Genomic DNA, 72,089 nt, shown 5'->3' on the forward strand with positions numbered 1-72,089 from the left:
TGGCACTTGAGCACTTAACTACCAGCAGCTGCCTCGCTAGGCACTTTGGTGAAATGTTGCTCGACTTGCAATGGTTTCTCTGAGACAGAGCAAGCTGCAACCACGAGCGCTGCAGTGGCAGGAGTCTTGGCTTGTTCCAGGCAGCAAAATGGCTGGAGCTGGCCTTGATTAAAAATCTTGGAACCAGAACACTTGCATTACCTTCAACAAGATAAGTCACCATCTGCCGGCCTCAGTTCCCTATTTGCAAAAAAGATGATGATACAGGACCTATCCTACAGAAAAGTCGAGGCATGCAAGTTGCAGAATCCAAAGCATCACACGGATTATTTGTAAGAGGCTCTCAACGGGCCTCCTCGAGCCAATTAGCTAGCGGCATTGGATAGCATTCCTAACATCCCTGCTTCAGAAAAAATAAGCAAGCACAATGCACATGCCTCTCTTTTATTGCTTTATGTTGGCTTTGCTCTCTGCTTTGCCTCAATCCCATTTCCTGTTTGTCAGCCAAATGCTACAAATGGAGAGTTGGTACATCCCCAATTGACACTTCATGGTGCAATTCAGCTTGTCCAAGATTAGCTACTGCCGATACTTATTGCCAAGTGAATGACTGCCCATCCCTCCCCTGGTTCCAGCTTGTCTGGGTACATATTACCATCTCATTATTCTGAGGTTTGAGGGCACTTATCAAGTCATCGACAGTTTGAACATTTCTCCATCCAGCACCTTAAGCACCAGCAATATTCTTTCAATGACCCCTATGGATTAGGATGGTGTCCATGTGACTCAGTGTCCTGCTTTGCATACAGGTAGTCCTTAGTCTCTCCAGGTAGGGCTGAGAAAAACTCTGGTTAAAATCCTGGAGAGCCGTTGCTAGATGAACCAATGGTTTGGTTTCATATGAGACCGTTTCATAAGCATTGCCTTACTCAAGAAGAAACTTACTTGGAGCATGGGCCTGCCAAACTCTCCCATCAAAACAAACATAGCAGACTAAGTAGGTACGAGGTTGCTCCCAGCTCATGTGCCATGGACCATGTCAGAAGCTGTAGTCCTTATAAGGCACATGTGGCAAACGTGGGGAAGGAGGAGGATCAATAGGGGAAGGGTAGGTGATGGTAAATTAGTGCTCTTCAGTTTCCAACAATTAGTGAGGTTGGTTGCTTGCTGGAAAGAAAAGACTACTGGAAATAATAGGAGACCATTCTACCTACTCACCTCCAAGCAGCCTGGTAACACACAATCTGCAGCATTCCTATGACCCCACTCAACTTTTTGGAGTACTGATGTACTGATCGGTCCTGTCCTGTATACCTGAAGGAGCGTCTCCACCCCCATCGTTCAGCCCGGACACTGAGATCCAGCGCTGAGGGCCTTCTGGCGGTTCCCTCATTGCGAGAAGTGAGGCTACAGGGAACCAGACAGAGGGCCTTCTCGGTAGTGGCGCCCGCCCTGTGGAACGCCCTCCCATCAGATGTCAAAGAGATAAATAATTACCTGACATTCAGAAGACATCTTAAGGCAGCCCTGTTCAGGGAAGTTTTTAATATGTAACGCTGTACTGTTTTTAACACTGATTGGGAGCCGCCCAGAGTGGCTGGGGAAACTCAGCCAGATGGGCGGGGTATAAATAATAAATTATTATTATTATTATTATTATTATCATAGAGCAGACATGGACAAACTTTGCCCTCCAGCTGTTTTGGGACTACAGTTCCCATCATCCCTGACCACTGGTCCTGTTAGCTAGGGATGATGGGAGTTGTAGTCCCAAAACAGCTGGAGGGCCAAGTTTGGCCAAGCCTGTCACAGAGAAAGAGTAGACCCAAAGCACAGCTCTTTGTCAAAGGCAGGTGGGCTCCTTCCACCACCTATACCAGATTTCAGGAGTCCACAATCAGGCCAGAGGTGTCACCCTCCCACAGTTCATTGCTGGCAAAAAATTCCCATCCAGTGCTATAGCTTTAATTGAAAAGGTGTAGCTTGACATGCAGATATCCCTTGGTTCGATGTTTTTATGGTTTCTATTAGGGATGGGAGGGAAGTGAAGGGCTGCAAACTTTTAACTGGCAGATCACAGCCTCAAAAATATACAATATGCCCTTCTTTCTGTCCTATCAACTGAAGTTTGCCTTGCTGTTTATCACCCAAAGGTTGATTAGGCAAGACAAGCAAAACTAATTGATAGACATTAGAGGAAGGTCTGCTGTATATTTTTGAGACTATTTTGGCTCTGGTGGTAGTAGAGTAGGAAATGGTAAGGTGTTTATTCCCCCCCCCAACAGTTGATTGCTTGTTTATTCAATTCTCTCTGAGTTCAGTTTCTCAAAAATGCAGCATGCAAGACCCAATTAAAGACAGATAATGAATCAGCTAAATGTTCTTTAATCAGTCAGTAGTCCTAGAGGGAAAACAGGCCTCATTTCCACTTTAACACATCATTTTGTAAACTTGTAAAGACCAATATTCTATCCAATAGTTGCTGCAAAATTTTCTCACCAACTTGTTGGATTATGTGCATTTATTTTACATGTTTGAATCTCTACTACTCCTATGTGGCTTTCTTTCCTGACAGCTTCAAATAAATCCCCAGAACTCAATTTGAAGTCATTCTAAAAATGAAGTGTACTGCCAGAGTTTTCAGGTACAATTAATGTGAAACTGAGCAAGTGTAGATAGCACCCAACTGAGTTGCTGCTAATGATGCTGGGACCAAACTAAAGGCATTGGATAAGATGAGGTTGCATTGCTAACAGTCTCTTCAAAATAAAAGCTTCGGGAGTAAACTGCTGCTGTTTTGAAACAGAAATGGCAAGGGGGTCTCTAAAGAAGCTTTTAGCGATCAGGGTTGCCAATAGCTGAATGCACACATTAAGTTTCTGAATGCTAAAATACTAAGATTTCTCATGCTCATGCAGTTTCATAAGTTAAGTTCTAACGGTGTTTTAAATATTAGCATTGGTTACCCAATCAATTCATTGACTCCAGGGGTGGGTAAACGTGAGTTTGTGGATTTATAAAGTCCTGCACAGCTGAGGCCAAGCATATCCAAAATGCCTCCATCCCTGTTCCAAAGAAAGTTTACAATCTTCCTCGGATTTCAACCCAAGTATTAATTTAAAAAGAAAATCAGGAAGGGATATTTCCATTGTACATGTTCTTCATGACTTTAAAACACTGATGCCCAATACAGATCAGGTCATAGCTTTCAAATCACAACCAAGTGCACTACAATATTCTTCTTTTATTTAGTTTAGAGAAGAATCTATCAGTACAGGTTGCAGAAAGAAAATGTTTAGTGCTATTTACAATTTGTTTTAAAACTCTGCTCTATACAAATTTAATTTTGATCATTATGAACAATATCTTTGTAGGCCTACTGCATATAAAGCATTTTGTCAAAGCAATAACATTGAATAAAATAACCTGATTACATTTAAATGAAGTTGATCATTCAGAAAACACAGAACGTTTGTAAGGGCCATGGACTCAAGTACAGAACACAAATGTCAACCTGCAATTTTTTCTTAAAAGCCTAGAGCTATTTATATGGATTATTGTTGTATTATTCTACACTCCAATCTATATTTAAGTTCTATAGTTATGTTTTTATAAGATTTTTATTAAATATATTCTACACATTTGTAATTTCAACTAGGAAGAATTTCTCCCTAGCGGAAAAATATAAAATCTTTTATATTTTTTTACAGGTTTAGATGAAACTAACTCATGCTTTAGTGCTGTGCAATTTTTTTTAGCATATCAATTTTTAAATTATATGAAGAAAACGAATGGCATCCTTTCTAAATATGTATGCTTTAAAAACCAGTTTTTGATTTCCAATACAATTGCAAGCACTAACACCAAATGCACATAAAATAAACAAACAAAATCTCATCATATGGCAGAGGTTTTTCTTTTCTTTTTTTCATTTTTCCTTTTAATTATTTGTTTGAAGTCACTAATGAGTAAGCATGACACTGGACACTAAGGTACGGATGAATAAGAATGATTGAAAAACATCAATTGCTGATATTCAAAGACATAAAATTGATTAGTAAATGAGGTCTTCTAATATTTATGCACATTAATAAAAGCCTATGAACTACAGGAAATTGCCCCTCCCATATTAAGGCTAGGAAATGCACTCTCTGCACTTATTTGTGCTGTCTGAACAAGCACTCAACTAATGTACGAGAAGAGTGCATATCAATGAAAAAAATCAGTTTCAACAGCCCTCTACAGAGTGCTTTAAGATTACAGGCACATAGTTTGTTGCAGTGAAAATATATATATGTCTATAGTCAGACAATTTTAGTTAGTATTTTGTGCCAGTTTGGCCACCAAGGTTGACTTAGGTAGAATTTACTTACTTAGTAGTTATTTCCCCCCCTTTCAGTTGGCCGTTACTGAATTTAAAGAATAAGACTGCTGATAGTATTTTCCAGTGCTGATTCATTTCTCTGTGTTTGAAATACTTAAGAGCTTTTGATGATGAGGTCTATATATCGTCAACCATTTTTAGTGCAAATTGCATCTAGAAATCTTGATTGGTTAAAGTTCAGGTTAAGGATGATCTTATGGCAGCAATATGATTCCTGTTGAGAATAGTTAACCTTTTCTTGGAGAGAGAATGCATTGGAGAAGTGGAGAAGTGATGTATTAATAAGCTTGTTCAACAACCTAAAACGTAGAAATAAAAAAGTGTTCATTGTTCTAGAAAAAAAAAAGTGACAGCGTTCATGTAATATTTCAGTTCAATGGATTCAGACAGGCTTGTCCTAAGGGTGTTTGAAGCAATGTTGGTCTCCTCTAGTCCAGCGGCATGAAAGACGAAAACTATTATACATCACAAGTAGTAGATACAGCAGAGATTTTACAGGATCACACAGCAATTGCTCTCTCCAGTTTTTTCACGATTCCTCTGACCTGCAGAACAGAGAAAATGTTTTCAAGATAATTAGCGCTAAATATTACTCTCTGTGTACAACACAAAGGAGCAGAATAATTCTGAATGAGAATTACGAGCTTTGGTCACATGCCCTTAAAAGGGAAGTTACACTTTCAAGTGTAAATATAAATTCACGTGTTCTAAGAACCACACAAAAACCTTTAGATTTCTCCTCAGCACAACATTTTAATAAGTCACGAAGAGACTGCAACCAAAGTGCAGATACTTTGAATATGTGTCCACTAAGTCCAAGTTAGAAGCATCAGCTTACCTTGAGAGTTTGGCTCTGGCAACGTCTCTCTAGCCACCAAATGCATCACTGTCGTCTTGCCAAAAGGAAGTTTTAATGCTGTGTGTGGGGAGAGAGAATTACTTGTTAATACACTTCTTCATCCCTATAGATACAGCAATAAACAATATCCAAACTGCTTATTTTCCAAAAGTGCAAGCTTTCACCATTTGATTTATTTCTTGTCACTTTAATTAGTCACTCTTCAGCTGGAGCTCTCAGAACAGCAGCTTACAAATATAAGTTGCAGAAAGGGAGAATAAAATATTGTTCCCAGTCCTTTGATGCCCCAATATTTGAAACAGTCAATACAAACCTAAATTTAAGCATTTGTTTGGCTTGTTTCTGATAATAAAGAAAGCCATGTTTCTTAAACCAATTATTTGTCAGCCTAGGAACAGGGAAACTTGGGTTTAAAACTCCACTCAGTCACAAAGCTAACTGGGTGACTCCACTCAGCCTAGCCTACCTTTGTTGGGAGGATTGGTCACAGGGGAGAGAACCTTACATGCAACCTCAAGCTCCTTGGAAGTACAATGGGATGGAACTGGGATAACACAGCTGGTTTTAAATTCTCCTTGACTTATCAGCATTTCCCATACCATAACACCATCAACATATTTATATGTACTAAAATGCATGTTTTTTTAGAAATGTATATAAAAATACTGGCTAAAATTCAGAGCAAGCATGAAATGCTCAAGTAAAATCTAGCAGATTTGTATATACCATCACAGATTTCAGTACAACTTCAGCATGCTTCCTCTGAAGTTCCCTGCTCCAGTAGAAATTCTTCATGCTTACTTGATATAGAATCATAAAATCACAAAGTTGGAAAGGAACCCAGAGGGTCATCTATTCCAACCCCCTATAATGCAGGGATCTTTTTGTTCAACATTTGGGCTTGAACCCACGACCCTGAGACTAAGGGTCTCATGTTCTACTGTCTGAGCTAGATGCAAAGACAGACAGTGAGGAAGTTCATCTGAAGGAATGTGAGCGGTTTAAATAAATCTTTATGATTTGCCAGACCCCTTTTAAGGATAAGAGAAACCCTCTGACAAGCCTTTTTTCTTCAGTGCTGAATAATCCTGGCCAACTACTTTGTGCTTACTATTTTGGGATATTTGCAGTCACACATTTGAAATTAACCAATAATGCAAATTGGCACACAGTCAAACTGGTTAGTGGGAGATTTGACCTGTTAGGAAAGCTAATCTCAGCAAGCCAGAACAATTGTTTCTAGTGTATATGCATGCAAACTTCCAAGTATGCACACTCACACCCAAATTCAATTTATATTCCATCTGAAATTTTATCATGAATACGAATACTGCAGTGAAACTCAGTATTCAAAAAGTTGGCAATAACTCTGAGTGCAGTTCACTATACAGTAAAAACCAGGTAGAAGTGCATGCCACAAGGGGGCACAATTGAACTGCTTTTCTACTCCAAGTGATTCCAGTCTTTTATAACTAATCATTTGGAACCTCATGGCTATGCTAGACACAGCAAGAAAGCTTCCCCTTATTCCAGTTCTCAATCTGCCCAGCCACAGTGCTAAGATTTAGGTCACTGTTGTGCAATTCGCATAATATTTAGAATACAGATTCTAAGGACTGTATGCAGTACGGGAGGCATATGAAGACTGAAATCAAATCACTTTTCCAATTAAGAGAGGACTGCTATTAACTACTGGTAATTAGTACCATCATTTCCAAGATGATATTTACTGCAGTAATACCTGAAGATAAATTAAAAATGGGATACACCACAGACCACTGAATGATAACCCCTTTAAATATAGTGAACCTTTGAATTTTTAATAGTTACAGCCTAGTAGTCAATTGCATGTGTAATGGAACACATAATTGCAACTTTAATTAAAAACATTGGTGGGATCGTGCTCAAAGCTGAGAACTTATTAAGTACCACTGATTTTAATAAGAGCCTTTGCTGAATTCCCCAAGTAAAAACCAACAACACCCAAAGTGCTCTAACTGGGGATCATGCCGTCTGTTTACTAAGGACAAACTTTTATTTTTGTATTGTATTTATATATTGCCTTTCTGCCAAGAAACCCAATGCCATTTTAAAACAATGGCCCTAATATATGGTATGAAATGTAGAGTGTTAAGGGTCCTCCTCTTGGGCCATCTGATGGTCTTTTTAGAAGCCGATGTCACAAGTTCCTAAGACTGGACCTCTTTGCTGCCACCTTGCGTTGTCTTTCTTAAGGCGGAGAAAGGCTGCGCCATGTGTTCCCTCAGGTATATATGTTCCTGTCATAGGCTTCCTTGCTTCACTAACTACGCCAGGAAGTCCATTTCTTGCATTTTATAAATCAGACAAAGATCACCCACAGAACCACCGTCTCCAACTGAATTTATTTCATTACCTCCTAATGTCACGTTGCCATGAAGAAACCGTCCTTGATAAATAAGTCGCAGAATATTTGGACTGCTTACTTGCTCTTCTTCCCAGTCTGAAAAAAAGTAGCAAAAATATTTGTCAAGTGCATTCACTGTCTTGTTTATCTTTTAAGTCTCCATTTCTACCCTGCCTTATTAGACTATAAAACACACTGCATAAACATAATTACAGGTATGAGAGCTTTTATTGCTTGCTATAAAGCAGGCAAGATTTCCCTTCAATTCTAAAAAGGGGCAGTGGGACCAGTTGGAAAAGGAATAGATAAGGCAGGCACTTCAGCCAATATCCGCTAACAACAACAATTCCATTTACAGATTTAATTACTGTAATAGTAACAAACCGCTATTACAAAAAATAAATAAATCCAGAACCACAGCAAGGCAATACCTTTATTAGGTCAACCAAACTGTCACAAAACAGTGAGTAAGCTCTCAAGTTCTCCAGTATGCTTCATCTTGTTGGAGGTTAAACAAAACTTGGGTGAGAGAGGGGAAAAGCTGGTTGATGGAGCCATGGAGCCTGTATTTAGTCACCAGGTCATACGTCACTTTAAACCATAGGTAAAAGCAAGCAATTGTTTTAAGTTAAGTGCTTTGCTCTTTCCTTCAGGACGTCAGGGAAGAAACAAACCACAAGTGCTGCTTCCCACGTTCTTCTTTCTTCTTTGGAAATCACTCATAGCCAAGTAATATTGTCTTCCATGAGCACGGTCTTAACAGTACCGTATTTTTCGCACCATTGGACGCACTTTTTTACTCTTAAAAAGTAAGGGGAAATGTCTGTGCGTCCAATAGAGCGAATGTGTGGTCCCTGGAGCCAAATTGCCGGAGTGCGGCACACTCTTGGACTGGTCTTTGGTAGTGGTGGTGGAGCCGCGCTCCCCTGCTGGCAGCCTCGGCTTCCCCCTGCAGCCCCGGGAAGCTTTGGAGGAACGGGAGGGCTGTGCGCCCATCCCCCGCGCTTCTGGGCTGTTGAATGGGGGAGGTGGGGAGAGCCTCGCTCATCTGCTGGCAGCCTCGGCTTCCCTCTGCAGCCCCGGGAAGCTTTGGAGCAAGAGAAGGGCTGTGCGCCCCTGCCCCACACTCCCGGGCTGCTGAATGGGGGCGGGGGGAGAGAGCCGCGCTCATCTGCTGGCAGCCTCGGCTTCCCTCTGCAGCCCCGGGAAGCTTTGGAGCAAGAGAAGGGCTGTGCGTCCCTGCCCCGCACTCCCGGGCTGCTGAATGGGGGTGGGGGGGGGGAGAGCCGCGCTCATCTGCTGGCAGCCTCGGCTTCCCCCTGCAGCCCCGGGAAGCTTTGGAGGAACGGGAGGGCTGTGCGCCCATCCCCCACGCTTCTGGGCTGTTGAATGGGGGCGGGGGGGTGCTGCTGTGCCAGCAGCCTGCCCTTCCCCTCAAGGTTTGGAGCAGTGGGCAGGCTGTGCGCCCATGCCCCGCACTTCTGGGCTGTTGAATGGGGGCGGGGGGGGTGCTGCTGTGCCAGCAGCCTGCCCTTCCCCTCAAGGTTTGGAGCAGTGGGCAGGCTGTGCGCCCATGCCCCACGCTCCAGGGCTGCTGAATGGGGGTGGGGGGGTGCTGCTGTGCCAGCAGCCTGCCCTTCCCCTCAAGGTTTGGAGCAGTGGGCAGGCTGTGCGCCCATGCCCCACGCTCCAGGGCTGCTGAATGGGGGTGGGGGGTGCTGCTGTGCCAGCAGCCTGCCCTTCCCCTCAAGGTTTGGAGCAGTGGGCAGGCTGTTCACTGAGAGAGGGGAGGAAGAGGACGGAGAGGAGGGGGACCAAGAAGCTGGGTGAAGGGAGATGAGGTACCATAGGTTGCCGTGAGTGGAGAGTCATGGTAGAGGGCAAAGGAGAGGGAGCAGTGAAGGGGAGAAATTGTAGACGTCACCTGAGGAGTTTGGGTGAAAGGGATGGAGAGGAGGAGGCTGAAAAAGGGGGCTGTTCTGCTTGGGGGGGGGAGAAAAATGTGGGGAAAAGGAAAGCCTCCCAAGCCTGCCGCTGAGAAGCTCTGCTTGGCTGTTTCTTGACTGTAATTCAAGTAAAGGGAATGTTTGCGAGCAGCTAGCAGGCTGTTCGCTGAGAGAGGGGAGGAAGAGGATTGAGAGGAAAAAATGTGGCATTAGCAATGCTTTGGATGGATACGAAGATGGTATTTTACATGAAGATAGTGAAGAAAGTGATGTCAGTGACTGTGAGCAGCTGAGCTTCATAAATTCTGACTTTAGCAGTGATGAGTTCTTGGGGTTCACAGAAGACTAGAAGAGTACTCAAACCTTAAAGTCTCTCTTCATTTGTTAATGACAGTGATGATGGTTCTTAATGCCATTGTTGACTGCTGTTCACTTTACATGGCTGTAATGTGATTCTGATATACCAGTTGTTTATTAAATACCGTAGTTTATACAACATTTGATTCAGAATATTTTTTCCTTGTTTTCCTCCTCTAAAAACTAGATGCGCCCTATGGTCGGGTGCGTCCAATGGAGCGAAAAATACGGTATGTCCGTGACTGTGAAGGCCAATTATGGATCCACATGTCCTTCCACAGTGGGGACATAGGTTTCCAGGTGGAAGTTGGTCATGGTGTAAAGGTAAAGGGACCCCTGACCATTAGGTCCAGTCATGGCCGACTCTGGGGTTGTGGTGCTCATCTCGCTTTATTGGCCAAGGGAGCTGGCATTCAGCTTCCGGGTCATGTGGCCAGCATGACTAAGCTGCTTCTGGCAAAACAAGAGCAGCGTACAGAAACGCTGTTTACCTTCCCACCGGAGCGGTACCTATTTATCTACTTGCACTTTGATGTGCTTTTGAACTGCTAGGTTGGCAGGAGCTGGGATCCTGTCGCGGGGATTCAAACCGCCGACCTTCTGATCAGCAAGTCCTAGGCTCTGTGGTTTAACCCACAGCGCCACCCGCGTCCCTGGTCATGGTGAGGGTTTGTCAAACGTGCCTTCCTCTTAGCACATTTCTCCCTTTCGTTCTGAGTTCGAGCGTCTTCAAAGTCCATGACATCTTTAGTAAAGACTGTTCTCCAGTTGGAGCACTCAGAGGCCAGTGTTTCCCAATAGTCATATACTACTTTTTAAAGATTTGCCTTGAGAGTCTTTAAACCTCATTTGTTTACCACCAGCATTATGTTTTCCATTTTTTTAAAGTTTGTAATAGAGTAGTTGCTTTGGATGACAATAATCAGGCATCCAAACAACATGACCAATCCAAATGAAGTTTATGTTGAAGAATCATTGCTTTGACACTGGTGATCTTTGCTTCTTGCAGTACACTGGCATTAGTTCGCCTGTCTTCCCAAGTGATGCGTAAAATTTTTTGGAGACACTGTTGATGGAATCTTTCAAGAGTGGTGCCCTCCAGAAGATTTCGACTACTACAACTCTCATCACCCCCAACTATTGGTCATGCTGGTCAGAGCTGACGAGAGTTGTAAGTTCCAATCATCTGGAGGGCACCAGGTTGGCAAAGTCTCCTCTAGTAGGTACCATGCAGATTTCAGGCTGCACTCGGGACCTCTCTGGCATAAAGAAATGTACCATGGTTGAGTTCTGAGTTTTTGAAAATATAAAACCTAGTTGCTACCCAAAACTTATTGAGAACAATTAATCAAAAGCTCAGTAACATAACCCAGTCCTACTTGTTTTATTAGACTATGAGATTTATTACACAAATATTCAGCTGTATAATCCACATATAAACTCCCAAAATAACACTGAATTTACAAATATAGGAACCACATCAATTATGTTGAAACCACATACCTAAACATTTGTAGATACATCACATTCACCTTGTTTCTGTCTATGGTGTTAGCTACCCACCCAGTTTGGTGTCATTCTACACATTTGGTTAACATCTCCTCTGCACTTTTATTTACAAAAGTGTTAGAAACCAGCAGGCCTAGTAAAAAATCGTGCAGCACCCCACTTGTCACTTTGCTCCAGGATTGACAAGAAAGTGTTGAGGAGCACTCTCTGGGTGGGTATGACCCAACCAGCAGCCACATTTCTTTCAAACAGCAGCACTGTCTAGCTCACCAACAAGAATATCATGGGGGACTTTATCAAAAGGCTTGCTGAAATCCAAATATACTACATCCACAGCATGCCCATGATCAACCAAGCAACTTAACTCTCTATCAAAGATGGAGATAAGGTTAGCCTGGCAGGACTTTTCGTAAGGGCTTTTTGCAATCACAGCTTCCACCCACCCCTAAATGCACACTGACTGACAGCTTAATAATCTGTTCTAGAACCTTTCCAGGTACTGATGTCAAGCTGACCAATAATCCGTTGCCTAGGCATTCTTTTTGGAGACAGACATTTGCCTGCCTCCAGCCTTGTAGTATTTCACTTGTACTCAAAAAACTGAGGATGGGGTTCAGTTGTTCCTCCTGCCCCTTTCCTTCTTGCACTTGCTTTGTCATTCTTGTTCCTCCATCCCAGGTCTTCCCACTTTCTCTTTCTCTCTCTCATTTCTTAGTTGCTTCTTTATCCTCCAGTTCCTCCTATCTTTTTATCATTTTCTGTATCTCCATTCAAATTGGGGCAACCCTTTCTGACCGGCTCCCTAGATCTTTTGTTTTCTTGTTGGTGATAACCTCTCATCAAGTTTCTTGCCTTGCTGCTCCAGACAAGAACACCTTGATAAATTCTGCATTTCTATCTGTACGCTAGACATTTGTACCCTGACCTGATGCTTCTTTTCAAAAATCTTGCCCAAGCATAAATAAATATTTTAAATTAAATAATGAAAAAATAAAAATAAATAAACCCAGTGACACCAGTTCTATCTCCCTTTTATCAAAGTCATGTGAGGCAGACTGGCTGAACAAGAAGGGGCTCAAGGTCAGCCATGGAAAGAATGACATCTAATAAACTGAAGCTCAGTCCAGATAAGACAAAGGAGCTTTTGGTAGGCTATTCATCTGACAAAGGTGGCAGCAGTTCAGCCTGTTCTGAAAGGAGCTGCACTCTGCTTAAAGGATCAAATTTGCAGTTTCCAAGTAACATTTTCACTCCAAGCTGAGATTTCAAAATGCACAATTGCCAAACATTTAGCTCCATTAGAAAATTGAAGCTTTTAAAAAGGATATTGGGAGGGGTTGTGGGGGAGTAATCTAGACTGCTTCACATTAGAAAATGTCTAAACTGGGGGGGGGGGTGTCTCATACTGGTCCGTGGAATGACTGTGAACTCTTCCACAGAATTCAAATTGTAATATTGTAAAGTACAATATAAAAAAATATAAGAAGCAATTAAAATCATATAGAATCTAGCATAGCTCATTAAAATTGCTACAACAGGCAGGAAAAAAAATAAATGGCCCACCCAGACCCTCAGCAATATTCAAGTGATCCAGGGTGTGTGTGTTAGAAACCACTGGTCTAAGTAATGTACAAATATACATATAAAAGTTAGCATAGAAGTCTGTAAACACATCAAATACAAGAGTGTGGCACTTTTGGTTTCACCCTTTGAGCTATTACCAGCCCAGTAATATTCAGTGATATTCTGCATTAGAAAATAAAGATATTCTTTACCACCACCATCCCATGTTGAGTCCCACCCAGGCCCATGTAGAGGGGGGAAGCCGGGTTCACTTGTCCCAGGCCTCACAGGGCTAAGCAGGCAGGGGGCTCTGTCAGGGACCTGCTGGACTTACACTGTTTGAGTTTATAACTTTATTCTAACAAGACTCCCGCCCCGGGCCTCAGACAAGCTCTGCACAGGGCTGACCCCATCTGAATACAAGGTGTGGGGGAAACTCGTCTGTAATACTTACCCATTGGCCAGTTATCATATACATGCTTTGCAATGTCTGCTGCTGAGTCATTGGGTGAAAACAAGAATTCTTTCGTTTTTCCGCTTACCAAAATGAGGCGCAAATTTATCTGCAAGAGAAAGCAAATAATTAGGAAGGAATGTCAGAATTACAGAACTGATTTTTTATGATTAATGTGGATAAAACTGTCATTATTTTAGGCCAGTAGCCAAATAAAAGAAAAACAAATGTCACATAGAAAACATAAACCCAGTCACTTTTGGGCTGCGGTACGAAAAAACAGCAAAGACATCAAGTAAAAACTTCTTGGATTACATATAGACAAGTGACTAAAAAAAGACTATTGTTTTATGGGGGATGGGAGGGAACTTCCATTCCCATCCTGCACGTGCTCTTTTTAGAGATAAGAAAAAGCCTCACCCCACCCCTGCTTTACCACCAAACTAGCAAATAGGGTTTAGCAAGCACCCCCTTCTGGTTTTGGCTCCAAGAATATTAATAAATATAATGTAAAGGGAAAATGAACCCGATTTGAGGCAACAGCCAATCAATATTTTAAAAAATAATTTATTATTTTGTGTACTCTAACCATCTTGCTGTGTTAGTGTCTTCTTTCTTGCAGACAACAAAGTGTTATTTTTAGAGAGCATTTTGAGATTTGCACCAGTACAATTTTAAAAAACACAATTACTAACATTTTTGCAGAGTTAGCAACATAGGCACAGCATGCCATTAGAAGACTTCATACAGCAAGAGCTTTTAAAAAACAAGATATTTGATATTGATCTTCCTGAGACATCATACCTTGCAGTAAACAAGCTCCTTCAAAGGATTTTAAAACTGAGGTTTTATTTTTGGTTATACTGTACAATAAATATATGCCTAACATATGATATAAATAAAGTATTTAGTCCTTTATTAGGAGCAGCTGCTTCTCTGCATAGGAATAACATCTGTTTAAACATGTTGAGAATGTAGTATCATGGCCCTAGACATATTTCAAAATTAAAATAAGAGGTCCAGTTTTATTTGCCCTCCCCCATCTTATTTATACTGTATATATTTAACATGCTGCCATTCTCAGTCAAACACACAAAACCCCTCAAGACATGAGGAGAGCTTGAAAAATTATTCTATGGTTAATAACTATGGTTTATTAGTTATTATCAAACTGTGGTTAAGAAGAATCTCACTTTCATAATTGTTTATCTTAGATTTATTGTGGCTTGTCTGGAATCCAGCAGTGTTACTTATATGAATAGTATTTTGAACTAATTCATTGTATCAGTTTGACTTATAAATATTGTAGTCTCATTTTCCTGAAACATGCTCCTGATTTCTCAGTGACTTTGTGCTTGTTTACTCAGGTCCAATTTCAGACACTAGGTTACAAACTGGGTTTGCACATCCAAGAATCAATCTACTATTTGACTTTGCTCATGTAACTTTCAAGAACTATCAGATTTCATTAGAGACCAGATTCCCACCTTAAAATTAACTTAGAAATATGTGCTTACAAGTTGTGATTCAGAAGTGCAAACAAATCTTGTGCTTGCAGCTTCCATGCATAATGAGCAGATCAACACTGCCACACTGACCCTTTTGGTTTTCATGGAAGGTACAAGGAAGAGCTGACTGCACTATCCTGACAGCAAATGGCTTCAAGTAACTTGCTCTAACTCACACAAAAGTTAATGAGTTTGTATGTTGTGGCCTAATGGAATGCTATCACAGAAATACCAAACAATTCTGAAATAGAGCCATTCAGACTGGTTACTGCATTGATTATTACTACATTAACATTTGTAAATTAAAAATAAATAAATCATGCAATTATTTCAGTATAATGCCAGCGAACATATTTACCATTCCCACAGTAACTGTTTTAAATATAATTTTAAAAAACCACATGTGCATAAGGACTCTTCGGGATACTAAACCTCTTTGGAACTTTTGTGTGACAGATTATGTAGCAGAGATAGAGAGTAGAGGGAAGAAGAGAAGAGATTGGATGGCCATATGAAGCTGCCTTAAACAAAAATCAGACCACTGGTTCATCTACCCAAATGCATTGGCTACATGGACTTGTAGCAGCTCCCAGAATCTCGGTCGTCTTTCTCATCACTGCCTGCAACCTGATCCTGGAGATGCTTTAAGAGCTTTTTTGTGCAGAGCATGTGAGTGCTCTACCACTGAGCTACTCCCAGCGCCAAATACAGTGTTCTGACACATTTGAAACAGAAAGCAACAGCACACACACCCAATCTAAGGTCTTACCCACACAGAGAGTTTACAACTTACAAGCATTTAGGGACACTGATATGAATTGCACTTTTTATACTGAAAATACTCAAAAGCAGGGTCTCCAGCTGTTGTTGTTGGACTACAAATCCCATCATTTCTAGCTAGCAGGACTAATGGTCAGGGATGATGGGAATTATAGTCCAAAAACAGCTGGTGACCCAAGTTTGAGAAACTTTGCTCTACAGAATACCTAGATGTCATAGTTACAAGGAAAAGGAAGAGATACTGCACTTTCAGGGCTGAAACACATTTTCCCCCCTACATGGATAACCTATGGGAGGAAAGCATTTGTGCACTGTTACCTGGAATACAGTGCTTTTTTTGCCAGAAATGTAGTCAGAAAACTAGTGGCGTACACCAGCCTTGCATGTAAGCTATAGCCTAGTACCCATATGAGACAAGGGTTGCCAAGCAGGTGAGTGAGCCGTTGAATGTGCCTAACAGAGAAACCAGGCAGGCAGCCAGAAGAGGGAAGCCCCCTCTTGCCTCACCCAGCCCAGGAATGTTAACTGCCGCAGCTTTGTTCCCTCCTCTGCCAATTCACAGTAGGCTGACATGGGGGAAAAGGGCAGGCTAGTAATTTTGTGGGAGAGGGGTACTTGCAAAGCTGGTGTAGAAAGAGGTATCTAAACATAAGAAAGTCTGGAGTGCTCTCCATGGAAACATGGTGAGAAATAGACACTTATCACCACATAACTTGTGAACTTCAAAAAGAAAAGCAAAACCTTTTACACTTGTTGGGCATGGATTACCTGGTGGACATTTGCTTGTACTGTGAAATTTGAAACAGCCTGTGCTAGACGTATTTTTATTTGGAAGGATGTACAAAGGAGGGTTGTCAGAGATTTCCATTCTTGAAAGAAAAGATCTGTTTTTATGTTGGTTGTAACCAGAACAATACCCTAGTGATCACACACTTACATCTCAAGGAATGTAAAGTTCATGCAAGATTAACAATGCTGTGGACTGCTTCATGAATTATGGGTCATCGTGAATTATTTCCCCCTCCTACTACAACCATTATCTGTTTAGAACATACCTACACCGACATATATGAATTGCAAATTGTGTGTTTTCACCACCAGAAGGACATGAGAAAATGTAAGTTTTAATGTGGTTCACAATCCATTTCTGTATTTCTTCAGAATCACAATGAACTGTGCTATTATTTATTTATTCTTTTGTTCCTGCTTAAAATTCTCAAGAGCAAAACAATATCTTCATGACATACCTCTTGGGCTTTAAAAGTATTTCGTCTTTTAGTACTAATGTGGCAAGCTGGGAAACCACAAATACTTAATGAAACTAAGGGGAATACTCTTGAAGGGAAATGACCAACAATGAGACACAACAGGTTCAATTAACATTTATAAGGAGGGGAGGAATCTCATTTAGCCTGTATAGTAAATTCTCTGTCAACACCTTCTAGAAGAAGCAATCCAAAGTCAGCAGATTCAAGAACTCCCCTATTTACTATGACTCTGTTCTTCCACCTCTTTCTCCCACTTCCTCAGCCTACACAACTTTCTTATTTCTGTTCTGGTTTCAAGCTGAGATGTCCCCTTGGTCAAGAAGGGCTACAATATCTGGTATTTACATGTGAAGTGAGCTTATGTTGCCAACAAGGACTAGAAACATGACTAGCTAACCCTGGTGAAAATGCATTGGTATAGCAGCAGCCAATCATTTTTAGGTCAGGCTGTCCAGCTTCATGCTACACTCAATTTATCTTCTGGGAAACCAGTTTTAGCCATTTAAAATCCAAGACACTTTGTAAACCAGTTTTTCATAACTCCTGACATAGGGATATACATAACCTTTTTGCTGGAGAAGAAATGTCCAGGAAGAATCCTATCATTAAAATTATGAATATAGCCAAGATGTTGCTGGAGACAGACAAGGCAATGGGACTAGGAATATTTAAGTAAGTATTTCCTTGTCAAAAATCATATAGAAAACTATGGTAGTTCAAATCCAATATATATAGTCATGCAGTCCTTTAATTTTATTTTAAATGGGGTGGGTTGTGAGAAGGCAAGCTGGAGATCATGCTTTTTCACAGAAAGCTTCACATTTGAAATCTGCTTTTTCAAAGGTCTGGTGTACCCAAAGTCTCATATGCTGTTTGAATCAGCCTAGCCTAAATGATACTGGCTGGATAACAAAGATGATGTGGAAGTTATACGGACTGCATATAGTGAAAGATGCAAAAACAAATTTTCTACTTGAAGTCAAGGAATATTGGATTCATTTTATTAGGAATCAAAATAACAAATAATTTATCTAATTTATTAGTTATAATTTGAGGAATTTCAAACCATTAAGCCACTGAACAAAAAGTAGGATTAGGCTTGAGAGTAATATATCTTTTGTATCAAAAATCATTTTCCATGCCCAACTTAAATGTCTGTAGTGGTGGTTTGCTCTAGCAGAAGTAAGCAACCCAGACATGAATGAAACACAGACCAAGAAGGCTCTCTTTTTCTTAATTAGTTGGTTGCGTTAAATATAGCTCATAGTAAACATTCAGCCACATGTAGCATAGAGGATCAAGGGTACTAATGCTGCCCATTTCCCTGGAGCAAAGCTCTGCGTTAATGAACTCTGACGTAGCTTTGCACAGCTGTTCATAGAGCATTACGTCCATCTTTCTCTCAGAACAAAAGGTTGGTAAACACCAAGTTGACTTATGTGAGTACTATACCCACATTGGATTTGCCATATACAGTACATGAGTTTTACTAACCAGCATTTCTAATGATGCAATCAAAAGCTTGGGTCAAGCATAAATTTAGCCAAATAGCTACAACACTGTGTTGTGAACTTCAGTGTCAAGCTGGAACCTGAATCTGCGGCAGCCCATATCCAGGGAGATTGCTCCATATATTGCAACACATTATCCAGCCCCAAACAGCACAAAGACCTACAGGACTGCCTCTCCTGGTCTGCCCCGCAGAGGATCTTAAGGTCCACAAATAACAACACGTTGGGGGCCCAGAGCTGCAAGGTGGTTAGACTGGTCTCCACTAGGGCCAGGGCCTTTTCAGTGCTGGCCCCGATTTGGTGGAAAGCTCTGTCACAAGAGACCAGGGCCCTGTGGGACTTGGCATCTTTCCGCAGGGCCTGCAAGATGGAGCTGTTCTGCCGGGCCTTTGGTTTGGACTCAGTCTGACCCTTATGTTTCCCTTCCCTTATGGTTTTGATTTATGGGCTACTACTAAAATGAGGCTGCATTTTAAATTGTAATTTAACCCATATTTTAATTAACTGTTTTTTGTGTGTGTTTTTTTGTTTTGTCCCCCCCCCCCCTATTACTTTTTATTGTAATTTTATTGGTGTTAGCCACCCTGAGCCCGGTTCTGGCCAGGGAGGGTGGGGTATAAATAAAAATTATTTTATTCTTATTCTTATTCTTATTATTGAGGTAAGCATTTAGGAACTAGCTGCCTTATACAGACTCAGCACATCCACCTCAATATTGTTCACACTGACTGGCAGCAGCTCTGCATATAATTTGAAACAATGGCTCCAGAACCAAAAGGATGAAACCTTACAACAAAGGTCCTCCTGACAAAAGTTTCCACTTCTTATTCTTCAGGAATTACATTAGTGGTGCTGCCTGAATATTAATGCGGCAGGAGAGATATGCTACAATAGTACTTGTTAGAAAAACAACAACAACAAAAACCAAGTTTCCCCACGCAAATTCTCTTTTGTGAATTTTGACAGAAACATCCTCTAAGTATTCAGCAAATAGTTTGTATTCAAGAAATAGGAACTTCCGGGTTGGCGCCATCGTCTAAAGGCGGATTCCCTCCGAGCTCCGGAGGGAATCGGCTCAACAGGGGTTGGGTTCTGCTGCGGCGGCGACACGGGGACCCTTAGAAACCACAGGCGTTGAAGCCTGTGGACTTGGTGACTCGGCGGGCACCATTTGCGCCCCCCCGACCCGCAAAGGAGCCTTTTTAAAAGCTCTGGAATGGGGGACGGAGAGCGGCGTGGTGCTGTGAGTTTGACTGCTTCCCCTGCTGAGTGAAGCCACATGCCATGGACGGAGAGCGCTAACTTCTTCCTTTGAACATTCGGATTAAAAGTAACGACCCGTGAGTAACACGGTAATTGGACTTAAAAGGGAAATTTTATCTTTGGGAATTAGTAACGAACGGGCAAGGTGTTAAAAGGAAGTCCGCCTACCCGCCTTGTAAACATCGTAAAGCAAGGATTTTATTACTAAGGTTGTGAGAATACCTTTCTTCTTTGTGGAGAAAAGCAATTAACTTTACGTTGGAGCAATTTAAGTGATCGTGCTGGAGGATAAGAGCTAACATTGAGAACGGAATTCACCCCTCCCCCAAGACCCGGGAGCGATCGGTAAGAGAGCCTGCGGAAGAAGTATAAAGACTTTGACAGCTGTCAAACTAGCTGTCAAAGTTGGAAGAAAAGGGAAACTCTGTTTTTGCTGACTTTGCTGGTTATATTCGCTATAATTTGGCAACAAATTGTTAAAATAAAGAAGGAAAGGTTAACTTGGCTTTTGGGTGGGAATTGGAAGACATTAAGTAACTAGAATCCCTCTAGAGGGGGTTCAGGACATTACAAAAATGGCTGTAAGTGGAAAAATACTGGCTGAACTGGAAAAGACCTTCTCGCTCCTGGGAAAACTGCAGGAACAGATGGATGTTTTGACTGTGAATGTCACAATAATGAAGGGAACAGTAAATAAAGTTGCTGAGCCTGGAAGAGATATGATTCAAGTTCCTGCAGATGAACAGGGAAGTGTTGTTATTGATCTAAAAATCCTTACAGCCAAACAAGAAAAGGAATTTGAGTCATCTGAGGATGTGTTTAAAGAGGAACATGAGGATCTGAAGGAAAAAGATGGAGGCGCTGTGATGTTGCAGATGATCAAGGAGAGCCAGAGGCCTGTTAAGTTGGACACAAAGGAAAATAAGAACAGGTTGATGAAAATTTGGTTTGAAGTGAAGAATGGAAATTGGAGAGATCTCCTCATATGGAGATCTGAAGACATATGGAATACAAATTTGGCTAATGTGGAATTTGGAGCCTTTGGGACATTTGGACTTATGAGAAGTAAGAAACAAGATCTTGGCTCCATTGTTAAATATGGAGGTCTGGCTGGAAGAAATATGGACCTTATTGGAACAGAGCCTCTTCGAGATTCGGAATTTAAAATAAAGGACTATCAAAAAAACTGGCAGAGAGAAATTGAGAGAGAGTTAAGTGCCTCGGACGTGAGGTCGCCAGGCTGATTGCAGATGGACTGATGGACTTTGGTTGGGGTTCGAAACCGGGAAAGGGGGTGGTAGGGCTTCGGGAATCCAAAGGGTACAAATATATTTTGTTTTAATTAAGTTGGTTTTGCCACTAACATAAAAATGGGGATTTTGGGGAAGGGATTTGGGGCCGATCTTAGAAAAAGATTGTTAAGAATAAGTGTTGATGTATAAAGAATGAGGTTTTTAAGTTAAAATGGGTTAATTAAATTGATGGGGTGAATTTAGGAAAAGTATTTTAAGAATAAGTTTTGAAATATAAAGATTGAGGTTTATAAGTTAAAATTGGTTAATTAAAATGAATCAGAGAAAACAAGGTAAAGTGTGGGGACAAAAATTTGCTGAGCTAAAAATTGGAACTGGAATACAAGAAGGGCAGGTGTGGGGAAGTCAAGGAATTTGGGTATGGAAAGCAAGTAATGTAAACTTTTTCAATTGTTGTTTTTTCTTTTTTTCTCTCTCTTTTTTCTTTTTGTCTTTCTTTTTTATTTTTTGAAAATTTCAATAAATATATTTTTTTTTTAAAGAAATATTTTATCAACAGCATGCATTGACCATTTGACAGCTGCATGCAGCATCGGCCAGCATAGTTTAAAATCTGACATACAATATTGTACATTTTCACTGCTTCATTCAAGACAGCTTTTTTTTGAATCTCTGCCAAATTTCAATTCTAATTTTTGAGGTTCAAACTGACCTCAAAATCCATATATCAGGATGTTAAAAGTTGCCAGGTTCCAAAAATCTTGTTTCTTTTCCTTGGGGGGGGGGGAGACAAGTGTAACCCCACCACTTTTCACACACTTCTGTTCATAATGTCAGTCTTATTCGAAATTACACATATGCCATTTCTCAGAAAACTGTGGCACACTCAAACCAAGTTACATTTAGAATTTTACACCCACATCCCCTTTGCAGCAAGAAATGCAACAGATACAACATGTATTCAGTATACAAGAAATAGCTGCCCTAATTGCACATGAAACTGAAAATAGGCTATTATTTTCAAAATTGTCTGTCACATACTACACAAAGCTGTAAGGAGATCTGGTGCTTTTAAAGGAAAGAAGGGTACATTTGTTATACAAGCATTTGCTATCAACCAACCTATTGTCTTGAGTTTTCCAAGGCTTCAGCAGCTATTTAACAGAATATGGCCAATTTGTATCAACCTGTGACAAGTGATGCTGTCACTCAGTGGTGCCACAGAGAGCTAGGATATCCAATTTATTATTAATGTCTCATTTATTTATTAGTATTGTAGAATCAAATAATTCTCATGCACACGCACAAAAGATTCTATAAAATATCACTATTTAACTTATAGGCCGCCCTCCATCCAAAGTTCTTAAGGCAGTTTACAAATGCACACACACACACACACACACACACACACACAATTAAAATTATAGGATTATCACACTTCTCAAGTTAACACAACAGCAGACATAATACTCCCATCACAGCAGTCTCTTAAATAAACCAACACCAATAAAGGCCTGGGTGAACAAATGTGTTTTAACTTAGTGTCAGTAGCCCAATAGTTATAGAGCCATCCATGCCTCCAGAAGGGATTCCATAGTTGGGGAGGCACTTCAAATAAGGCCCAAACATGCCAGTGAGTCCTTGAGAAAGGCCCCCTCCACTGATCTCAGAGTCTGGGTTGGCTAATGGAGGGAAAGATGGTCCACCAAATACTTGGATCCTAAGCTATTTAGGGCCTTACACAGCATCCTTAATATCTTAAATTGGGTCTGGTAATGTATGGGCAGCCTGTGCAGATCTTGCACAGTAGCTGTAATATGATCCCACAAAAATGTTCTAATAAGTATTCTAGTAGCAGCGTTCTACACTAGCTAAAGATTCGAGGACTATCTTCTAAGGCAACCCCACACAGACTGCAATGCAGTAATTAACACACAAGTTTACCAGAGCATATAGCTCTGTGGCCTGACTATCTCTTTCTAGAAACAGTAGCTAGCAAACCAATCCAAGTTAGAAGCAACTTGGGCCTCCAATGACAATACTAGATCCAGGAGCATACCCAAGGTACAAGACCTGCTCCTCCAGAGACAGGGAGATTCCGTCTAGAGCAGGCTAGTTACTCAGTTCCCAAGACACAGGAATCAGCTACCACCACCACCTTCAACTTGTGAGGATTCAATTTCAGTTTGCTGGCCTCATCCAGCCCATCACTGCTTCCAGACAACAGCTCAGCATCATCACAGCTTCAATCTGTTTCAGGTAGGATGGAGAAGTAGAGGCAGGTATCATCCACATAAGTATGACGACCCCACCCTGTACTATGGCAGTTGGTCCTGTGGCTTAGCCCTACTCCAGTTCCTATACTTCAGGGGTAGCCAACTCCCAAGAGACTGCGATCTACTCACAGAGTTAAAGACTGGCAGTGATCTACCCCCTTTTAGGGGGTTCAGGTCAAAGCTTTTGAGGTTTTTTTTACGAAGGAAAGCCCTGTTGTGGGGGGTTCAGGTCAAACTTGTTGAGCATCTTTTAGGGAGGAGGGAAGGGGGGGGGTTGGGGGGTGAAGGGCCAAAATGTTGAGCTTTTTTTAGGGGAGCCAAAGTTGTTCAGCTTCATTGGGGGGAGCCGCTGATCTACCAGTGATCTACCACAGATGTCTAGTGATCTACCGGTAGATAAAGAACCTACCTGTTGGACGTGCCTGCTATACACTATCAGACGTGCCTGCTATACACTATCAGAGAACACATGAAAACTGGACCCTGAGTGATTCATTAAATAAACTTTCCCCCCTTCAGTGCTGGCATCATCAAAACCAGCCCCATATTATGAAAACCACAGGCTTTATTTAACATGGGCCCCAGGCCAGAGTCTTATTAGTCTATTTAATAAATCCTGTCCTGAGCAAAACTGCCTCAATCTCCATTGTTGGGAAAAAATCTAATGTATAGGATCAAAGAGACATTGCACACCGATATGTTTATATTTTAACTACAGAAGCATTTTTTGGAGACAGGGCAGGGCAGGGGGAGTACCTGCACAATTAAGTTGTGGGCACACTATAGATATCTGCTTGGAGCCTTGAAAGCAATTCCTAAAATAGGAAACACCAGGTTAAGTGGGCCAATGAGCTGACTCCATATAACACAGCTTCAAATGTTCCATTAAATTGATTTTATTAGAACAGCAGTAAAGCATTATGGAATAACAATGTACTTTTAAAGCTCAGACTTTTTAAAAAAATTACAAAACATTTACAAAAAGAAAATGAAAAAAATTGAGCCAAAATACTTTTAATATTCAAGATAGGGTTATTTATCCCATGATTGTACAAGTGCTCAGCTACTGGACAGCAGACTACAAGACTCAAAACTCTAGGCATAGTAAAGGACTAGCCTCCCAACAACTGATCCCCAACTGAGGTGTAAGTAGGTTTTCTAAGATCTCTTAACTCATTCAAATTAGTCGCCCTCAAGCTGTTTCATACAAATTCTGGACCAAGACAGTCTAGCTTTACCTGCTGTTCACAACCATGAACAAAATAAGATGCACAACAATTTTTCAGGACTCCAGGGCACTCAAGAAGAAATGTGATATCATGACATAGTGCTTGGCCTGAAGTGGACAGGGGAGCAGATCACAAGGGCCTTCAATGATGCTATGCCATTTATCTTCCCCAAATGCTAGCTCATTTGAAGATTACTGAAGCAGGAACATTACAGAGAGTTTCCCATAAGACTTCTGATAATTTCAGATTTTGTAATGGTAACAAACTATATTGTAACAATGAACAGAGGTTTTCCTCTGTCTAAACCTAAGGATGTTTGTATATCTGCCTCAGCAGTAACAGTTCACAACTTAATTAGTTTTTGATGCATGAACTAAGCCAAGAGCCTTCACCTTCCTCCCTAAATGCGTCACAGAAATCACTCAGGGGCTATTTACACTGCAGAGGAAAGAACGATTATGATTATCTACTGCAGTCTAGACCACAGAAGCCTCAGAGTAATGCAACATACATACATATACATGCATGCATTACATATGCATTATCATAATGCTACCTGAGATTGCAGCTAAGCCTGGCTAACCTCCACTTAGAATTCATACATCTGATGAGGTAATACTGAAGTGATCATTGACATATTTCCAAAGTGCAGGACCTTCCACTAGGATGACCATTGTGTAGATTTTTTGCGTATTAATCAGAGAGGTAGAGAGAGACTCAATTAAAATAAGTACTGTGAGATTGTTAATACTAATTAATGTGCCCCTTACTAGTACTGAATCACAAAACAAACACTCCTGTATCTCTGGATATTATCAAAAAGCCTATGTTGTCAGGCAGATTCAATGAGGAAGATACCAACAATTTTCAAATGGAATATAAAATGAACCAAACCCAGACTTGCCTAAGCATGTGATATGTAAAAACTGGAACTGGTCAGGGGTGCACATGTAATTCAGATTGTGAGTAATCATATGGAATGTATTCAAGAAACACAAATGGAACTAGCAACAAAATGTTGCAATGTGGGCTGTGCCTGTTCAGGGTTCTAGCCAGCCAACTGTGCCCTCTTTCAGAATACTCCAGTCCTCCCATCTCCCGCCCCCAATCAGACACTCAATGTTTTATAGCCACTAAGTATGCTCAGTGTTTACTGGGATGTTTGAGGGATGCTGTCCCTATTACATGAGGAAGAACTTTGTAACAGTAAAAGCCATTGGACAGTGGACTCTCCTTCTCTGGAGATTTTTAAGCAGAGGTTTTTGCTGGTCATCTGTCATGGATGCTTTAGCTGAGATTCCTGCATTGCAAGGGATTGGACTAGATGGCCTTTGGGGGTACCCTCCAACTTTTATGATTCTATGATTCCATCTGCCTCCCCACAAAAAAACATTTTTTTCTGCATTTTGGAAAACTCCAGGGCGTTCCTCCAGGTACAGTGGTACCTCCGGTTGCAGACGGCATCTGTTCCGGAGCTCCAGCTGGATCCCGAGGTTTCCACAACCGGAGGGAATCGCTTCTGCGCATGCGCACATGGTGGTAGAGCGCTTCTGCGCATGTGGTGAAACCTGGAAAAATACTTATGGGTTTGCCGTGTTCGCATCCTGAAGGATGCGCAACCAGAGGTACCACTGTAATCACAAATCCTTCCTATTGCTTCTCAGTAGTGTCTAGATGGCTACTATTTTGTCAGTACTCACTCTTAGGAGCAATTTTGTTACAACAAAAACATATGCTGCAACTTGTTACGTGCACTAACAGAAACTTTTGCACGTTACATTACTTGACTCTGAAACTGCTGTGGTCTAGACTAGGGTTTAATTAAGCCTTGCTTGCACGAGGAAAAAAGTTGTGCATGTGGGCAAGAAAGAAGGCAAAAGAGAGTATGCAAATATGGTCTTCTCTACATGCCGCTCTTCTTGTTTGACATTCAGTAACAACAGCCACCATAGGTGTGTAGCAAGTGTGAGGGCAGGGAAAAGTAGTTTGGCCCAGCCTTTAATGCCACCAACCTCACCAGTTCCAGGCTTGAGACAGTTAGAGTGGCTCTAGCCCCGCTGTATACAGTGCTTACAGAGTCATAGCATGTGGTTCATCGGTCTCTGAATACCTAAACAGGACAGGAGAAGCACAGAGCATCAGATTGCAAATCTGTGGCCTAGCTAACATCCTGATCTAATCCCAGAATAGCAGGCTCTTCTGTACCACCTCAACCCTTCCCATGACATTGGAAACACATCTCTACCACTGACTAGAAAGTTTTCTACATACTTTATGAATTTTAATACCCATTTTCCAGTCCAGAAGACTTAAAAAGCAGGCAAAGCAGGCAAGGGAAAACAGCTGAAAATATTAAAGAAGCATTTGGTATATAATGTTATAGCTTCCTGTTTTAATTTTTCAAGTTGTGTAACAGAACAAGCTTCACACTAACATAGGCCTCCAATCTTTTTATGAAATGGAGATTTGTACAGCAACAGCAGCACTATGCAACTATGTGCAACAAGGGAAACTGAATGGGGTATTGTAACAGCAGTATGGCTTGTTTTCCAGAGAGAAAAAAGCTACTTCTGGTAAATATCAGCCACATCATTGTTAAGAGTCATTTATTAAGTCACAAGACCCTGAATTCACAAGCTATCTTCTTCTCCATTTCAATTTATTTAAGTTTCTGAATCTCTTCCTGCACAAACTTGTCAAATGTATTACTGACTGATCCTATATAATTGAGGAAATGTAGCTTGCACATTTAAAAAAATGATTATAAAACTATAAACAACTTAATCAGAAAAAATTAAGTAGCGTACATAATATAGGCACAAATTAAGAGTGAACATCCAGCTAAAAAAATGGTAAGGCACAACACTTTAGTCTGAAGCATGGAGATCAAACATATGCCTATAGTACTCGAGTTTGGATAATCAATTTGAACCACTATTAGTCTGGGTCACACATAGTGCTACACAATAGTTTATCATTATGGCTGAAGCCTGTCCAGCAGTTTGTATAGCTTGTTTACAGCCAACAAACCATGATCTGAAGTCATGGTTTGTTGTTTCCTTACAAACCTTGGTTTGTTTTAACTATGGCCTGCTGTTTCATGTGAGCACAGTACTCCACCCCACTGCACCCCAGACACTCACCTAACTACAAACAGCAGCTGGAAAACAAAAGAAAAGTTTGGAAAAACAAATCACAGTTTGCTAGATCATCTGTGGGAGAACTTATGATTAACAGATAGTTTTGTTAAACAAACCATGGGTTAGCATTACAGGCAAAGACCAATTTATGTGAGTCCAATGATGTATGACTGCAACTGTGTGCACTGCACAGAACCCAGGAGTGACTTTTAAAATGGCTAAAATGGCCCTAAAAGAGCCCAGAAAGGGTAAAAAAAAAAAGTGTGGACACACGAGCCTTTGCAGCTGCAATCCCAGAAGCCCTTGCACCGACTGTTGAAACCTGTGGAGAGCTGGAGTTTGAGCAAGGAGGTTTGGAGAGAGCAATTGTGGTGGAGTGTGGCATCTGGTAAGTGCTTTTGGTTTATTATAGGGTTTTTCAAGAGCTTCCAGAGGTTTAGAGGGTTTTGCAGGCTTTTCCAATGGTGTTTCACCTGCGTAAATAGGGAGTTGCCTGCATTTGCTAACCAGAGGAAGTGTTACAGTTGAGTAGAGAGATTTCCTGGGAAGTACCAAGCTAACTTCAAAGGGGCAGTATCAAATACTATCTAACTACATGAGACATGAAAAAATTGAAAGGAGATTCAAGTAGCCAAAGCTTGAAGAACTATGGCAAAACCCCTAGAAGACATTGATTAGGATAATTTTAGGACAATGATCCGCAATAAGATAATGCAAGATAGTCCGAGAACATTTACCATCCTCCATTGCTCAGTAATGCCCAACAAAATACAATGCCCAAATTGCACCTTTTGGAGCACACCATGAACAAGAATTTATGCTACACTGTGGTGTAGGGAAGTTAGACCAGGACAACAGCCTGGTTCAGAAGGAAATTCCTTGGCTCAAGAAACGCTTGGAGGACATAATTTGGCCCAGAATAGTACATTAAACATAGAATAGGAATGATGAATTGCTGAGGATGATACACACATGACCCCATTGTGTTGATCTTAAGATTACTAAAAAAATTAAAGGCTTTTCAGTATAACTGTGTCAGTGAAATTGTAGTTATTAATATTCAGACAGAGCATAACAGAATGTTTTAAGTGTTGGAACACAGTTTGGTTTTCTTAGCTTATTCATTTGAAGTCAGTTTCCTAGACCCCAGGCATAAGAAATCTGGGTCAGAAAGCACAAAGTGTACAGCTAGCTACTCCAACAGAACAAACAGCTACAAGCAAAAAAGCTGCAAAAGGGTCTTTATCAAAACATTTTAAATAAATGCAGTCAAGCATGTTAGAAATTCTTAGAACTCCAACAGGTTAAGTTATAGTCTCTTCAGAAGGTTCATACAAGTTTAACAGTTTTAGCAGGTGTTGGTTTTTTTTTAAATACTTTCTCTGCACCTCTTGTTATATCCATTCCTCATATACAAGATCTATTCCCACATCCACTCTGCTGAAAAAACAGCTTGCTGCTATGTTTTTAGAGGGGGGATATGTGGCAAGTGATTTTTCTGTCCTCACTGGGATAGCTCAGTCAGTAGAGCATGAAACTCTTAATCTCAGGGTTGTGGGTTCCAGCCCTACGTTGGGCAAAAGATTCCTGCATTGCAGGGGTTTGGACTAGATGACCCTCATGGTCCTTTCCAACTCTACAATTTTATGATTCTGTTATTCCTCCCTCCTTACCACAGTCAATAACTATGTTCTTGAAATAGAAGAGCTCAAGGAAGAGAGAGAAGGGCTGTTGAACCATGGTTCTCAACTATATGCTCAAACCACATGAGGTTGCATTCTTCCTTCATATGGTTTAGAACTATCAATTGCTACAAGATATGATGACTATATGCCAGCTCCAGGATCAGAGCTGAGTATGTCTGCATATAAGTTACTACAGAACAACTGTGGGAGACAGCATTCATGTCTTGGGGCTTCCCACAGACATCTGGTTGACCACTCTGGGAAACAGGATGCTGAAGAAGACAAGGTACAATGGTACCTTGGGTTACAAACACTTCAAGTTACAGACTCCGCTAACCCAGAAGCAGTACCTTGGGTTAAAAACTTTACCTCAGGATGAGAACAGAAATCGTGCGGTGGTGATGCGGCAGCAGTGGGAGGCCCCATTAGCTAAAGTGGTACCTCAGGTTAAGAAGAGTTTCAGGTTAAGAATGGACCTCCGGAACGAATTAAGTTTGTAACCAGAGGTACCACTCCATGCATACAGTTTGCATGTATAAAATCCCAGATTCAATCAGTGACACCTCCATTTTTTAATAAAAAGACTCAAATAGCTGGTGTTGGGAAAGGCTTCTGCTTAAGACTTTTGCAAGCTGCTGTCTGAAGAAGTGAGCAAGGTGAGCATCATTAGCTCAAAGCAGCCAACCTGGCAGACTTAATTATGTCTCTGAGCTGCAGCCCCTCCTCCCCCATTCCAAACAGTAACTTTCTGCTTCATAATTGTCAACTGCTTCAGGGCTACCCTTAGAAGCATTAAAATGAGCGCTATAGGCCATCTAATGCAACCCCTTGCCCTCTGCAGGAAATTCAAAGCTAGAGAATTCCCAACAGATGGCTCCCTGGCCTCTGCTTGAAGAACTCCTGCAAGGGAGAGCAACCACTATCTCATGTAATTAGTTCTATTATTTAACTGCTCACCATTAAGAAGTTTCTCCAAATGTCCATTACTGAATTTCAGTCTTGAACTGCAGTCCTGACCCCTCAATCAACTACTTAGGCAAGGTTGCACATAGTTCCCTTTATCAGAGAAGACAAAATAGGAGTTCACTGAATAATCTCTCTCCAAACCATTTGGCTGCATTTTTTTATTGTCTTGTGAATTTTCCTGCAAGGTTGATAGGGCGGAGGGGCTTTAAGCATCACAGACAAATGGGAAATGAAACATTGTGGTGAAAATATAACAAGGCAGCTTAGGGGAAAATAAGTGGATGTTAAGGAGGAAATGCTATATTGAGAATGCTTCTTTTTATATTAGTGTTCAGAGTTGGGGGTGGGATTGCTTCCTATATGTGAGAATAAAATATTTTAGCTTTTCAATGATTACTGTTTTTCCACCCCAGATATAGCCATTATTTGAATTAGACATATTCAATTATGAAGTTATTTCACAGCCAGAAACAAATTTACAAATTTTCTTGCATAATATTGTTCATCTATTTCCAAATACAGTTATTAAGCAGAATCAAGCACCCAGTGGTTTCTTTGTATCTCTTTACCTATTCAAGTTTTTTAAAGAAAATTTCTCTCAAAGCTCAGTATATTCAAAATATGGTGCTGGGCCTTTGCCAACTTTCATGTTCCAAACGATCTTTAACCAGCATCAACCAAGCACTTTACATTGCCTTATTTGCCTTACATTGCCTTATTTCTGAGGTTTTGTTTTTTCACTCACCATCATGCAAAAAGCAATCGAAAATCCATCTGAATTTCCAGTCTAAGTTGGAAAACACAATTTCAAGACTGCTTCCTGTTCTGTTAGAGTAATCATTCAAACTACAAGGTTCTAGACAACAATATAGAACAAGCACTGCCAGGTTACACGGCAAACAATTCCAATTCCTAGTCAGATTATTCTTACGTCATTGTTTACAGCTGAAGTAAAGAAGCCCAGAATATAAGGTCTAGTATGACCACAGTTTTGACAGTTCAGTGTTTACTGTTAAAGAAATGCTCTCAACTTCCATGTTTCCAAGATTTGATCAAACAGATATCTCAACAGATAACTTGATCAAAATCTTTTAAGGTACTGTTGTGTAAAACTTGTGAGGCCCCTTTTTAGAAAGCGACATTAGTGGCATTAAAATTTAAGATCTCTATTATTGAAGCTATATTGAAGCTATTTTCAGGTTACCTTGCAAAACAGATTCTTTCAGTTCAAGCCCCAATGACTCCAACAATAATTAAACCATGAATTTAAGATTTCTCTATAATTCTGCAAAGAAAAGCACTTGAGCAAGGCATTGACACTAATCAAAATTTACACACAAGCACAATCCAGCCAAAATTAGGAGTTTCATATCTCAATAATTTCAGTTACATTTATTTCAAAAAGAGTTAACACACATTACAGTGATGTCCAAACATTTTTCAAAGAGGGCCAGATTTGATGGAAGTGAAGGGCCATGAGGGCTGACCAAAGGGCCAACCAAAGTTATTGAGCTTTTCTTTGGAATGAAGTTGAGCTTTTTTGGAGGTTAAAGTTGTTGAGGTGTTTTTTTTAGGATTTCACCTCTGGATAGAAACTGCCATAGGGGCCAGATTAAACCAACCGGTGGGCCTGATTAGGCCCCCAAAACGGACTTTGGACATGCCTGACATACAAGCTTAACTCTTAAATGAATTGGGCTTTGGATGGATTGCATCTTGCTTCATTTCCGGTTAGCAAATGTTTCAGTACATACAGCCAACACAACTATATAGTAAGCTTGAGTGTGAGTGTGTGAACACACCCAACCAACAAAAGCTGGCCAATTCACATGACACCTTAATTCAAAATATGGTTTACTGTGACCATGCGAATGTGCAGGCTCCTGGAGAAGTTCCCAGTTCCTGTACCAAAGTTTGGCTTAGTGTGCTGTCTGAACCCAGGGCTTGTAGTTAGTAAGTAAAGAGATCAACTACAAGCCTGGGTTTGGACAACATGCTAAAGCATTGGGGTGGTGGGGAAGACTGCTGCAAGAAATATGTTGTGTAAATTAAGCCACATGACATCTGATTCACTTTAGCTCATTATTCAGGTACCTGAAGAGTACATCTGATCTCATGAGAGCCAGAAAGTCCTCTCAACATCATACAGAGTGCAGCAGTATTTATACACTGATTATGAATCAAGGCAATCAAGAGTCACGTGGCTTTATTTCCACAAGTCTTAAATAAAAAACAAGCATAATTCTGATCCACATAAAATCTTATCTGCTCCACTAGCCCTAAGAGAAAAATTGGTGTGCTGTGCCAGCTTGCGTATACAATTACAATAGCTGCTGTCCAACAGTAATAAAGTCTGGGTTTTTAGAACATTTCATTATGCATATACTTATGTATTATAGCGCACAATAATTCAAAGAATTGTAGAGTTCGAAGGGCTCACAAGGATCATCTAGTCCAACCCCCTGCAATGAAGGAACCTTACACCCAAAGTGGAACTGGAACCCATGACCCCGAGATTAAGAGTCTCATGCTCTAGCGATTGAGCTATCCCAGCTTGCTCTTCAGGAAAGACAAGATGAAAAATACAAATACAAGAAAAAAATCACTATCAGATTAAAAGGGATCTATGACAACCAAGATGAACCATAAAAGTTCATGTTGCTTCAGGACAGAGGATTTAATGACATGTGGTCTGAATGACATGTGGTCTGTCTGTCTCTCCTCTCACTCTTTAAAAAATCTACTTCTAAAACCAACTGAGCAATTATATACTTTTTATTCACACATTTTACAGACTTTGTTCTCTCAGGGCCAAGCACAAAAGGAATAACCTGCAGGCAGGGCATGCTTTCGTCCCACTTACCAAAGCGCGCTCACCACAGGGGGAAAACTGTAAGCAGAAAAGGGCAATGTCACTTCTATATGGCATTAGGAAGGTCAAAATACAGATAGCAGTAGCTACATGGTTTTGAACAATTAGATGTCTCAAGAAGGCTACAAAATAGCAGTTCCAGCCACAGTCTTCTTTAACAGTAAGCCTTGAAAAATAAGAGCAATACCCCTGTAGATCATTTATTACTTTGCCACAGCCATAGGACAATTTTGATTCCAGAGCTGTATTAATTTCTCATAAGGTTCAATGGCTGAGATCATGATTCTAAATAGACAAACCACTGATGTTAGTGCAACTTACTTCCAAAACATGTTTTAAGACTGCAACATTAGCGCTTTAGGTTTACCATCCCACACATATACTAGTGTCAAGGAACGGCTGGTGAAATATCCTATTTACTCATTTGGAAAGAAAATGTCTTGTCCCTAGCAAGACGCTGACCTTTCACAATTATTTGTTGGCTGTTCATTAATGTCAGTGCAGCTAGCTCTAATGGAGGTAACTTGCTGAACAGTTACAAAGTACAAACCATATTGCCAGATTTAAGCAAAATTTTCAGTGCAGTCTTTCCCACTAATAAAAAGGTATTCAATGCTTATATGAAGCTTTTAAAAAGTTCCAACACACTTGATGAAAAGCAAAGATGAAAAGTTACAATGCCAACAGAAGTATTCCATGTAAAATCTGTAGAAACAAATGGAACTGTAGAACATACTTTGACTACTACAGAGATACAGTGCAATCAAACAATGAAAAACAACAGAACATTTCAAGGGAATATGCTTGTTTATTGAAGATTAATCAATAATACAACATACACAGGGGTTATATTCCAGGGATCGTGCATAAAGCCAAAATTGTGTTTAGTCAAAACGCCTTGGGTACAATGATGGGTAGGATGGCCAAACTAGTTTCCCCCACTTTTTTAAAAAAAGGTTTTGGCCCAATGTGTACAGCTGAATGTGCAAATGTTAAATGTGCGTAAGTTGCAGGCTTACTGTACTATGTTCCTTTTTGGCAACTTTGCTAGCTATGTTTGGTCTGGAAATGCAAGTTCTCAAACACCGAATACTTGTTTAAGTCCTGTCAAAACAAAGGACACCACTCTATGTTTGATAGCATCTATTCTACAGGGCCATCCATGCCACCATTCATTATGTTAGTTAGAAGGAGACAAAGGCTAGCTGCATATCAGTCTAGGCAATTTCAGGCATAGACTTCCCAAGACTGTTCCTGGAGAAGCTAAAATTACATAGGTTTTAGACCTCATGAACTTCTCTCTTTCTTCTCCCAGGGTTTTTTTAAAAAGCAGATTTCCCACAAATTCAGTCAGAAACTTTTTAAAAAGCCAAATGTACACATATTGTTTTTTGTCTTTGCTTTCATCCTATTTTAGTGGCCATTTCTCCATAGCAGTTATTATCTACTATACAGCAACAGGTCAATCCAATGGCCTTGCAACAATATAAATCCTAACTCAGTGACAATTACACCAGTGCAAAGGTCACTGGATCATTCTGAAAGTTATTATCTATTCCTGATGCTTCATCAAACTCATGCTGCTATAACTGGTAGCTGTCAGTTTTCACCAAGACTGGGGGTTAAGCAGAACTCAGCTGGTGGCTTAAAGTAGTCCATGTTACACTGCAGTCAATAGGGACTGCATGGCAGATTTTCAGTACAGTGGTACCTCGGGTTAAGAACTTAATTCATTCCAGAGGTCCGTTCTTGACCTGAAACGGTTCTTAACCTGAGGTGTGCTTTCGCTAATGGGGCCTTCTGCTGCCGCTGCACTGCTGGTACGCAATTTCCGTTCTTATCCTGGGGCAAAGTCCTTAACCTGGAGCAACCACTTCCTGGTTAGCAGAGTTTGTAACCCGAAGTGTCTGTAACCCAAGGTACCACTGTACTGCCTTCTGTTAGCTCACAGAGGAAACAATGCGACTCCTGACACCGTATGGTATTAAATATTTGGTTATTTGTGGCCTCAGAGGTGAGGGGCATATATATGGGTTAAAAAGAAAAAAGAAAAGCAGGATAGCTGCTGCCACCTCTGTTGCTGCTAAAAACATCGCAGTAGAGTGCCAGACACAGACCATGGTTTGTGCTTGTCCTAGCTACCAAGGAACTCTGAAAACTGTCTCCAGCACTTACAGTTTTCTGCCCCAAGAGTCTTCTGGCTCAGTCCTTCAACCCTGGTTCTGCTAGGTTCACACAGTAATGTTTCGCTGTTAGTTCTCTCTCAGTTTAGAAAAATATAACTGGATAGACCCCAACTCTTTCTTCAGGGACTGCAGGGTTCTCAACCTTCCTTCTCCAACCCAATTTCTCTCAGTTTACAGCAGCTGAAGCAAAAGGTTAGTTAGGGACTCTTAGACTGACACGAAGTAGGCCCAACAAACTGAACTAGGCAGGCCGAGGTGCACAAGGCCTCTAGAAAAACAAAAATACAACAAGATATGATTTTATATTTTGAACCTTTTCAGATTTTTCCAGGTCTACCTGAAAACATCTTTGAATGAAACAAATTACTGATACTTGCCCTTGCATACATTTAAAAAAAAATTCTGCAAGAATAAACTCTGCACAAGTTGCTCTTTCAGCCAGGTGATCCAGTGGAGTCAAATCAAAGTCAGAGTCAGACTGGCAGCCATGTTCAGCATGCTTTGCAATTGGCAAAATTGTCTGCTCAGTCCCCTCAGCCAGAGTATTTTGTACTGTCTCTTCAAATTATGAATATTTACTTACAGACAATGAGTTGGATCCATACTTAGTCATGGGTCAATTCCAAGAATGATTATGGCTGCAACCCTATACTCACCTCAAAGTAAACCCCACTGAAGTAGCGCTTACTTCTGGGTAAACATGAATATGCCTGTGCTGTCAGTTTGGTTCTAACCCAGTATGCTTACTATTCACCTCCTAAAAATAAATAGCTCTGTTAAATAACTAGCAGTTCTTCCCTCAAAGTTACATGCCCTTAGTTGTTTCTGCACAGGAAAACTTGTATCTCTGTTCCAGCCTATTAATAAAAGGAAAGGAGAGATGAAGAGGAAAGATGAGATTTACTAGGTTTTAAGAACAGCCTAAGGAACTCAGAAGTCTGTAATAAATATAGAAGTTATGTGTGACATCTAAGCAGTTTAACAAGAATATACATAATGAGAGACTTACGTCTCTTCTAGTTAACATTCCAAAAGCACTGTTGCTTCACTCATACAATGACCAAAGTTACCCTTTAACTAAGCAATATATATAGGAAAACACAAATTCTATATTATATAAAATATAGATGCCTAGATATTGTAAATTTACTGAACAAAATTTATGTACCGCTCAATTGTAAATAAAACCTATAAGCTGTTGATAAAGAATGCTCTGTTTTTCTGTTAATTAACATACTCTAGTGATTAGCAAAGCAATCCAAACCGTAGCTGATCAGCATTGGGAAATGACACAGCAGCATAGCCACTGCCCCATCTGCAGCCCCGTCCCTTATGCCAGTCAGGGCACAATGCAAGGTGGGAGCGTCCTGAAGCTGGTATAACAACTGGGGTCAGATTGGGCCTGATGCCATCAAGTGGAAATAGAGATGGGCCCAAAACACAGAAATGGACATGGAACTGACACAGAACCACCCATTGAAACAAAAGAAATCAGCTGAGTGCTAGAGTTTGTCCTGTGGCTTTAAAAATGAAACCAGCAAAAGTATTACCTTAAGTTAGCAATGTTTCTATTGGAGAGATTCACAAGTTCATTAAAATTTGGCCTTTCAGAATGCAGTAAGAAAATAGGCTTGAATGCTAGCATTCAGGGGTGCAAACTTGAATGCATATGGGGGGCAGGTAAGGCCTGCCCCATATAATCAATCACAAGACATGACACACAAACACCATTTGAATGGCAATGCCCATAAACTTTGGGGAGCCCAGGCCCCCTCAAATATTTTATTGGGGGGCCAAAGGGACCAAGGCCCCTAGGATTTGGCTCCTATGCTAACATCTATGCTGCTCACCGAATTTGTCTTTTCAGCGTCCCTTGCACCTAAATTTATACTCTAAAGTTGGGAAACTCACTGAAACAAAATTGCTACAGAAGGACTGTAGCCATTAAGCAAGATCAGCAAAAAATGTTATTTTTTGCATGTGTAGAAATGCCTTATGCTTGTGCAAAAAGAGCAGACGTATCCAACCCTAAAAAGAAGTAAACTAAAATGGAAAGTTGTTCTACTCAATGTATCTAGATTTAATTCCAACTATTCAAATCTAAATCACAATCTATGATGAAAAAATAGCCTTCACAAACTTATAAAAGTATCATTTCTCACCACTTAGCTATACAAAATGCTTTATAGAAAGATTCGACATTTACAGATGATTTAGCAGCACAGACGGTGAAACACTTAATTCTTGAATTTTGAACTGATCAATTTTTATACTCTATATTTGAGGTTTAATGGCATGCCTCTTCTAGTACCCAGCTGGTATATTAGCCTCTGCCTACTCACAGCTTAATCTGCCAGCTTCATTTGAATTTAGATGGCAAACCAAAGCTGTTTCTAAAGCCAGCCTTCTGGTTCCAAGTAATATCAAATTAGTAGTGTACATTTAATCAGGTCCATGGCTGCTCACACAGGTAAATATTATCAGAAACTTCCTTCATTTTACTCACATACAGAAAACTGACATAAAGTGTTTTTCTCTAGGGTCAAGGTCGGAAAATTAAATTTTTGTCACTAATTGAGGAACTTATAAGGGACATGTTTGTTTTTATGAAAATCTGCGTTGGTATAGGTAATAAAGGGGGCTGTTTTAAAAGGTTTAATGCAGAGCTTTATTTTGCACGAATATTCATCAGTATTTTGTGATATAAAAACAAAACCTAGACCTCTAATAAACTCTGTTACCAAAATTTGCCTGTGTTCTTCCCAACTAACTAAAACCCTCAAATCTGATATACCTATATAACCCAAGACACCTTGATTACTAGGAAAATGTAAAAATGAAAAATTCATATACAATCCTCAATAAAAGATAACTTAGGGGTTACTCAAAGCAAAGTTTCTCATACACATAACTTAATGTAATGAAAGTGCCTCTATTGGCTAGATTTCTATATTTTGGCCAGCTTCATCTGGATAGCTTCATCCAAGCTCCACTCTACCCCAAACCAAAGCCCATCTAAAGTAGCCTGCTTAACCAATGAACAGTACACATATGCCATTTCTTTGAATATTCCTTCCGTCCCAGCCAGAAGGGGACCAATTACAGAGTTTCACTCAATCAAGCCTTGTCTAGAATGGCTATCTATGCTCTCATTGCCTCCACTTTCCACAGATACCACTAGTGATTTAAAATCACCCAGTGACACCCTCATTGCTGAATTACCGGTACACCATATCCACTTGACAACCCCACCCACAACTCCCCTCTTATTACATTATCAATTACACAAGATACCTCTTCCTTCAACTGCTGTGCACTGTAACTGTTTAATAAAGTAGGGATGTTTTGCTCAATGGGTGAAGTATGGATGGGGAAATGGGTGGCTGAGAAATGTGTTACTGCTCCTTAAAACAGTTACAGTTCCAAGACAGAGCAAAGTTAAGGAGATGGGGCTAGTGGGAGATGTGAAAAGGCAATGATGGATACAGCAGCTGAGCAGAACAGTGGTAGGAAAAGGTCAAGAAACTCTTGGCGACAATGAATTTTGAGAGCCTTTGATAGGGAAACAGGAGGCAATGTGGAAATGCTGGGCTGTTGCAAAGAGTTGGTGAAGAACTCTGAGATTTCCTCACTCTTACAGCTGGCCAGTGGTAAGGGAGATAATAACACAGTGAGGAAATGCCAGTCACAGGGTGCCACAAAGGAGTTCAGAATATTGGTCAGGCTATGAGGAGTCAGTAAGAAATAAGACAAACTTTGCTTGATCATCTATCTGTGAAGGAACTTGAAAATTAATTGTGGATTTGTTTGTTTTTTAAAGTATGATTTAATAACCAGTGACTGACCTGAGGTCACCTGGTAAATTTCTGAAATATGGATCTGAAATAGCTGGTCTCCCCTGCCCTAGCCAAACATTAACTATTACACCACACTGGCTTTCAAAAGTGTTGCTAACCACATACATAAGCATATCTAGTTTATCCAAATTAACTATAACTTTGATATTTAGGCTATTTTGCAAACTACAGCAGACCAGCAATTCCAGTAGCTTTATCACAGTTTGACAGTAATTTGCTTAAAGTTTTAGGGAAGAAGAGCAAAAGAAGTGGGAGTAAGAAAGTAAAATTGATATATAATTCTAAGCAAGCAAAGTAGTGGCAAATTACAAATCCCTCTCTTATCATATTAGAGAAAATTATGATTGAGAAGAAATCATTGTTATAGCACTGAGCACTGTTTTGTAACTAGCCAAGTAAGAGGACCTTCCATATGAGAAAAAGCTAAAGCACTTCAAGCTTTTTAGCTTAACAAAAAAGATACAAGGGATGACATGAGTTTATACATTTACAGAGAATTCTCCCAATCTCAGGGTCACCAAATCAAATTGATGGGCAAAAGGAAAGATACTACAAATGGAAGCACTTCAAACAACAACTACAACAAATTTCTGTAGTTATGGGTTTCACAACAGCAACAAATTACTGTAGCTATGGAATTCACTACCAAGATGTTGTGCCACTAGCTTAGAAGGGATTAAAAGTGGCTGAGAAACCCATGAAGGATAGGTCTAAACAGAAACTAAGTTATGGGGCAGTATGCCATTAAGAACAAATTTCTCTTCAGCGACAGCAGGGGAGGACTACTGCTTTCATGCCCTGGTTTTCCAGAAGCATTTGGTAGGCCATAGTGAAAAACAGGATGCTAGATTAGATGGACTTTGGTTCCATTTTCAAATAAGTGATAAATAATATAGTCACTTCCTATAAAACCATTACATTAATTATTTCAATTCATCTTTTAATGCTTCCTCTTCAATGAGTCCAAAAAATAACACTATGCCAAAAATAATTAGTGCTGGGTAAAATAACTGAAATTGACAAAGATGCAATTTCAATCTTCATATGCAAGCATTTGTATTCTAGGTGCTTTTCTATGAAATCTTTAAATTTCATTATTGCAGCACTTTTAAGTACCAATAGACAATATGAACAATCTTAACCCATGAATTCTATCCCTAAATCTTCCCCCAAACCTTTACAAATAACAGCCCAGATATGAAGGATTTTCTTGCCACATATGAACTACATAGCATACATCCAGCTACCACATCAACTTACGTAGCAACTGGTAATAGTTCTGCTCATTTCGCTCTGAAGGTGAGTGAGGCTTACAGATTACCGACGCTCGGCTTTAAATATTATATACCAAAACTAATTACTGGGAAAAGGGGAGGGGGCTACAGATGATACCTATGTTTATAGCACCCCACTCACATTTTAAGAATTTTCCAAATTAATAGTTAATTCATCAAGACCACTGAAATAAAGATTTCCTTCTATTGCCTATTTTTTACACCAATATATTAACACCCAACACACTTCTCTAGACACCACAGTACTGCAGATAAAACCATAATTTGCATGGTATTTGGGTAAAGGTGCTGGCAGCTTCCTTTTAGTGGTTGGAAGCATGCCTCCATTGAGAAAATGTAACTGTCTTTCAGTATAAATGTGCAGACACAATAATGAAGTTCAGGGAACTTCAAATGGAATCAATTCAAGTTTTGCTAGGCTCCTATCTTTTATCAACATCCTCTTGCTGCATCAACAATACACCATATATTAGGTATGTCTGGAATTTAGTTTACAGCAATCACGATATGTAAATAAAATGTAAATGATAGAGGATTACATTAATCACTGTAGGACTAATGTTTTGAAATATTTAGCTAAATAAATGACTGCAGTTGAAGGAGGAAGTCAAACATGACTGAAAAGAAAGATCAAAGATTTCAGCATACCAAAGCCATGCCCACTTATTTTTAAGCAAAATTATTCAGAGTCCATCACTGCAATTACATATTAAATGAGGGGATAGAGTAGTAGAAGTGTGAAGCACCATCCACCACAATTTGATTAGATCAACTTATTTGGTGCCCTACAACAACCTCTGACATCACATCATGGGGAAGTGACAAAAGCACTGTGGTAAAACATCTGCTTTATGTGCAGAAGGTCACAGGTTCAATCCCCAGCATCTCCAGGTACAGCTGAGATGGAATCCTGCCTGAAATCTATTGCCCATCAGTGCAGACAAAACTAAGCTAGATGGACCAAGTCTGACTTAGTGTAAGGCAGTTTCCTATGTTCTGTAATGGTCATGTATGTGTATGCATGTGTTGATTGGGTCATCCATATAACCTTTATGATCTCAAGTTGCTTTCCCTCCTTTTAAGGTACCCCTGCCCGTACGGGCCAGTCTTGACAGACTCTAGGGTTGTGCGCCCATCTCACTCAAGAGGCCGGGGGCCAGCGCTGTCCGGAGACACTTCCGGGTCATGTGGCCAGCGTGACATCGCTGCTCTGGCGAGCCAGAGCCGCACACGGAAACGCCGTTTACCTTCCCGCTAGTAAGCGGTCCCTATTTATCTACTTGCACCCGGGAGTGCTTTCGAACTGCTAGGTTGGCAGGCGCTGGGACCGAACAACGGGAGCGCACCCCACCGCGGGGATTTGAACCGCCGACCTTTCGATCGGCAAGCCCTAGGCGCTGAGGCTTTTACCCACAGCGCCACCCGCGTCCCTCCTTTCCCTCCTTTTATATGGGGAAAAAAAACCTGTTAGTATACATGATATGAATTTCCCTGCTTTATTTCACATATCTTCACTCTTACCCAAGCCTGAAAATATGTAGGTTTCAAAAACTGTTTTAACAATTGCTTTACATTTCCTCAGATGATAAAAGCAATGAGATTTTATAAGACAGGAGCTCTCTGAATGTGATGTAACCTTGGTTATGACACTTCTTTCCACTGCAACTAACAGGGAAAGACTATCACCTGCATTCCAACCATTCATTGGCTGAAGCTATGGAAATGTAAACTACTAAAGTTCCAAGCTTCAAAGAGAAAGCCCAGAAGCAATCACTTCCAGTTGTGGAATTTGAACTTCTAATTTCAATATGAGCTTGTGCAATGAGAGTAATATTTGAATTAGTATTCTATTTCAAAGGTTCTTTCTACGTCCTTTCTAAACAATTTTCCTATAATTTACAGTCTGGCTTTCAAAATAAGTATACTTGCATGTGCATCTCTGCAGAATTACAAAAGTTGCGAAACCCCCCCAAAAACTGCTTCAAAAAACACAAAGCATTTTTAAGCTTGAGAACCAGGAAGTGCAACAGATTTAAAAAGGCGATTTGTTGTTCTCATACCAATGACCAAACTGACCACCAATCCATTTATTAAGATACAAAGTCCATACTGAAAGCTCAGAGCCTTCAGCAGAAGTCAACAAAACAGTTGAAGTCAACAAAACAGAATTGTTTGTTCCAAAACTAGATTTTACTGACGATGATGTATTAGCAAACCAATATGGCATTCAGTCCTCATTAAGTACATATAAGTTCCATTGATTTCAATGGAAGTTAAATTTAAGTTTATGCTTAACTTTCCCAATATTATCAGTGTATGCCCACTGTGAAACAAATCCCACTTATGTCAATGAGAATTACTCCCAGGTAAGTGTGTACCAGACTGCAGCCTAAAAGGTTCTTTTTCTTGACTGGATCATAGCTACAGCTTTTAGTGATTATTTTATTGTTGTTTTATTACTGAAGACATTTTTTAAAATGCTTTGAAGCTGAACAGATATCAGAAGGAAATCAATCAGAGCTAAGAATCTGCTACAAGCCCAAAAGAAAAGCATCAAATAAAAGGATTAGCACATAAGAATCAACAATATGCTTTATATTGCTTGTGATTTCCCCTCCCCAATATTTTGCCAAAGTTACTTGGAGCAAAATGCTTTATTAAGCTACAGATAAACGTTATTAAAGTAGTGCCTTTGTCACAAATTACTGTTTTCCTGTTATGCAGAGCCAAAAACAACCATGTTAATGCCAAGCATAGACTGTGGCCCTGAAAGCTTAATTAGACACATATACAGAGCATGAATGGCACATTAGGGCTCATAAACCATAACCGTTTATCTTTAAATGGCATGACATATATAGTTAGGACATATGACAAAATTCACTCATGCATAAGAAAAAACATATGTGCAGTACATAAAGGAACAATCAAGTTAACTTTATCTCCATTTCAAAATAATTCACAGATCCAGAGTTGTTTGTTCTTAGTATACATTGTAGGCAGTCCCCTCTCAAATCTATATTCTTTCCTCTTTCTCTCGATTTCAAAACAGTCCAGATAGGTTACTGGCACGACACTTTACTGAAATAGGGTGTCCGATAACAATTCAAAAAAGGGCCTGGCATAAGAAGTGCTGGAGTGTAGAGAACTCTTGTCCCCAAGATACAATGTCTAATGATGGCCTTCTGGAACTGTTAAAGAATATTAACCCATTTTAGCCAAGTAGTAAAAAAGAATGAAGGGAAGTTGAAAGAAAATGGCAGGATTTAAAACTAGCTTTAAGTGCAGAACCACTGATAAAAAAGTAGTTTCATTTCATGTTGTATCCCATTTTTCCCCTTGCTAGAATCTAAAACACTTTAAAAAGTCAAATACAGTAATGAAACTGATAATTCACTCTAGTACAACAGAGATGGTTCTCACTCTCACATCTACCTTGCTCCAAAAGGGCACCTCAGTTCCCCACCATAATTCTGAAAACAAAGTCATCGTGAACTTACCATATCAGATGGAACACTGCTAGACATCTTGATATTACCCTGATGGTTTCAAAAAGTACAGAATAATATTTCTTTTTTAGAAAAAAGCCAGCCAGCCAAGACGATCTTCCAGCTAACCAATCTTTGGTGTGCGTCTGTTAAGTTCTGAGATTTATTTTCGCCTAAACTACGGCAAGGAAACTGTGGATCGAGGGGATCAAAATCCAAAGAGGAACTGGTGTTGAAAGGCTCGATCGGAAACACCAGGGAAACCAGAGATGGCAGCAGATCCTTGTCGTCAGCAGCACAAACACCAACACCAGCGGTGCCAGGTAGACCAGAAAGAAATACACAAGGGCATGAATTGTGTACAAGCTTTTTCTCTCTTCCCCCTCTCGCTCTTCCTCTCCAGCCTAGACCAATAATGAATGACGAGGATGATTCAGAGGATAGTTCTGCGCCCGAGTCACCTCCTCATTAAAACGAGCGACAGGCAGGCAGGCACTCCGAGCAGAGAGAGAAGTAAGGCGACCTTCCTCTTTCCCTGGAGCCGAAGTTGTTGGGGGGTGGTTTTTTTATTTAATTTTTTTTCGTTTCCACCCACCGATTCTCTCCAAGTGAAGGAAGGCTGAGGGAGAGACTGGGGCGGGCTCTTCTCGGTCCTCTCGGTTCCCTTTAGACGTTTATTCTTTTTTTTGCAAAAAAAACAACCAGAACAAAACACCCGAACGGGGAAGGAGGGCGGAGGTGGGGGGAAAGGAGGGGGGCGTCAAAAGAAACGACACTCTCCCCCCTCAAACTGCAGCGGCGGCGGCAGCAGCTCAAGGGGGGATTTAAACTGCAGTCGCCTCTTCTAGCAGCAGCAGCAGCAGCGCTCGCCGCCCCCTCCGCCTCTCCTTCCTCAGGTCTCTGTTCTCCTCATCGCCGCCGCCGCTCCTCTCTCTCCAGACCCTTCGCCGCCTCTTCCTCGCCGTCCTCCAGGGGCTCCCTCGGCAGCAGGCGGTTAACGGAAACCCCCCTCAGCTGACGCGGCGGGGCTGCTCGCCCTTCTCTTTCCTCCCTCGGAAGCCGGCGCTTCTGAGGAAAAGAGGGGCGAAGAGCGAAACAGTTCGGCTTCTCTTTTCCACCCCTCCCCGCCCCTCAGAGAGAGCCGCTCTCGGCTACCCTTCGCCGCCCGCAGCCGCCGCCGCCGCTCCCGCCGCCGCCTCTTGTCATCTTCCTTTCAAACCAACATGGCGTCTGCGCCGAGCTGAGAAAAGGGGACACGGCAGGGGAAAGACGGACCAGGCAGCGCCCCCATCCCCCACTCCCCCCCTTCTCCGCACACATAGACACACTCCGGCTCCGCCCCTTGTTCTTTTGCGGAGCCGCGTCAGAGCGCGGCTCCGCGCAGGCGTTGCGCGCAAGGCATCATGGGGGCTGTAGTTCGAAAAGGCGCAGCCAGGGTCTCCTCCTCCTCCACCACCACCACCCTCCCCTCACAAAAAGCGGCGGTGTGACGCAGAGCTTTTTCGCTTTGGCAGCTGCTTGTTGTTATAGCAGCCCCGCCTCCAGCAACTGTTGCTAAGGGGACGGGGAACTACCCGCTGCTGAAGAGGCAAGGGGGCCTGTGGCGCTGCTGGAGGAGGGGGTTTCGCACGGCTGGCTCGTGACTTGGCGCTTTCCCTTTCTCCTCGCACCCGAAGCGGTCCCCCCCCCCATATGTATGCCAGGACCCCCCCCCCATACTGTACTTCAGTTTAAGCCAGGTTTAAATAAATGTGTCGCCGGACTCTAGATGGAACTGGTTCTTGGGCTGTCATTTATAAAGGAGGGGAGATCAACGACTGCGGAAACCAAACTGAGAAGAAATGGAGCAAAGGTCATCATCACACGCACTGAAAGTACAAAGTAGTGGCAGGAACGAAACGTCAAACCGACATATCTTCGTGTATTTGCTTTTAGAAATGGCCCTTTTGGAGGGCACCTGAAGCTGCTGGACATTATTACATAGCTGTAAGCGCGCCAAGGATATATTTGATATGAACCCTGATTTTTGGTAAGTGACATAACGCGACTGGTATCCAATCTCTTCCTGTGTCATAAAAATCAGCTCAAGTTTCAGGTGCAGGTAAGTCCGAGGCCATTCTTCATCCTGAATATAGTACGTTCTACTTTTGGGTGTGGATCTAAAAATCAAGATCATCCAGGAAGTAGGGCAAATATTTGTCATTCAAAAATTAGTACTATCGCCTCGTTTAATAGATTTGAAGGTCCTGCATGCAAAGGTTTTGACTTTGCTTGCTGTGACTACTTAAAGAAAAAGAAAAAAACTGGCCGAACGAGGAAACTGTCAACAAAAGAAAGGGCCTTCAGTTGAGTATTCATAGCCATGAGAGAGCCATATATAATGAGCTGGATCCCACACCCAGACAAAGGTATATGGAGAACAAAGTGTCCTTTCTTGACCTAGTAATAGTCCATTCCATTTTCAACAGGATTCAGGCACCTTTGACCTTCCAGATCTTGTGGCCTCCAGTTTGATCAGCCACAGCTGGCATGGCCAATGGTCAGGGATGTTAAGTGTGATAGGTACTGAAAAGCAAATGAGCAGCAGAGGAAGTAGTAGGGGATGTGGATTTCTCCTTAGCCAGGCACACCCTGGTTGGGAAAAACGCCGAAGCAGTGCATCTGGTGACAAGGGAAAAGCGGATTGGCTTTGGGTGTATTTTTCGATATCTGGATTATCCCTGGATAGGGGAGATCTGAAAGGAGTGAGATAGGGGCTAGTGGTGGAGACTGTCATGTGGGCAATGGTTAAAAACTTCAGGGACAAAGAGCATTAAACACACAGTAAACGCTACTGTGAACAAGCCCAGAGTTGTAGCCTGATTTGCAATTTTGTATTGTGCTTTTGTGTGCTCAAAGTACTTCACAGGCATTAAGCCTGTGAGGTAGATGAGCTTTATTCTCCTCATAGTGGAGGGTGCGGGGTAAGGCTTGAATGACAGCTACTTCCCTTGGGTGTTGTGAAGGGATGGCTCAGAGCCAGACCATAGCTCTCTTGCCCCTTTCCTCCCCCTTTAAAAAAATCTTTAAAATAATTGTTTACCTTTGCCTACAGGACAACAAGCTTCAGTCAGTGACAAGGTTGGGCATGGCAAACCCAAGACCAACAGAGGGCCCACTGTCCTAACAGCGCTCCCATTTTCACATTTCAACAAAGTATCTGAAAGGGTCATATGTAGCCTAAGAGAAATCTCAGTTTGCATGCCTCACGTCTTCCAGGTTGGATGTCCCCACTGTGGGTGATCTGTCCAAGGGCTCCAAAATCCTGGAGCCAGGACTGAGTAGGAAAACCATATTCCTGGGGTTACACTAGATTGGTCTCAATTAGACAACTGGCCTGCGAGGGCAAGCTACAACATTTAAAACACAACTTTAACATTAAAATACAATATTGCACAATATTACAAAAAAAGTTTAAAGCGACTTAAAATTGCAAAATTAAGGTGGATCCTAAAAATATACACCTCAAGTCACAGTAAAGAGATGTATCTTCAGCATTCGCCAAAAGCTGTATAATGATGGTGCCAAACACACTATTCTAATCATTCTAATCCTCTGAGCTCCTTTTTCTATTCCAAAAGCCCTCTTTCTGATCTATGGGTTTTGCGACTGAGCTACAGCTCCACACAGGACCCTCAATTATTGCTCTCCTCAAGCCTTGAGGCAGCAGGATTAAAATCTGCTCAAATGAGACTTGAATCTACGCCTCCTGTTCCTAGTTGCATTGACCCCCCCCCATTAGCTACAAAGCCTTGTGCACGGTTACCTGCTGTGCGCTTGCTGTTATCTTTTCCATCCGTCCCTCATGCATGTGCCTCTCTGCCTCTGCAAGTATTGGTCCTCCTCAGAGGGCAGTGGCGCTGTCAGGACAGGACATCGGGGCAGAGGTCCAGGGCCCTGCTTAGCCGAGCTGGAGGACTTCCAAATTCAGCACAGGGCTGGCTGATCACATTTTGAAGCAAGTGAACTGCTGTCTAAAGAGGAAGCTCCATTAAATCCAGAGTCACAAATAACCCAACTGCACCACTGCCAGAGAGACAGCAACGCAGGATTGTGGTGTGTGCAGCATTATAGAAACAGCGTCTCCGCACAAAGGCACTGTTCCCATAGCAGGACTCAGAACCTTCTCCTGGGATGCCGTGGGTTTTCCCTGCTGGCTTTTCGTTATAGCACGGTGTCAGCTAGTACTGTGGAAAGAGCTGTAGTCTCTTCTCTACTCAGTGGTTGTTTGTTTGGCCACCTTTGTTGTTGTTTTTCTAAATAATATTTATTACTTTTGAAGGTTACAGAGCAAGTCCCTCCCGATCGGAGGAGCTCTGCCATTGCCAGAGGCGCCAACCCGGAAGTCCTTTGGAGGCTGGATGGTGCAGTCCATACATGTATAACTTTATCATATAGAATCGTAGGACTGTAGAATTGGAAGGGACCATGAGGATCAATGTCGTTCAGCCTCCTGCGATTTAGGAATCTTTCACCCAACATGGGGCTCGAACCCATGACCTTGAGATTAAAAGTCTCATGCTCTACCAACTGAGCTATCTGGGGGCCTTAGCAACAGGCTGCAGAGTTTCCAGCAATACTGCATGAACACTTCCTATTATTGCTGCATTAGCTTTTGTTTTAACAGGTACTGTTTACTCTGCTGCCCAGAGAGCATAGGATCTTGACTGTGCTATCCTACCATTAGCCCTGCCAAAGCTGCACGTGCAAAACAGTGCTATATGATCTACCCATCTGACTTTTTACCACACAATGTAGTTTTTTTAACCAACATGCATTAGAGTAGTCCTATTAAAGCCATTATTTTTGGCCTCAATTCATAGGCACCAACTCTAAGGGGCCCAGATCCCAATAAAATATTTGAGGGGTAGCCACCCCACATTGAGAGCAATTGGGGCAGAGTCTGAACATGGCACAGCTTCAGTGGCTGACGATTCCTCCTCCTCCTCTTGCCACAGAGAGGAAGGAGTGGGGAAGCAGCCCTGGGCTGGTGGCGGCAGAAAGAGGAGGAGGTGGAGACTGAGTACCAGAGAGGAGGAGCCGCCAGCCACTGAAGCCATACTGCCGCCATGTTTGGCTCCACTCCCTGGCACCTCCCGGCATCCCTGTGTCACATACACGTAATGTGTGTGCCATCACCCCCCTCCCAATCTTCTGCTAGGTTGGCAACTCTGCTTCAATTAAAGTTTTGCAGACACAGTTTTCTTCCCCTCAACAGCGGTTGAAAGTCCAGCATAGCTTTTTCTGCTCAGGCTTGGACAGTGTTCTTTTGGAGGAGTGTCCACTGTAGACTTACCTTATCCTTTGTGAGATAGAAAGTGACACACACTAAAAATCGAATCACACATATATTATATTGGAACTGGAGGTACGATTTCCATATTCCTTCATACCCTTCCTACAACCCCGGCTGAATGAAAATCATTTACAAATTCTGCTGCTTAACTGGTCAAAGAGGTCATATGACGCATGGACACCATTTTCCATTGTCCAGAAAAACTCCTTGCAACTATTAGGCCGTGGCCTCCATGTTAACCGGACAATAGTTTAGTGTTCTCTGGGATATGGGAACACCACCATTTTCATTCCTGTACATTTATTACTATAGATGGTTAGCACAATCAACAAAGACTTTCCCAAGATGAATGGTGTTACTATAAGAAACACTGAATAAACCCTTTTGCTTTCCTGAACACCCTGCTTTCTTTTCCTTTTGCTTTGTTAAAGGGCAAGAAATCCAGCAAAGGGGAAGATTAGCATGGGATGTGGAGAGCAGTCACACAAACATACATTTGTTTGATAGAAGACTCTATAACTAAACAATCATAACTACCATGCTCTAATTATTCTGGTAGATTTTTCCCCCCCTTGAAGATACCGGCATTGATGCAATAGGAAAATCCCATAAATCAGATTTTCATTCTGGGTTGTGCTTATGGGTGTAGTAGTTTTATGTGTACATAACACATCCCTAAGCCCCACAGGAAGCGTTAAAAAAAGAAAGAGGGAAACGTCATCTGATTGCCTCGAAGTCAACAAGCAGTTAATAGAGGCTGCTGCAATATCTACTTGTCTGTTTCTTAATAACAATATTTGAGCTGGCTGGGATTTCTAATAGCTCTTACTAGCAGCAGCCCATCTCTAAAATTTATTCGTGAAGCTTAATTATGAGCCGTGTTGATTCAAAATTAAACAAAAGATCAATTCTGTGCACACCCGCCTATGTCAGCATTCTTTTCTCGCTGATAGTATATCTGAATGTCGCAGAGGATCCTCCCACACAAACCAGCATAAATATTTTCCTGTGCCAAATGCCTGGGTTGGATTCCCTTTGATTATTAGTCTGCACATGTTTTCTTCAGCGATAACGCAAATCCTGTGTTTTGCTAACTTTGCTGTGTTTGTATGGTTCCTCTGTTTGACAACCTATTTGTTAGCCACTCTGCGCTACCCTTGCAGCTATCTCGCAAAAAGGCACACAAACAAAAAATCCCGACAAGGGAAATGCTGCAAATAGTAAATTGCAACTATTTGCAACTGACGTGATTGGGGGTGCAAAAATCCTAGCACCCTAACCAACACAAAAACAGACCTTCCCTGCCGCTACCTACAGGAAGAAGCAGCAAGTGCCTAGTCCCTTGCTCAAGAGGCCTGTGAATAGAATAGAATATTCAATTGGCCGCAACAAAATGCTTCTTCCAGGCTTAGTTTCAGGAGGAGGGGACCCTGCAGGAGTCAGCGAAGTCCTCTGTGGGCACATAAGGGCCCCCTGGGCACCATGTTGGTGACTCCTGCCCTAGTAGACTGGGTGTGGGAGAGGGCTATGGAGACACTGGGCATTCCTGCAAATGGGCACTGCATCTGTCATGGCTGGGGACCCAGGCACCGAAGATGCATTGCATGCATGGGGGGGGGGGAATCCAAGGACTCCCTCTACCCTGCACCCTTCTCAGCACAAACCGAAACTGCTCTCCCACCCACCAGTAAGTAGCACAAAGCGAGGGGAAGGTGGAGAAGAGGGATCTAAGCCACCCTGAGGGCAGTGTGGGGTGCACACAGATGCTGTCCTGCTAATGCCGCTGGGCCCGTGACGTTTTGCTACCTGAGGCAGAGCAACAAATGGTGTGTTCTCCACCGCTCCCCACTGCCAAACCGTGGTGCCTTGCACTCATGACTCACTTAGGATGCTCAAGAGGGATGTGAGGGGCTGTCACATTGGTCACCTGAGGTTTCCACCTCACGCTGTCCAACAGTAGGGCTGGCCCCTTCCTCTAAGTTGAGGAGCTGCTCATTTATTTATCTGGATAACATCTGACATCAGGAATCACAAGACAGAGAAACCAGTAAGAGAACACTTCAATCTCCCAGGATCTAAACAAGATCTCAGAGTAGCTGCCATATTACAAAAGAATTTCAGAAATAGCCTGGAAAGAGAAGTTGCTGAATTACAACTTATTACCAAACTTAAAACCATGGAGAGGCCTGGTCTGAATAGAGACATTGGGTTCTTATCTCATTATACATGATAAAGCTATTTTTGGCCATCTCATCCCTTGCTTTTTCCTGTAAGACCAACTGCAGTCGTTAACAGTCGTCAACAGGTTTACCACACCTATCAGCCAATCACCCATTCCCACCCCCCTTCTGAGTAATACCCCTCCCCACCCTCTCACTATATATAAAGGTCTGGTGACTTCTGTTTCAGTGTATCAGAAGAAGTGTGCATGCACACGAAAGCTCATGCCAAGAACAAACTTAGTTGGTCTCTAAGGTGCTACTGGACAATTTTTTAATTTATGTTTATATATTTCAACTACGTCAGACCAACACGGCTACCTACCTAAATCTGGATAACATCCTGATTGCAAAGAGGGCGAATTAGGACCCTAGGCATTTTTTCTGGCTTGAGGCAGAACAGCAACTAGCACCCACAAATCCCACACAGCAAAATACATAGCTCCCAAGGGTGATCAATTTATTTGGCACTTAAGGCTGAAAAATCCCTCTCCCCCTCCTTAGCAGTAATAAATATATAACCTTTTGCTATCTTAACACCCCAACTGACCCCATTTCTTTGCTCTGTCTGTGTGGCATGGATGTATTGCTGAATCCCCCTAACAAGAAAACCTGGAAAACTAATGGAAAAAGATTTGTGTCTGAATATACCATGAAACTGAACTGGTAAAATACATCAACAAATTGTCATTATTAGACCTCTTTTCCACTCTCTTGATTTCAGCAGCAAAGCAACTTCATAGACTGTTCTGTTGCCCAATCTGTCATAATGAAAAGACAAACCAATGTTTCACTTAAAATTCAATGCCCAGGGCAAAACAAACAAACAAATGGTCTCTTGTGGAAATACCATACGTAAACAGCAGGTCTACAGATCTGGATTTATTAAATAATGATAAGTATTACTGTGTTTTGTTCTTGTATTGTTTCTGGAAGTGTGAAATAGGCAGGTTTGCCATTCGATGAAAACTGAACTGAATTTTTCCCTCCTCTCCCTAATGGTAAGTCACTTGGAGTTTGGCCTGAGTGGGGAAAACTTTGTTGCCTCCATTAGAATGGTCAGTGCATCTGTTTCAAAATAGCTCTTTTGCAGCAGGTATTGTATTTTTGACTCTCCTTAAAGCTGTGTTGAGTCTGACAACATCGTTCTTAATGTGTGATGATGATAACAAAACAATAATAATAATTTATAGGCACCGACCTTTTTTGTTCTGCTAGGATTTTTATTGGTGCCAGTCTCCAAGTATTATTAATGACTTACCCTTCTTTTAAAAACCCATTAGCAGATGTTTACCTCTTCATCTGGGATTTTAAGGGACCATTTGAGCAAGCTCTGCTTTACTGCTTGAACTTCCTCCTCTTCTCTAGAAGATTAATGCTCTCACAGCTCATATTAAGCAGCTGAACTCCAGCTAGCTTCATAATGTGCACACATTATTTTTAAGCTTTCAGATCTCTCTGTTGGAAGGGTGGTCTGGTCTTCAGAACTTTAAGAGAGGAAAGCAGGAGAGGCCTTGAGGTTGTCCATCAACAGATGGCATATGGACTTCAGACTGAATAGGAGCACCTCCACCCTATGGTGAGATGTATTGGGTTGTATCCAATGAAGTTATACTCAGAACCACTGAAATTAATGTATCCAATTACCCATCATGTCCATTAATTTCAGTAGATCTGCTCTGAGTTGGACTAACAGGGAGCCAATGTATTTCTGTTTATAGTAATTTTTCTAAGTTTGCATCTGCACATGTAAATTATCATACATAAATTTTATTCTAATCTGTTTCCTTCTTTGTCCTCCTCTGGGGACGGATTTCCCTTTTTCTTTTTTTTGGCTGATGCATAAATAGCCATTCTACTCGTTTTAGGCATCAGGAAATGTCTTATTTGCCCATCCAATTGTATGCCGAGAAACTGTGGTCACCTCTTTTTTCAAAGAAAAACAGGCAAAGTAGAAACCCTTTTATTTGTTTTCTGGCAATAGGTACGCTTCTTTTTTTTAAAGAGCTAATTACGTATGCAATTAATTGCTAATTGCTTGTGCAGTTACATTTCAGACTGTTTCATTATTAAACGTTTGATGTTTATGTTGCTCCTAATATGAGATGCTAATCTTTCTGATAATCCCTCTCACCAAATCCCAGACTCCATGCTCAACGCATAACGAATGAAGATTCAACTACTACTTATGAATATTTTTAATTGATATTGACTGTTTAAAAAATCCGCTCAGGTTTTACAGATCAAAGTTTGCTGTTTCTGGGCCACAATCGGTATGCTGCCCTTTATTGTTCAGAGAAGCTGTGGAGGCTCCTAGCACAGTCAAGGACTTGAAACCCTGCCGAATGCTTTGGCAGAACAATTAGAAAATAAAGCTTACAAATCATCTCTTTTCTTCACTCTGTTTTAACAGCAAAAAGCTTTGGGGGACCAGACATCAAGCTAGAGCTGGTTTCTATGAATGCTTATGCAAAGTGGCCCTGTTCTTCCAAAGGTGTGTTTCCATGACTTTTGAATCCTTCCCAGCAAAAAATGAACTACTACTGTCTAGTAAACTCTTCTCTGGGCTGAGTAATCAGTAGTTTTCATCAGTAACAACAAAAAGACACATATAGCACTGTTTTTCTTACCTCACTTCACACAGGATGTGCAAAATCTGCAACCTTCCAGGAAAGAAAGGAAATTAATGGTGTATTAAAATAGTCATCTTAGAATAGTCCTAATAAGGAAACTGTGATTCTTTTTCTTTCTTTTTTCTTTTAAAGCTAATGAGCAGGGACAAACCACTTCCTTATAGACTGGCTGGTCCCTTAGGCTCAAACTATGTGAGATCTTTATCATATGCCCCCCCATTTTTATTTTCTACTTAAAAGACCCACCCAAGTGGAGATTTTCAAATGGAGACCAATGTGTAAGCTGGGTAGCATCTTTATCTTTCCCTTTATACAGGTTTTCCACCCCCAAACTGGACTTGCAAGATGATATGCAAATCTAGTTTTGGTTGACTCACTTTTTCTCCCCCCCCACAATATATTTTAACGATGGTCTTTATTATTGGTGAATAGCTGCTTCACAGAGCCTGTTGGCTCCAGAAAGATGGGATATAAATTATTGTTTAATTGTTCAATAAGGAGTGGGGGAAAGGAAGAAAAAGGTTCAGGGGTCTCACCACCAAGGTACTAAATTACCTGGTTATATAGTTTATTGTGTTTTTTAATTGCCATCAATTGGAAGGTGCCATTTGAATCTTCATCCTCAACTATCAAAATGGGCCCTCTGTGCTTCCAGGTCAAGTCTCCCCAGCCCTCAACATATATCAGGATAAAATTGGTCAGCTGTCACTTGCACAATACTGAAATGACGTGTTCCTGACAGCAAAGAATGAAATGTTGGCAACAGCCTCTCCTCAACCCAGAGTAGCTTCTAGCATTGCAGCTGAAAGCCTCCATCCATTTCCAGCAGTGTGTCATGCAAACGCCAGATGTAAAGAAAAAGCTCATTAAATTAGTGGTCATTAATGCACAGGAGGAAGGCCAGTAATGCAGACAAACCCTGGGATTACTTCTTTTTCTCCTTAGGGCTTAAAAAAGAAATCACTCCTGATTACATCTGAGCCCAGATAAGAATTTCAGTATCTCTTTAACAACCGAAATACGAACATTTCTCAAGTATGTTTTTACATTTGTGCCCGATGTATTAAACAACCTGCCTGATGTTGCAGACCATTTGACAGTGGTGCATTTTGCTATGAATGCATGGCCCCTCCTGCAACATTAATTAGGCGAATCTTGTCTTTGCAGAGCTAGCCCATCCATGAGAGTTCTTGGTTCAAATGAAAACCCAGAGGCATTATTTGTGATGCTCCTGTAAATAGATTTTGGTTCTGTAATCACAAAATAGCTAAGGGGACTGTGCAAGGTAAGTAACATTCATTAACGAAGTGTGAATTGTCAGGTCAAGGAAAGCAGCAAGTGAAAAGAAATGGAAAATACAAAGGATCACCAAGGAAACTGGTGACATCATTCACTGTACCTCTCCCAGCGTACATGTGCCATATTCATAAGCAATGAATCTTCCATTATCCCTGACTCCCAATTATTATCCAAACTGTTTGTGTAGCCAGTTCTGTGTCAAAGTAACCTTGCATAAAAACAGGACTCCTGGTTTCTAAAAACTCCATTATTTTGTGGCTGTTCCCTAAAGCTGTCAAATCTAAAACAGAACTGAAACTATCCATTTGTTGGGGGAGGGGGAGAGTCTTTAAAGAAACTTCTAACTTGAATTTGTTTTGCAATCTATGTCTATTTCTATCTCTATTATTCCAATTAATTTCTTCCCGTCCCCCTCATTGTCAAATATTAATACTGCTCATTAAAAGTGTTAAAATTATGACAACAAAGATATAAACACACTGAACACGCCTGTGTTTAACATTATTGCCTTAACATGAAGATTTAAGGTTTGGATGCCACCATCAAAATTATTTTATTTATTTATATGATGAATTACCTTCCCTTCTCCCTCAGTTCCCAGGGCAGGTTACAACAAATAAAAATGCAACATTGGACACAGTTTAAAACAGCTCACAGCCACAAAAATAGGGTGGGTCCTAAAAATATGACAGAGCAAAGGCACTTAGAATCATAGCATTGTAGAATTGTAGAGTTGAAAGGGACCACAAGGGTCACCTGCAATGTGGGAATCTTTTGCCCAAGTGGGGTTCAAACCCACGACCCTGAGATCAAGAGCCTTATGCTCTACCGAGTGCAGTTGTCACAAGCAGCCCTGTAGGCGCAAGCAAAATTACAGATGGGCTGACAGGTGGGAGTTTGGGCAGGCTGTCCTGACAGCCCCTTTGAAAAGCATCCCTCTTGACTCAGTTTTCAAAAGCAAGACCTGAAAAACTTTGAACTCTAAGTCAGAAGTTGCTTTCTGTAAATGAGCAAAAACCTGTGTGAAGCTCCACCCCAACTCTCCTGGTGGACCTCTCTTATATGAGATCTACTGATGCTAATTCATGCTGAATGGCCTAAGTTGGAGACTTAGAGGCCGCTCATATGGCTACGATGCTTTCCACCTATTGATGCCTAGAACAAACTGCCTCCATCAGATACCGGTAATCAACAACAGCCGCCAAGCTGCTCCCTCTGGACCTGCTCCGAGCTTACCATACCTTATTTTGTTTTCCCTTCAAGTCAGGCTCTGCCGAGGGAATTCTTATGACTGCCACCAGCAACACGCCATGACTCAACCCGACAGCACTTCCTATAAACATTGTCACTCTTTCCATACAAACAGACACGGTGTATCTGTGTCTGCGTGTGAACTTGAAACACAAGCGGAGTCCTGTAGCAAAAGGGGGGGAAATAACGCATGGCCTCAGAAGTGCGGGTGAAGCTATGCAAGAGATGTGGGGTTGGAGTTAATTAGCCCTTGAACTGTCAGGCCTGATTACTTCCAGCTGGCTCTGACATTTCCAAGATTAATTAGGGAGTTAGCTGTCACATTTCACAAAAGGACCACCATCGCACAAGCAACTTCTACCTGCCTTTTGCGCACAATGCCGCGACTCCGGGAGATAATTGCGGAGTCTGCGCAGGGAGCCTTCCAGGGTTGTTGCATTGCTTCCTGGATAATAATAATAATAATAATAATAATAATAATAATAAATTTTATTTATATCCCGCCCTCCCCAGCCGAAGCCGGGCTCAGGGCGGCTAACAACAATAAAACAATACAAAAGAACAACACAAACAACACTCTAAAATCATTCATTATAAAATTAATTAAATTCCAGCCACTGGCCACCATTGGGCCAGAGCTCCGCGAAGATTGCCGAGGGAGGGAGTCAGGCTGTGCCCTGGCCAAAGGCCTGGCGGAACAGCTCTGTCTTGCAGGCCCTGCTGAAAGATGTCAAGTCCCGCAGGGCCCTAGTCTCTTGTGACAGAGTGTTCCACCAGGTCGGAGCCACAGCCGAAAAAGCCCTGGCTCTAGTTGAGGCCAGCCTAACTTCTCTGTGGCCTGGGACCTTCAAGATGTTTTTATTTGAAGACCGTAAGTTTCTCTGTGGGGCATACCAGGAGAGGCGGTCCCGTAGGATAAAACATCTCCATTTTTAAGAGTGCAAGCATATCCACGTTCACTCAGGGGTTAGTCCTGTTGCATTCAGCAGGTCTTATAGAAAGGAAGCGTACATAGGATTGCAGCCTTATGCAGTGTTGGGGACTGGCTGGGCTCATCAAGGAGTGGGTGGAATAGGTAGTCGGGCCAGGGGCTGATCCAAGAGCGGTTTATGAGGTTTTGTGCCTCCCGTGAGGCAGGAGCCAGAGCTAGAGGATGCGGAGGGGTCTGAGCAGTTGGAAATGTGGGAGGAAGGACAGGATGTGCAAGGAGCAAAGGGAGAAATGGTGCCTCAGACCAGGAGACTGGCTGGGACTGGTTGGATGAAGAGGAGTAGTGGCAGGCTCCAGCCAGGGAACCCTCAAGGGAAACCCCCAAGGCTCTGAGGCAGGGGATTGGTGGTGGGACACAGAGGGAGAGGAAGAAAACTGGGAGGAGATGTCAGCAGCTGAAGGGGCAACAGTGTTTAGTGAGCAGGAAGAGCCTGTGACATGGAGCATTTCAGACTCCGAAGCTGGAGCAGAGGAGGGGTGTCCAGAGGCTGCTGAAGAATCCCAGGAGTCTCCCTCTCCTGCTATGACAAGCTCCCCTCTTCCCTACTTTCCAAGAACATGCAGAATAACAAGGAGGTCAGAACAGAGACCAGAAGTGCACAGATGTAGTTTGAGGCTGCTTGGGAAATCTCCAGGAGAGGTGGAGCCATAGAAAGAGTAGAAGGCGGAGACCTTCAGTCCTGGCAACTGCTCCATAAGGGAAAGACCTACTGGGAAGGGTTGTGGAGGCCACTAGGAAGAGTTGCATTTTGTTCCCTTGAATGAAGGGTTAACTTCACTGGCATCAGAGATTAGCTTCCTTTCTTGCTGACCTGTGTCTGACTCCAGCCCTGACAGGTACTTAAGGCTGGGTGTGGGCCATTGCTCCAACAGTCCAGCTTGGAGGGCACGCCTAGGGAGGGGCACCAGCTACCTAGCCACCAGAAGTGTGTGTGTGTGTGTTTAGTGCACCTCCGAAGTTGCTGTAAATTCGTGCTTCGTCAATAAAGAATTAAACTACTGTCCATTTGTCCTCCTTGGGCTGCGTGTGCTCAGGACATACAGTGGAATGTGTTGTGTGCAGAATGTGTGGATAGGGATCCAGTCAACTAGCCAGTAGCATTGAAGCCTCTGAAATGGTCCATGAACTTGTTTTAGTTCATTTGAAGTAGCAGTGATTCACCCTGACTGGTACATCGTTACAGAAAGGCAGGATGAATGAAATGATTCGATATGGGCTCATTTAGCCAAGTAGGTGCAATGAGGCGAGAGATCGGAGGAAAAGGGAGAAGAAGAAGAAGAAGAAAGCATATAACTATAGAACAGATACATTAAAGATCATGAGTGGGGAACCTCAGGTCTGGGGGACGAATGCAACCTGCCCGGTCTCCCAATCTGGCCCTCAGAATTCTTCCCACACATATCTCGGGTGTTTTTGCCTGGCACAAATGTGTATTTGAACTCTGATCATGCACCTTTCCTTCCTGGATGGAGGACAGGGAGGGATGAGGTTGATTATGTGTAGAAACTGGCCCATTGCACAAAGGTAAAATGTACATTTGTTGTTCTGCCGGTTTCTGCCTCTGGTGCTATTCGCCAGTGGCATGTTGGCCCCACAAAGTTTTGCAGAAGTGAATGTGGTCCTTGGGTTGAAAGGGGTTCCCTGTCTCTGGCACAGTTCATCAGGATGCGTTAGTAAATTCCAGCAGCGTGCACAACTGAAAATGCAGGAAGATACAAAATGGGTGTCTCAAAAGCAGGCATCTCCTCCTGTAGGCTTAAACTCTGAGGATGCCTGCTGTCTTGCAAGCTGCAGACAGGATAACAGTGCAGGTGGGTATGGACTGCAGAGGTTTGAAATGTGGGCTGATTCCACACTCTTCCTTCCAAACAGCCATGTGGACATGCATTTTCAATGACAAAGGACTTTGAGTAATCCAGGGATTTGGATAATGAGTTGGGGCAGGGTGAAGGTCTGTTATTTAGAAATCATAACCAGATTTTTAGAAAGGTGTCGTATTTGTCTCTGGACTTGTAAACAGCTAGCATTAATAGTTAGGCTTGGGCAGAAATTGCTTAAATGTACCATTTCATTTTTTAAAAAAAAAAATTACCGTAGTTATGGGTCATGTTTTTAAACTGGTGTGACTCATCCCAACTCCTAGAGATTGGGATGGACAGAGTTTTAAAAAGAGTTAAATAGTAGAATGACACACAGGACAGATTTGTATTGGCCCCTGTTCATTTAGCATTCAGATATTTATTCATTTAGCCATTTGCACTTTCAAAGGAAAAACAGCCCATTTTAAGCACATTTATCTAGGAGTATTTTCCAGGGTGTTCAGTGAGGGTTTATTCACAGGTTAGTGTGCTCGGGGGGCTGCCAGATCCTGCGCATGCTCACTTACATGCATAACTAACCGTGTTTTCATCCCAGATTAGTGCACACAGGATTGCAGATTTTCAGTTTAATTGGGAGCAAATGCCCTTGGCTCTTACTCTGCAGTGTGTGAGAGATAGGTTGCAGGAGTGGGTGTCTTATGTGGAAGGGGACAGAACGAGACCGCATCACCCTCTTTACTCAGTTTGCCACGTGACATGATGTTCACAGCCAACATCGACTTTATGCAAACTTGTCCGTCTGCACCCAGGATTACAGCGGCTCTGGCATTTCAAAGGAGCTATGCTTCTTGTGGTTGCTGCCAAGCATCTGGTAGACTTCTAGCACACACCTGGTCACGAGCGTCCACGGGGATTTTTCTGGATGTTTTGGGAAGCAAAAGGTAAAACACTGAAAGGAGGGAGCAGGATAATTTCTCACTTTTTAAAAATGAGAAGTAGAGCGCTTGTACATTTTGACTCATCTCACAAGTTCTGCAAATGCTAGAAACCTGCACCTGGCTTTTACCTCCTGAACAGTCTTTTTCCGATTCCCTGAAACACACAACAAATGATGTGAGCTGCAGTGGCGTAGCGTGGGGGGTGCAGGGGGGGGCCGGCCGCACCGGGCGCAACATCTGGGGGGGGGGCGCTCGCACTCGCAGCTCTCTGCCCCTACCTGGCTCACTCTCTCTCTCTCTCTCAGTTAGGGGGCGCAAATTACTTGCCTTGCCCCGGGTGCTGACAACCCACGCTACGCCACTGGTGAGCTGCATCACCTATTTTACCCAAGGAATTAAGGGGGAAATGTTCCGATTTTGCATCCCTTTTAGATCACCTCCCCCCAGCTGTTGTGGGAAGAAAATAAGCTTTTGACGGATAAAATGTGTGCCAACTGTATCTCTGGAAATTACATATATAGCTCATCTGTGTAAGCCTCTTAAATAGACAAAAGGGTTCCTGATTAATGAACACTAGACATTGTCTGGTCCACTGCATGGTAGTATCAGTCTAAAAGCAAACATAAATTAAGTACAGCAATGCTTTCCACCTCCCACAGCCTGATTCTAATGCTGGCTAGCTAATACGCTTCATGTTCTTTGGAAACATGAGTATAGCTCCTGGTTACCTGTTTTTGTTTTTTTAAATTATCCTTGTCCATTTAACTAAAAAAAGAAAGAGGGGCTGCGCTGTGCAACTTTGATTTAAAGAAGCATTTTGAAAATGGATCTTGTCTCACAGCTTGCTTATAAAACTGTGTGCACATTGCCATTTATTCTGGACCCAGTGTGCAGCCAACACTGGTGTTAGCCACTGTCTATATATATCCTGTAGTTCCTTGAGGGGAAAAAAACCTGCTGTTTGATGTGTTTTCCATCTGATCTGAAAACATGAGCCACATTCCCTATGCAGTTAAGCGGAGGTGTGTACATTTGAGACACCCATTGCACATGTGCAGACAACAACTTCGTAGATAGGAATGCAGGGGATCCAGACTGATAATGTGCATTGGGTGGAGGCATCCCTGCCCCATCTGTGGTGCACTCAGCAAAAGGGAAATGCAACTTTTAAATGCCATGGCAGGGGGACAGGACAGCCCCACTGTGCTTTAAGCTGCTAATATGAACACAGCCATAATGCACTCTTGTGTAAGGTTACCAGATTTTTTTCAATGAATCCGGGGACACTTTTCAACTTTAGTTGGAATGAATGGATTTTGTCAGGGGGCTGATTTGTAAACCTGGGGACCGTCCCCAGGAAATGGGGATGTCTGGTAACCTTATGTTAAACCATTCTGCAGTGCATTTTTTAAAGCCTAAATCTTTACATCATGAAATTTTATATTAAGCTTTGTGCAGTGTATATGTGTATTAGGTTTTACTATGCTAGTTATCCCAATCTGCAATGTTTTTTCAAGTGATTGACAAGGGACACATTTTTGTTCTGGATGAAAATTGGAGACACCACTCACAGAAATGCATGTATTTTGTTCATCAGCAGTACTTGAGGGAGCACCTCTCCCTACATTTGCTTGCCTGGGTCTTGGGATCTACGGAAAAGGTTCTGCATGGTTCCACCAATGGCTACAGCCTTTGTGGCAACACGGGATAGCGTGTTCTCTGAGGTAGCACCCTGCCTGGGGAACTCCTTCCCTACAGAGATATGGCCATCTCCCTCATGAATGATTTTCTGAGGCCAGCTTAAGACATCCCCTCTTCCCAATCACTTGGAATGGCCAATCTTTTGTGGGCAATGACAACGCAGGCTACATCAAATAATTTGAAGCACCCTTCCCTTGGAATAATGTCATTATTCATATATTGACAAGTGGGGGTGAAAAACACATCAATGTTTCACAGGGCAGCCCTGCTCTGGGAATTGTCAAGTGTCCAATGTTTTAGCTTAGCTTCTCAGGACAATCCAGGCTTCCTAGTGGCACATGGGTTGGATACAACTGCCCCTACTGCCTCATACATTTGTAACCTGGTTCTTGCACAAACCAAGTTGTTCATGTTGGACTTGTGCTACGATCGAGCTGGGAAAAGCTCATCCTCCGGAATCGCCCTCCGACGTGATTAACGACCTGAGCCTTTGATGAGGCTCCAATCACGTTTCCCCATTACACAGAGTTTCAAAGCAGCAGAAGTGACGAGGTTTATGAGCTACATCGCTATGCTTTATTCTAGCTACGCAGACAGAAAAGAAATATACATGCTCTCTCTGTGAAAGCAGAGAGCAACTGAAACAAAGGAACAGGAAACCAGTAAATATCACATCCGTCTCCCGTGAGACTTCCAGCAGTATGGAATCTCTGGAATGTAAACAGAGTCTTGTGACTCCAAGCACTGCACAGTGGCAACACGCAGAAACCAACAGTTCACAAGTCATGGAAGCCAACTCCTAGAGGCAGAGGTCCCTTCAGCCCCTCCAATAAAATATTTGAGGGGGGTTGCCCTCCCAGTTGATGGGCATTACCATTCAAATGGTGTGTGCGCACCACATTGTGATCGATTATCTGACCCACCACCACCACTTAGTAACTGTTAATTACTGTACATGAGCAAATGAACTAGAATGGCCCCACGTTTCCCGGGGGCCATTTAATGAAATCCAGGGACATTCTGGGGAAGGAATTTGTCTGGGGACGTATTTGCAAATCTGGGGACTGTCCCCGGGAAACAAGGATGTCTGGTAACCCTACTCTTGTGGCCACTGTGAGAAGAGGATGCTGGACCAGATGGGCCTGATCCAGCAGAGCTCTTCTTCTGTTTATCTCTTCAATGCATGTGATTTCGCATCTGGTTTGGCTCTTGGAGCTTGTTGTTCCAAGGGACTGGAATGGTGTTGGTAGTGATTTGTGTCTTTCCCCTGAGGGCTTTCCAGGTTAGCCAGCAAAAACTGCCTTGATCTTGTCTGGGCTGCTGCTTTGGTTGGGCAGCCGAGCTGATACTGGAAATATGTAAAGAACTTCTCTTCTAATTTGCTTTAGGAATGTTTCTTCATTTTTCTGAATGAAGAGAAACCTGTTCCTAGACCAATATAAATCATGAACGCGGTGCTCAAAAGTAAACGGAGTTGCCCCTTAAACATATACAAGGCACAATTGCAATCAATCATTGTGTATATGTTTCTTTCTTTCTTTTGATCAGCAACTAGAAAGAGCATTAAACGCTCACAATGCCAAAATATGTCAGGGGAGTTTGCAAAAAAGCAGAAGTATTTACATCTGAATAAATTATCAAGGGACGTATCGTAACAATTGCTGTAGAAAGATTCATATAATTTGTTTGCAACGTTCCAGGAACCTGACACAAAGTGCTTAGTGTTGTGTGGCTGAATCTCTGCCTTCCCTGTTCAGCACAGAGTATCATACCCTCCAACATTTCTCTGATGAAAATAGGGATGTCCTATTCAAGTGTGGTTGTGGTTGTTTTATACTCTGCTCATCTGACTGGGTTGCTGATCTGAGCTACACTTATTTTATTACTGATGAAGAGTAATCTACGAAAGCTCATGTGGCAATAAATGTGTTGTTTCTTTAAGGTTCCAGAAGACTCTGTGTTGATCACATCCACACCAGGCATTTAAATCAGCATCACATCACTTTAATTATCATGGCTCTCCCCAAACTGGCTGTCAGTTACTTCTCCTTAGCCTCATTGTTGCCCATGCAGAACTCCACATAAGGAAGGGTCCAAAACCTAGAATAGGCCATGTTCACACCATAAATTTGAAACACAGTGATATACCAGTTTAAACAGCCGTGGCTTCCCCCAGACAATTCTGGGAGTTGTACTTTGTTGAGGGAGCTGAGAGACCCCTATTCCCCTCACAGTTACAATTCTCAGAGTGCTGTAACAATCGTTCCTTCTTCCCAGGGAACTCTGGGAATTGTAGCTGAGGGGAATACCAGTATCCTAAGAACTCTCAGTCCCCTCAACAACACACTACAGATCCCAGGATTCTTTGGGGGAAACCATGGCACTGAAAGTGGTATAAGAGTGCTTTAAATGTACAGTGCAGATGTGACTTTGGATTCACACACACACACACACACACACATATGTATATTAATTTCAACATCATTTATTATTATTATCTAATAATGAAATTCAGAATTCACCTGAGCATTTAGGAAGGGTTGTGAGAAGTGGTCCTGAGCCACAGAAGACAGGAGACAAAACACACACAAAATCCTTCCTGTGCTTTTTCCATCTGCTTCTGCGTTTTACGATGTGCTTGTGCTGATGCCATCTGCTGGTGAAAACAACAGAGAGTAGGGGAAGCTCGTTTTCAAAGTCGTCTTTTTTTCTTTTCTTTTTACAGAAATAGGCATGGTTCACTTTTAAATATAGCCTAATGATAAGTAAAATCCTTATTGCAATTCTGGGAGCTGTAAGCCTCCGGTTATTTCTCTTCTATACGCGGAAAGTTTAATTAAATACACACTCCGCTGTTTATATTTTCCTCTCCCTTGAAATGAGCACAGAAGCTCTTATGTCAAAGCAGTGGGCGGAGGGGGAAGGAAGTAAATGCTGATATCTAGAAGCAGAACGGCTTGACTGGTTTTGCTCTACAGCGCTGCAAGCCATCCCCGCATGATGCGCACAGGGATGTCATTCCAAATACATTTCCAACCGTGTGTCACATGGAAGCCTATGTGGGAAGGGTTGGCTGTGCACAGGCTTTCCTAAGAACCTAAAAAGAGCCCTGCTGGATCAGGCCAATGACCCATCTGGTCCAGCATCCTGTTCAGTGGGTCAGCCAGATGCCTGAGGGAAACCCACAAGCAGAACCAGAGTGCAACAGCCCTCTGCTTTCTTGAAGTTTCCAGCCACTGGTCTTCAGCAGCAATTGTGGCAGAGAGAAGTCCAGGGCGGAAACTGAAGCAGGAGAGGTGGGAGGCCAAGAAGCAGAGATGAGTCAGGTTGGTGAAGAAGCCAGGGTGTCTCCCCCTCCTGCTACAATAAGCTCCCCTTCCTCACTGACTCCCAGAACTAGGAGAGGCATAAAATGGGAAGAGCAAAGACAGGCATGCCGGCACAGTCTCTGATTGCTTTTTTTTGGGGGGGTAACCCTGGAGAGGAGGAGACATAGCCGGCTGTGGGGAAGTGGGGACCTTTAGTCTCGGCAACTGCCTCATGGGGGCAAGACCTCAGTGCTCATTAGGCCTGAGATCTGGTTTGGTAAATAAAGAGGTAACTCCAGCTTGCTCAGTGTGATTTACTGCTGGCTTACTCCTGTCCACCACTCACAGGAGCATAAGCCACTGGGAGACCAAGCAGAAGTAGTTAACAGTGGGGCAGGCAAGGGGTGTCAGCTCTGGTATGCTGTATGCTGAATAAGTCTGGCAGAATGACATGCTCACTGCCTCTTTAAGATGTGCTGGTAACAATCTTTCTCCCACAAACTTCATTCCAGTTCTGAGATGTCAGCAACAATCGCTTTTCTGTAGAATGTGCTGCAACTTCCCCATGTTGGGTAAACGTTACAAGCCATAAGTGACAAGTTGTGCAGAGAAATAGCCTCTGTATGCAAAATGTTGTCTCAGAAGCTCAGTGATTTTACACGTTTTTACACGGGAACAAAAGCTGCATTGACTCCCCCAAACCTAAATTTAAATCGGGACAAGTCAGTCACATGAGGCCTAAGACCACGTGCTGAAATCAGCATGGGCTGGGATGTGGGGCTTTCCGTTGCAATTGCCAGTTTTCAAGCAATTGTAATGGGAGTGCCAAGCAGCCAAAGCCATGTGCTGATTCCAGATACCCTGGACTGAACTCAGCAAGGGCTGACCTTTTCCAATCTCTGTCACATGCTGAGTGTGAATCTGTGAGAAGTTCACAAAGGCATCGTTCTGAACAAAGCACTCCAAGGAAAGCAGATTGCGTGCAATAACAGCTTGTATCATATCCGTAAGGGAAGAGAGGGGAGGGACAAGCCATAGCTCAGTGTGGCAGAACACATGCTCTGCATTCAGAAGGCCTCAGGTTCAAGCCTTGGCATTGCCAGGTAAGCGTGGGAAACTCTCCTTTCTGAAACCCAAGACAGCTGCTGCCAGTCAGTATAGACAATACTGTAGCATTGTATAGATGGATATCGAGGGGTAGATGAGGCTCATCAACCTGAGAAGGTAGCCGATCTAGGGGAAGGAAAACTCTAATCCGAAACTTCCACAGATATACTGCTTGACTGTAAAACACACACACACACACACATACACACACACACACACACACACACACACACCTGCCTCAAAGTGTTAACAAAAAGAATAAAACAATGAAATTATCAGCCAAAACCAGATAAAAACAACCATTGACAACATTCAGAAAAATGATTAAAGTCAATAATAAGCTGAAAACCATATTAAAACTCATGTCAACATTCTCAGTATTTGCATAGGCTTGCTTAAACAAAAAATGTTTTTAAGCTATGTGAACTAAGTTCCCTACTAGAAGTCTCAGAGTGATTACTAATGGATGAGCCAAATTTCATCTGAACAAATCCGGTAACTTCCAGTATTTGAAACTTGAGAAACTGAGGCCCTAATTTGAAGTTAATTAAGCAAGCAAGGGTTTTCAGTCCATGGCAGCAGAGTAGGACTTCATTCTTATGAACATTTACCTGGGTGGAGCTTCCTAGATTTTACTTCCAAACAAACACGCATAACAATGTGCAAACACGCAAAACAACGTGCTGCACCAATGGAGACTGAATGACTTGACTTGCCAAGAAGGAGTTTTTAAAATGCTAACTTTTCTCTATCGTCCTACACAAAGAAATTCCCCAGCAAGACATCAGACATTGGAGCATTATGGTCACACGCCATCTCAACATCATGTTCACTGGCATTAGGAAAGCTATGGGGTCTAATTCCCGAGGCAGTCAGGAAGACTCAACACAAGAGTCCCTCTCTTATTTCTTTCCCCCAACGGCCTCCTTTCCTCCTGTCTTTTTAACTTGCATGGATGAAGCTGTGAATTCTCAGGTAGCTAAGAACAACATTTCATTACAAGGGGTTTCTTTTCTTGCAGCTTCTTTTGTACCACCTAAAGTGACAATGAATTAGATTTTCTGAATTTCAAGCTTTTTAAAGTGTGTGGGGTTGTTGTTGTTTTAAAAATGCTGTTGATAATGGAAACTACTTATCAGAAGAAGGGGAAAAGCTACTGAAATGTTCTTATGCAACACAGATGGGCAACCTGTGACTCAGGAGCCCCCAATGTGGTTTCCGCCTCCTCCTGAACCCACCATTCTTCCATCCCATCAGAGTTCACTCCTTCTCATTCATTTCCTCTTTCTTTTTCCTGACTCTTGAAAACGTGTTTTATTGTATTTAAATATTCATAAACCGCACTTTCGTATAAAATATCACAAGGCAGTATGAAGACTAAAAAACACCACTTTACAATAAAAATGTCAAACACATCACAAAAATGGGCCCTGTAGCTTGTTAAGGGTTGCTGGGAATTGCAACTCTGTGAGGGGTGAACTGCAGGGGCCAGAATTGTTTTGAGGCAAAGAAGGTGCTTCAAATGTGCTTTGAAGGCAAAGTGTGTACATGTCAGGGATCGGCTGGAGGAGGAGGAGGAGCCCCCCCCCAAAAAAAAAGCACAGAGGGAAAGAATTTGGATCCTGGATCCTGGTGGTGGGAAACTGGCCACATCCCAGAGTAGGGGATGAGCTGGGAAATACTGGAAGCTGGGAGCTTGAGGGATAGTGAAGAGGCAGAATCAGACAGGTGGCCCAGCACAGAGCACGGAAAGGAGTTAGGCTTGGCAGTTCTCCCACAGAACCGCTCTGACAGCTTCTCTGCTTAAAGCTCGCAGGCCCCTCTAACTCCAAGAATGAGGCAGTTATTGCATGTTGTGAGCGGAGAGCCAGGCAGACACAGAAAAGGTCCCTTGGAGCTCACCATAGACAGAAGGAGGGGCTAGGGCATGGGTAGGCAAACTAAGGCCCGGGGGCCGCATCCGGCCCAATCGCCTTCTCAATCCGGCCCTCAGACGGTCCTGGAATCAGCGTGCTTTTACATGAGTAGAATGTGTCCTTTTATTTAAAATGCATCTCTGAGTTATTTGTGGGGCATAGAAATCCGTTCATTCCCCCCCCTCCAAAATATAGTCAGGCCCCCCTCAAGGTCTGAGGGACAGTGGACCGGCCCCCTGCTGAAAATGTTTGCTGACCCCTGGGCTAGGGAGTGAAGGGGGAGCTACAAGCCAGTCTGGTCAACAGCTTCACCAAGAAAGGAACAACCTTTAGAAGTCTCCGTGTGTTCTTTGTCTTGCTTTCCTCAATAAAGAAACTAACTGCAAGTTAGCCAAGTGTTTCACTCTTTTTCTCTCATCTGTGAATGACTTGCTCTCCTTGTTGGCTCCCTGACAGAACGCTATAAGCCTTGACCAAATTATACAGTTGTTAGAAGACGTCTTAGAAATGAGCTAGGAGTTTAACAGGGCAGGGTCTGCCACATGGAAATCTCAGTTTCTGGTAAATGCCAGCTGAACCTCATGTGGAAGGAATGGCAAGCCAGCAGTGGGGTAACCTTCTGAGTCCCCCTATATCTACCGACCTACTATGACAGAAGAAGAAATGTTTTATATACTGTTGTCTTTTACGCAAAGTTGAGCCTGTCACACCTGCCTTATTATATTGTCTGTTTTATGCATGAATTAGATCAAAGCCATTGTTGGTTTCAAGCAAATTGTTGAACGAGTTAATTGGACAATTAATTTCTGAAACAGACCGAGGTCCTCGCAAAAGGCAATGAGGAGGAGATTGGAGAAACACTGAATTGGAGGCCTCCATTTGCAAGCTGCCCAGGAGGGATGCAGTCGTAGCGGCAGTGGCCCCTGCATGGCATGGCATGTGCACCATGTGCACCCGCCCCAGTCACTAGGAGGCATGGGGCCCATAGGCCAGTGCCTACTCTTGTCTATTTAGTAATCCAGCACTGCAGGGATGGAAGAATCTGACAGTTTCTGGTTGCTTTCGGTTTTACATTTTTCCACTCCCTAGTTCAGGACTCTGCATTTCTACATCAATTTGCAAATCCACCTGCAATTTCATGCAAATTTCTCCTGATATAGACATTTTTGTATGACATTTCTCCTGAATGTAATGCATCTTGAATGCTATTTTCACATATAGCTTTATCCTGATATAAGCATTTTTGTACATGTTCCTCATTGCATTGCAGCATTCAGAGAAAAGCAAATTTCCCTCGGCTGCAATCTAACAGGAGCAGGAAAATGGAGGGACTGGGGCAAGCTCATCTAATTTCTTTTGGTTTGCCTCAATAGGTACGTTGTCATGAGGAATGTTCATCCATCTGGGCTGTCTGGTTGGGCCTAGAGAATGTTTCAGCTGCATGCATTTTCTTTTCTTTTGTTTGTTATTTCATTTATGCCCCGCCTTTCCTCCAAAGAGCTCAAGGTGGTACACACACAATTGCCCCCTTCCCCATTTTCCCCTCACAGCAACTGTGAAGTACTGGTAGGTTAGGCTGAGAGGCCATGACTGGCCCAAGGTCACCCTGTGAGCTACATGGCTGAGTGGGGATTTGAACCTTGGTCTTCCCTAGTCCAACACTTTAACCTGCCAAACAGTGAGCCGACAGTAAATCACACCATTCAAAATAGTAGTTAACTTTTTATTAGCAAAAACACAATCTCCACAGACTTGGCTGAGTGTCAGGCCTAATGAGCACAACAGCTCATTCCCCGTGGGTCTTGCTCCATGAAATCAGTTGCTGAGACTGAAAGTCACCGCCTCTCCACAGCCTTCTAAGTCCCCTCCTCTCCAGGGCTTTCCCCAGGCAATCAGAGACCTTGCCTGCATGCAGCCTGTTGCTGCTCCGCCCCTTTCAGCCCTCTTCTGGTTCCGGGAGACAGTGGGGAAGGTAGCTTGTCGCAGCAGGAGGGGGAGACACTTGTGAATCTTCACCAGCCGGACTCATCTCTGCCCCTTGGCCCCCCTCTTCCCACTTACCAGCTTTGGCTTCTGCCTCTGATTCTGGACTTCCCTCTGCCCCAGACTCTACCAGCGCATTAACCCCTGTTAACCCCTTCAGCTCCTGACACCTCTTCCCATTCTTCTCCCTCTTCTCCTTCTGACCACTCATTGTTGTCCCACCACCAATCCTCAGGCTCTGAGCCTTGTTCCCTTGATGGTTCCCCAGCTGATTCCTCCTACCATTCCTCTGCATCCAACTAGTCATAGAATCATAGAATCATAGAATCATAGAGTTGGAAGAGACCACAAGGGCCATCGCGTCCAACCCCCTGCCAAGCAGGAAACACCATCAGAGCACTCCTGACATATGGTTGTCAAGCCTCTGCTTAAAGACCTCCAAAGAAGGAGACTCCACCACACTCCTTGGCAGCAAATTCCACAGTCGAGGTGGAATCTTCTTTCTTGTAGTTTGGATCCATTGCTCCGTGTCCGCTTCTCTGGAGCGGCAGAAAACAACCTTTCTCCCTCCATAACCTAGTCCATGACATAACCTCTGTACCACACTGGCTCTCAACACAAATGACCCCAGATTCAATCCCTGGTTTCTCCAGGTACAACTGGGAAAATCCCCTGCTTGAGGCTCTGGAGGGTCACTGCCAGGCACTGCTGCTGAGTCTGACAATACTGGTCTCAGTAGACCAAGTCTGGAAGCTTCTTATGTTCTGGAAGCTTCTTACGTCCCTCCGTGTGTTTATGTATGTATATGTTTTATGTTTTATGGTAAGAGAGCTTCTACTTCTCAAGCAAAAATTGTTGATTCAGATGATCCATAAGTGGCTTGATGGATTTTACTGGACTAAAACAGGCATATGAATTCCAGGAAGTGTCTCTCTTTATGCTGTCAATGTCTTTACTTCAGGCTGTCATTATGTCCTTTCTGAAGCAAGGGTTTTAAAAAAATTATTATTTCCATGTCAGTTGCACATCCATTTAGGAAAGAAAAGTAGAAATCAAAGTATCTAACTTCAAAACACTTGTACAAAAGGCTCTTGTCCTTTTTTATTATTTGTAATGTATACCATGCACAAAACTTATGCCCAAATGTAACTCCTCCAATAACAACACTCCAATGGCCCTCATCCAGCTTTGTCATGTTCCATTTTGTATGTGACTAGTGGGGTTGGATGGGAATGTATTTGATTTGTGTACTTTAACCTGCATTTTGGCAATCCTCTAAAACACACACACACACACACACACACACACACACACATGCTTTAAAAATATAATGTTTTAAAATATGGAAAGGCCATGGCTCAGTGATAGAGAATCTGCCTTGTGTGCAGGTTTAATCCTTGGCATCTTCAGGTAGGGCTTGGAGAGACACCCTGTCTGAAACCCAGGGAAGCAGCTGCCAGTCAGAGTGGACAATATGGAGCTAGAGGGACTGGCTTGGTATAAGGCAGATCCCTATGTTCCACACAAAAATACCAAATGCAACGACGAAATAA

At 42.3% G+C, this 72,089-nt stretch overlaps 1 protein-coding gene and 1 non-coding gene across 4 annotated transcripts; both read right to left on the reverse strand.

Moving 5' to 3' along the window:
• Positions 1 to 3,229: 3,229 nt before the first annotated feature.
• UBL3 (ubiquitin like 3) lies at positions 3,230 to 45,337 on the reverse strand. 3 transcript variants are annotated; one of them, XM_053385971.1, is made up of 6 exons: positions 44,048 to 45,337; positions 33,201 to 33,227; positions 13,459 to 13,567; positions 7,639 to 7,725; positions 5,223 to 5,300; positions 3,230 to 4,929 (listed from the first exon to the last, which is right to left on the reverse strand). In XM_053385971.1, exons 1-6 carry the CDS (start codon positions 44,072 to 44,074, stop codon positions 4,877 to 4,879), a joined length of 381 nt encoding a protein of 126 aa, XP_053241946.1. In that variant the 5' UTR covers positions 44,075 to 45,337; the 3' UTR covers positions 3,230 to 4,876. The 3 variants fall into 3 exon arrangements, with proteins under 3 accessions (XP_053241946.1, XP_053241947.1, XP_053241948.1); XM_053385972.1 differs by lacking the exon at positions 33,201 to 33,227 and having other exon boundaries at positions 44,048 to 45,332; XM_053385973.1 differs by lacking the exons at positions 33,201 to 33,227; positions 44,048 to 45,337 and adding an exon at positions 31,083 to 31,103.
• Positions 45,338 to 48,545: 3,208 nt separating this feature from the next.
• On the reverse strand, positions 48,546 to 48,619 carry TRNAK-UUU (transfer RNA lysine (anticodon UUU)). The gene has a single exon. It is a non-coding gene; the product is annotated as a tRNA-Lys (tRNA).
• Positions 48,620 to 72,089: the final 23,470 nt, after the last annotated feature.

Source organism: Podarcis raffonei, chromosome 4 (genome assembly GCF_027172205.1).
Source record: "Podarcis raffonei isolate rPodRaf1 chromosome 4, rPodRaf1.pri, whole genome shotgun sequence".
NCBI lineage: Eukaryota > Metazoa > Chordata > Lepidosauria > Squamata > Lacertidae > Podarcis > Podarcis raffonei.

Bases quoted from the DNA above. Each gene is read 5' to 3' on its own strand.
- UBL3 (XM_053385971.1), bottom strand. From the start codon at position 44,074: ATGTCTAGCAGTGTTCCATCTGATATG. The intron at 5,301-7,638 runs GTAATGAAATAA...CCCCACACACAG, and splicing joins TGGCAACGTGACATTAGGAG to CATTAAAACTTCCTTTTGGC. The intron at 4,930-5,222 runs GTAAGCTGATGC...TCTGTTCTGCAG, and splicing joins GCCAGAGCCAAACTCTCAAG to GTCAGAGGAATCGTGAAAAA.